This window comes from Lactuca virosa, chromosome 8 (genome assembly GCF_052849685.1).
Source record: "Lactuca virosa cultivar CGN04683 chromosome 8, Lactuca_virosa_CGN04683_v6, whole genome shotgun sequence".
NCBI lineage: Eukaryota > Viridiplantae > Streptophyta > Magnoliopsida > Asterales > Asteraceae > Lactuca > Lactuca virosa.
In genome coordinates, this window is record NC_136433.1 from 213,910,509 (window position 1) to 213,982,597 (window position 72,089).

The 72,089-nt window shown below is 37.7% G+C and overlaps 4 protein-coding genes across 7 annotated transcripts in view; all 4 read right to left on the reverse strand.

Moving 5' to 3' along the window:
* Positions 1-14,641: 14,641 nt before the first annotated feature.
* LOC145131242 (riboflavin biosynthesis protein PYRR, chloroplastic-like) lies at positions 14,642-19,275 on the reverse strand. The gene is made up of 8 exons (XM_079065960.1): positions 18,970-19,275; positions 18,607-18,741; positions 18,413-18,512; positions 18,221-18,333; positions 15,493-15,537; positions 15,182-15,304; positions 14,948-15,061; positions 14,642-14,776 (listed from the first exon to the last, which is right to left on the reverse strand). Exons 1-8 carry the CDS (start codon positions 19,273-19,275, stop codon positions 14,642-14,644), a joined length of 1,071 nt encoding a protein of 356 aa, XP_078922086.1.
* A 2,148-nt stretch (positions 19,276-21,423) lies between these two features.
* LOC145128938 (riboflavin biosynthesis protein PYRR, chloroplastic-like) lies at positions 21,424-23,491 on the reverse strand. 2 transcript variants are annotated; one of them, XM_079063707.1, is made up of 7 exons: positions 22,987-23,491; positions 22,761-22,898; positions 22,567-22,666; positions 22,361-22,486; positions 21,899-22,212; positions 21,698-21,817; positions 21,424-21,618 (listed from the first exon to the last, which is right to left on the reverse strand). In XM_079063707.1, exons 1-7 carry the CDS (start codon positions 23,350-23,352, stop codon positions 21,571-21,573), a joined length of 1,212 nt encoding a protein of 403 aa, XP_078919833.1. In that variant the 5' UTR covers positions 23,353-23,491; the 3' UTR covers positions 21,424-21,570. The 2 variants fall into 2 exon arrangements, with proteins under 2 accessions (XP_078919833.1, XP_078919832.1); XM_079063706.1 differs by having other exon boundaries at positions 21,424-21,622; positions 22,987-23,490.
* Positions 23,492-64,443: 40,952 nt separating this feature from the next.
* On the reverse strand, positions 64,444-66,726 carry LOC145133461 (cinnamoyl-CoA reductase-like SNL6). Its single transcript, XM_079068399.1, has 5 exons — positions 66,389-66,726; positions 66,124-66,281; positions 65,834-66,031; positions 65,008-65,345; positions 64,444-64,785 (listed from the first exon to the last, which is right to left on the reverse strand). Exons 1-5 carry the CDS (start codon positions 66,534-66,536, stop codon positions 64,689-64,691), a joined length of 939 nt encoding a protein of 312 aa, XP_078924525.1. The 5' UTR covers positions 66,537-66,726; the 3' UTR covers positions 64,444-64,688.
* Positions 66,727-71,151: 4,425 nt separating this feature from the next.
* Positions 71,152-72,089, reverse strand: part of LOC145128527 (uncharacterized) — a 3,609-nt gene continuing 2,671 nt past the window's right edge. For 2 of the 3 annotated variants that reach the window (XM_079063319.1, XM_079063321.1), the window contains 4 exons: positions 71,894-72,050; positions 71,753-71,816; positions 71,579-71,644; positions 71,152-71,511 (listed from right to left, as the gene is read on the reverse strand). In XM_079063319.1, the coding sequence (XP_078919445.1) occupies positions 71,435-71,511; positions 71,579-71,644; positions 71,753-71,816; positions 71,894-72,050 (364 nt within the window). In that variant the 3' untranslated portion in view covers positions 71,152-71,434. The remainder of the gene's footprint in view (positions 71,512-71,578; positions 71,645-71,752; positions 71,817-71,893; positions 72,051-72,089) is intronic. The other variant, XM_079063320.1, reaches the window with a different exon arrangement.

Below are 72,089 nucleotides of genomic sequence, written 5' to 3' on the forward strand. Positions count from 1 at the left end.
ATAACTTTATAAGAAAATATCAATATTTTCTCTAGAAAGATTAAAATTTACCTCAAAATTTGTTTGTGTAACAGATTAGGCTTTGGTTGATCAGCAATCAACTTAGCAGCAAGCACTTCTACTACAAAAATATTAATTAGCACACCTAAAATGAATAAAAATTAGACATCCAAACATCTCTTGTCAGATAATGCTGAAAGCTGATTTTGACTGTTTGAATTCATATTTCCTGAAAAATAACAACCAGTGTCATATCAGACTCAACAAATCTGACTAAACAGATTAACAGATCAGGTAAACCTATATGTTCATTTGAAAAGAAATCAACTAATATATGCATTTGAATATAAGAAATCAGATTTATCAGTACAAATAAGTTCAAATCAGATTCGAAAAACTTAGATTCAGCATAATCAAAATTCAATTCATAAATCAGATTCGAAATCAACATATAAACAGAATCAGAACAGGTGTGTCGAACAGGTATGCTTTGGCATTATATCTTACATAAACTAATCTAAAAACTTCGACATAATTAATCATAATTTTAGTCTAAAAACAAATCTAAAAACTTAGAAAGAACTTGAACTAATCAGAATCAACATTAAATCTTACATGGATTAGGATTTAGGAACTTATTCTTACCTGGATTTAGATTGTGTCGAACATATGTGATTCGAGCCTTCCACTTCGATTCTGCGAACTGCGATTGCCGATTCTCCAAACGGTGGTGAGGAAAAATAATGAGGCAACGATCGACTAGAGAGGTTGCGACTTGCGAGGGGTGATAGACGAGTGAAACGAGGCAACTAGAATACTGAATTCGAGTCTTCTTTGATGAAACGAAACGAGCTTCAGGAATAGGCCTTCGATTCTTGTGATGTCGGCTGGAAGAAATTGACGATAGTGGTAAGTGGTAACATGATTTTAGGGTTAGAGTATCTGAGGGGCTTAAATGTAATTATATATATATATATATATATATATATATATATATATATATATATATATATATATATATATATATATTCGGGGCGGGTCGGGTCGGGGCACGCATAACCCACTCCCTGCCCCGAACCCGAAAAAACTACCCGATACCCGACCCGTAACCCGATAAGCTCGACCCGACCCGCCCCGAAATCTTCGGGAATCGGGTTTTCCCATCGGGTTCGGGTTTTTTTGCCATCCTAACGGGCGTTACACATTGGTGAGCCCAAATGGCATCACCACGAACGTGTAATGCCGATATCGAGTCCGAAATGCGGTCTTCTCCACGTCCTCCTCTCTCATCCAGACCTGATGATAATCGGACCTCAGATCTATCTTGGAGAACCAAGACACACCCTGAAACTGATCAAAGAGGTTGTCAATCCGCGGAAGGGGATAACGGTTCTTCACCATTAACTTGTTCAACTCCCGGTAATCAATGCACATCCGGTGTGAACCATCCTTCTTTTTGACGAATAGAATCGGTGCTCCCCACGGAGAACTGCTCGGACGGATGAAATGCTTGCCTAGCAGCTCCTGCAGCTGAGAAGACAGTTCCTGCATCTCAGGCGGTGCCAACCGATACGACGCCCTGGAAATCGGTGCCGCACCTGCCACGATATCAATCCTGAACTCGACCTGCCTCACATGAGGCATACCGGGTAACTCCTCCGGGAATACATCGACAAACTCCCTGACCACCAGAACCTCTGAAACTGAAACCTGATCCCCAGCCTGCGTATCCACCACATAAGCCAAATAACCTGCACACCCGTGCTGAATATACTGACGAGCCCTGGTTGCAGAACAAAACCCTGAACCCATCCTGGTACCCTCTCCATAAATAACCAGTTCTCCCCCACTTGGGGTTCGAACTACCACGCGTTGGCTCTCGCAATCAACCATAACACCGATCCGGGTCAGCCAATCCATACCCACAATCACACAGACATCTCCCATGGGAATAAGGATCAAATCGATCGGAAAGGATACCTCGAAGATCTCCAGAACGCAACCCGGATATACTGAAGTAGTAGAAACCCCGTGATCGTTGGCGATAGAAACTCGCAACGGACACTCCAACTCCTCCAATGGCATAACCAACTCCCTACTAAATGACCGAGAAACAAAGGACTGACTCGCACTCGAGTCGAACAACACTAAAGCAGACAAGGAGTTCACTAGGAACGAACCTACCAAAGGTACAAACATATAAGCATAATAAAAACATAAATAACAATATAACATATAGAAACATACCAATTACAACGTCAGGAGCTGCTCTGGTCTCCTCGTCAGTGATCTAAAAAGCGCGACCTCGAGCCCTCGGGGGCTCCGCCTTCCCCTGGCACCCATCGGTGATCCTCAATGTAGCTAGCGCGGGGGCCTGCGCCTGCTTGGCGGCACGCAACGGACAATTGACCTTCATATGGCCAACCTGATCACAATGATAGCAAATCCTCATACTTTGAACTGGGCTGACTGGTGGCAGTCCCTCGTATAATGCCCTTCCTTGCCACATTTTTGGCACAAACTACCAAATCGGCATGCTCCGCCATGAACCCTTCCACACTTCCCACAAGTGCGGCCTCGCTGACCCCCAGATCGAGACTCAGCGGCCTTGAACCGCTTTGGCGCCAGCTGCGACTGTGTCGGGATCATCCTCTGCTCTCTCAACTGAATATCTATCTCAAGCTCACGCCGCCTGGTGGCCTCCTGTAACTCCAACAAAGAATCATACCGTTGGGTAGTTAATCACCTTGAAAACATCATTTTTAGCCAAGAACACGGTGTTTACGGTCTAAGAGTATCTCCTTAGACCGTAAACTCTAATGAAAGGTGCATTAGAGACCTTAAACCCTTCCTAAGGCTAAGCATGGTCCCTAGAATCCGATGCCTTTGAATGAAGCCCTTGAAAACCATCATTTGTGCAAGATTTGATGAGTTTATGGTAGAATCTCCTTAGACCGTGAACTCCATGACCGTAAGGTCATTAGACCGTAAACCTTATTACCGTAAGGTCATAGGACCGTAAACACATGGGACCGTGAACCCATTGGACCGTAAGGTCATTAGACCACAAACTCAATGAACCGTAAACCCATTGAACCGTAAACTCTTATGGTCATGCCACTTGGACCGTAAACTCCTTAGGGTGGCCATACACCCTTGGTATGCAATCACATCTGATTGTAGCACTTAAATCTAAGTGTAACCTATGTCCTAGGATGTTTCCTTTCATGATTAGTTGTATAAACACTAATTATATGCTTATATGTATCATTATATGATAAATAGGATCCGTGTGTGTGCTCAAGTCTTCACTTGGCACTTAGCATCGTATACCACTCGTTCAACCAAACCACTCACTACAGGTGAGTTCATACCCCTTAATCTATCTTTTAAATGATTTTAAATGCTTTTATGGGGGGGGGGGGGGGAATACAAGTAAAAAACATGTTACTTATATAATCAATCACATGTGATTTATAACTATGTTTCAAACAAAGGGTTTCATATACTTCAAACTGTGTTTCAAACAAAGGAATTCTTATACTTTCAAACTGTACTATCAATCAAACTGCTTTTAAATCGTTTTATAAATTGACATCAAGTCATCAATATTTATTATTAAACTCTTCAAATGTTTTACAAAACTTCTTTTTAAACTTATATATTGTCAAATGCATGTCTATATATGTATAGTTATATAAGTAATGTTTAAAGGACTTAGGACTGATAACTCGCTTAATTTCCTTTTCCTTGTTTGGATGTGGCCTGAAAGTATCGTTTATTTGTCCGAAGGTTGTTTAAATATCAATTATATATTATGTATACATATGTAGATATAAAAGTACTATCAATCAGTTCAGTACCTTTGGGTAGCAAAGGCATACCTTCCTTCATTCAAACTACAGAAATTACTAGTAAACTATAATAAGTATAGTTTAAGAGAATACTATCATATACAAATACTATAACAGAAAATACTATAACAGAGAACACTATAACAGAGAATACTATGACAGAGAATACTATACATAGAATACTATTACTATAACAAGTATACTATAACAAGATTCAGAGATAACATAATGTGAGATACTACTTCATGACACATCGACCATTTCGTTATGTCACGTTTTGTAACCAGAATCTCCTGGAGGGAGAGCGTGAGTTTGCGTATAGATCTATATTGGATTGAATATCCTACACCTTGCTGTTCGCTATAGTGGGACTTGCAAGTCTACGGGTGCCAAATGTCATTTCTTCCGACGTCTTTCATCGTCGTGTTATAGTCGGTTGAGTATGGTAACAATCTTATCACATTTTGCCTTAATTAAACCATTGGTTTTAAGGTAGTTATTACTTCAGTAGTTAATACAAATAATACTGCAGTACACATATACTTTTCCCATTATATTCAAATTGTGATCTTCTCAAATAAAGGGTAATATAAAACTATATTCTGGTAACGATAGTCATATTTGGGAAAAGCTTCCACTATTACAGAGAAACAAACATACAAAACAGTCGGGTCTTGGTAGAAGACTACTTTTTAATACTAGTAGAAAATATAGGATTTTCTAGGAGTTTTTCAAACATATACAAACATTTACATTGAACATTTACAAACATTTTCATCAAACTCATACAAACATTGACACTAAATACTTATGAACTCACCAGCTTAAATGCTGATCTACGCTTTCAAAATAACTTGTATTCTCAGGTCACCATTACATAAGTACCGATGACAGGTTTTGAGAAGACGGAGCATGTTCAACACTCGTCTTTTATTTTGATTATTCATTTTTGGTGTCTTATTACTATTAAAGAACACACTTGTATGAAATTATACTATTAATGCAATGGATGATGTTGTTGCTTATTTACTACTTTGCATTGTTATGATACTGTACATGACGTCCTCCATCCCCGAACGTTTCCGCCGTTCCGGTTTTAGGGTGTGACAGATTGGTATCAGAGCATTGTTTATAGTGAATCGAGTATATGAACCCATAAAAGATATACAAACTATAAACACATAGGGATTAAAATACTCTGACCAAGAGTTTATACTTTTAAGTACTAAAATACTTAACTAGAAGTATACATAATTACATACCTACATACTTACTATAGAACAGTGCCATACTAGAACATAACAAAAGTATTACGATTGTTGAACATCACAAGTAAGCTCAGGGATGTATGGTCAGTTCTGGGAGTGACATAGGCTGATCAACTATGTTGGTCCGAAAAGTGATTAGCATATGCCGAGAATGGTTGTAATGTAGCAACAAGTCTAAAAACTTACCAACACTACTATAATGAGAACATTAGAACAGAACATAAACTTAAAATACTATAGGAGTATTTTGTGTTACTATAATTACTTATTTGAGAACTAAACAGGTCTTTATTAGTATGTCAATAGTTGCTGAGTGGATACACTACGGTTATATGTAACTAGCGTGTCATAGACTTAGAATATGTGATCTTTGCTTTACTTCCTGTTCCTTGTTTGGTTATGGACTTAGAGTTAGGATCACTTATTCGAAGGTCTATCTTGTTTTGGTTACATATGACTGGTATGCACTACACAAATATTGGAGTAACTGATAAGGATCATCTTATAATTATCTTAGTTAGTACGTCTATTAACTATTTCTTTTACCCCTACTTCTCGCATAGATAACATGGTTGGATTCCATATCCCCGGAGACCCGTACTTCCCAAATCAGGGCAATGCTGGATGGCTTGATGAAGAGCCAGAAGATGATCATCCAATCCCTTTGGATGATCACCTCGCATAAGGCTTTTCGGATCGTTCTGACTCCGAACCAGAAGTCAACAACCTACCTCAAGAAGTTCAAAACCCAAATCTCAACCCCCGACCTGCATTTCAAGGTCACACGCCCTTGTGGGCGACAAACTTGAATCGTTGGAGTGATGAATAGGGTCAACCATTACCCTTCAATGGAGACCGAAGCTTTTACAATCTCAGCGAAGGAGGCTCAGCTGACCGAGTCCTGCCCATTATGGTCCGCAGGATTGCTCGGAATAATGAGCAAGGTAGAGCAGCCATCGACCGAGTCATGGAAGATGACGCTAACTCTGGCGTTAACAGGGTCCGCATTCGCCAACTCGAAGAAGCCATGGGAAAGGACTAGGAGAACCAATGAGGCTCTGCAGCAACAACTAGCTGCATCCCGAGCTGAAGTCATAGAACTTCGAGTGCGTCAGAGAGCTCATGAGCGACATCTTCAAGACGTAGTACGTCAACTGGTAGATCTGAGGGTTCGCCCGAGGAATACCCGTCGCCAGTAGAAGATGTCTGACTCATCTTTTCTTTTGGTTTAAGGAATAGCCTTTCGTATCGGTGCTCTATGAAGCACTTTTCTGTAAAATATTCCTGTCATTCAAGTACTTTAACTAGACTTCCAAGCTGTCAAAATTTTACTACTTCTGATATGATGTAAGACCTACTCTTAGGTCAATTTTTCCCCAAACTAATTACATCCTTAATATCAATGATATTGGCAGTCATCTAATCTTTTGTAGAAATCTTTGTTCAAATACTTTCATTCTTGTAATTCTAGAACTCTATGGAACTCATACTCTTATCTAGTTGTTGAACTATGGCGATTTAGTTCATGGGACTCATTCATTAACTTCACTATTGAATTATTATCATTGTACTCATCTTTTAAACTTATAGTTGAAAGATGCCTCCTCGCAAGTCAACAAGGCGTAATCCTCCGATTATTCCAACTCAAACACCACCTCCTCCACTATTCGATACGGCAGCTCTTAATGCTGCGGTAGCTGCGGTTGTTGCTACAGCCATGGCACAATACCACAACAACCAGGGTACTAGTGGAGGTGGGACAGTCGTTCATTCCACACCAGGTGATGTCATTGTGTGCTCGCGAGAGTGCTCTTAAAAAGATTTCACCAACTGTAAACCCCGAGTCTTCAATGGAATCGGTGGAATCATTGCTCTGTCGCAATGGTTCGAGAAGACGAAATCGATCTTTAAGATCTGTTCCTGTACTGAAGGAAGCAAAGTCAAATTTGTTGCATGCACCTTCAGTGATAGAGCCCTGACGTGGTGGAATAGCCATGTCAAGTCACTAACTTTAATAATGGCAAATGCAATGGGATGGGAAGCTCTTAAAAGGCTTATGATAGAAGAATACTGCCCGAGGGGCGAGGTTCAAAAACTAGAACAAGAACTCTGGAGCCTGACCATGAAGGGCTTCAACATAGTGGCATACACTGCCAGATTTAGCGATCTGGTGGCACTATGTCCCAATATGGTTCCCAACGAAGAGAAGAAGATTGAGAGGTACATTTGGGGGCTGGTGCCTTCATTTCAGGGGAATGTCTTAGCTTCAAACCCCACTACTTTCGATAGTGCCAAGCGATTGGCACAACGACTCATTGATCACGGAGTCCCTACCCCGAAAACGACAACAACCCTGGCTATCGCAGAACCCTCCAAAGCCGCGGACAACAAACGAAAGTTCTGGGATAACAAAAAGGGCAAGTCGGCGCAGAACTCTGCCAAGAAGCAGCAAGTTGTGGCTGTTCATGCCGCGATTGCACCTGCTGCTACTGCGCCAAGGAAGCAGTATACTGGAAATCTGCCCAAGTGCAACAAATGCACCTTCCATCATAATGGTGCCTGTCGGGAAATGCAGTGCACTAACTGCAACAGGAAAGGGCACACTGCCCGATTCTGCAAGGCTCCGACGAGGCCAATTAACCAAGTCCCCGGCATTATTGTGGGCCAGGCTTGCTACGGTTGTGGCGAGGTTGGTCATTTCAAGAGAGACTGCCCGAAGGCTGGAAATGCTGGCGGAGTGGGAAGAATTCTGGCGATAGGCCACGAGGAAGCCGTACTTGATCCTACGGTGGTTACTGGTACGTTTCTCCTCGATAATTCATATGCATGCATACTATTCGATAGTGGAGCGGAGAGGAGTTTCGTGAACCAAAAATTTGCTCATTTACTCAAACAAAAACCACGTGTACTAGAGGAATCATTCACTGTAGAAATGACAAACGGGAAAACGGAAAGTACTAACTGCATATACATAGGTTGTACTTTAACTCTAGATGGTCATTCTTTCCAAATTGACCTCATGTCGGTCTCAATTAAAAGTTTCGACGTCATAATCGTCATGGATTGGTTAAGTCATCTTCGCGCCGACATCATGTGCTTTGATAAAGCAGTTCGTCTTAACCTCCCTAACAACGAAACTCTAGTTATCTACGGCGATAAATCAAGTACGAACCTTCGCATCATTTCGTGTATTCAAGCTCGGAAGTGCTTACGAAAGGAATATCAAGCATTCCTTGCACACATCTTCGATACAAACCAAGAAGTGAAAGACATTCAGAATATCCCCGAAGTACGCGACTTTCCCGACATCTTTCCAGAAGAACTACCGGGATTACCACCACAACGTCAAGTCGAATTCCGAATCGACTTACTTCCAGGGGCTACCCCAGTAGCCAAATCGCCTTATCGTCTGGCACCAGCAGAGTTGCAGGAACTTTCCAGTCAGCATAACGAACTTCTCAGAAAGGGATTCATTAGGCCAAGCTTCTCACCATGGGGAGCACCGGTCTTGTTCGTAAAGAAGAAAGACGGATCGTTTCGTACGTGCATCGACTACAGAGAGCTGAACAAACTTACCATCAAGAATTGTTATCCTCTACCGCGCATTGACGACTTATTTGATCAACTTCAAGGAGCAAACTACTTCTCAAAGATAGATCTAAGATCCGGGTATCACCAATTACGAGTGTTAGAGGAGGATGTCCCCAAGACAGCCTTCCGAACTCATTATGGACACTACGAGTTTGTAGTAATTCCGTTCGGATTAACCAACGCACCAGCTGTATTCATGGATCTAATGAATAGGGTGTGCCATCCTTACTTGGATCAGTTTGTTATCGTCTTCATCGATGACATACTTATCTACTCCCGAAGTAAGGAGGAACATAGTCAACATCTACGGAAAGTTTTAGAAACATTACGATCAACGAAGCTCTATGCGAAGTTCTCTACGTGCGAGTTTTGGATTCGAAGAGTCGAATTCTTGGGCCACGTTGTTAGCGAGAAGGGAATACACGTGGACCCTTCCAAAATCAAATCCATTGAGAACTGGTCAGCACCGAAGACACCTACAAAAACTCGTCAATTTCTAGGTCTCGTTGGCTACTATCGCAGGTTAATACAGAACTTCTCAAGCATCGCGAAACCGCTTACTTCATTGACCCAGAAAGGCATGGCCTTTGACTGGGAAGAGAAAGAAGAGAAGGCATTCCAAGCACTGAAACAAGCCTTGTGCACCGCACCGATATTATCCCTCCCAGAAGGGATAGAAGATTTCGTGGTGTATTGCGATGCATCCAACCAAGGGCTTGGTTGTGTTCTTATGCAAAGAGGAAAGGTTATTGCCTATGCCTCCCGTCAGCTTAAGACACACGAAGTCAACTATACAAAACGCGATCTTGAGTTAGGAGCAGTGGTATTTGCTCTGAAGATCTGGAGACACTATCTGTATGGTACGAAAAGCACTATCTTTACAGACCACAAAAGCCTACAACATATATTCGACCAGAAGGAGCTCAACATGAGACAACGACGGTGGGTCGAGCTACTTAGTGATTACGAATGCAAAATTCGTTATCATCCCGGCAAGGCCAACGTAGTAGCTGACGCCCTAAGTCGGAAAGAATACTCTGGTCGTAGAGTCAAATCATTGACTATGACTATCCATTCACACTTGTCCACACAAATTAAAGAGGCTCAACTTGAAGCCTTGAAACCCGAAAACATGGCGGGTGAATCCCTGAGAGGGATGGATAAGAACTTGGAAGTCAAGGGTGGCGGAGCCTTATATCTCATGGATCGGATCTGGACACCGAAACACGGTGGTTTCAGAGACTTGGTCATGACCGAATCGCACAACACTCGATATTCCGTCCACCCAGGTTCAGATAAGATGTTTCTGGATCTTAAAAAGTTATACTGGTGGCCTAACATGAAAGCAGAGATTGCTACCTTCGTAAGTAAATGTCTTACTTGCGCAAAGGCCAAGGTCAAATACCAGAAACCATAAGGTCTACTTCAACAACCGGAGACACCGGAATGGAAGTGGGAGCGGATCACAATGGACTTCATAACCAAGTTGCCCAAGACAACGGGTGAACTTGATACCATTTGGGTCATCGTCGATAGATTGACCAAGTCCCCACACTTCCTGCCCATCAAAGAAACAGACAAGATGGAGAAGCTCACAAGAACATACATTAGGGAGATCGTACGACTGCATGGTGTTCTTATATCTATTATCTCCGATAGAGATAGTAGATTCACTTCGAGGTTTTGGCAGTCGCTACAAAGTTCCTTAGGAACGAGGCTGGACATGAGTACAGCCTACCATCCACAGACCGACGGACAAAGTGAGAGAACTATCCAAACCTTGGAAGATATGTTGCGAGCCTGTGTGATCGACTTTGGGAAGGCATGGGATACTCATTTACCCCTTGTCGAATTTTCCAACAACAATAGTTATCACATGAGCATAAAGGCTGCTCCATTCGAGACCCTCTATGGCCGTAAGTACAGATCCCCTCTGTGCTGGGCTGACGTGGGCGACACGTAGTTACCTAAAGGACGCGTTCCTGACAGCACTCTCACAGGTCCGGAAATCATACGGGAAACGACAGAGAAGATCATTCAGATTCGTGAACGATTGAAAGCCTCTAGAGACCGACAGAAAAGCTACGCAGACAAACGAAGGAAACCTTTGGAATTCCAGGTGGGAGACCGAGTCCTTTTGAAAGTCTCACCCTGGAAGGGCTTGATACACTTCGGAAAGCTTGGAAAGCTAAATCCAAGATACGTAGGGCCTTTCGAGATTCTCACTCGAATCGGCCCTGTAGCTTACAAACTCAATCTACCTCACGAACTCAGTAACGTACATTCTACTTTCCACGTCTCGAACTTGAAAAAGTGTCTGTCCGATGAGACTCTTGTAATCCTACTCGACGAAATCGAGATCAACAAGAGCCTCAACTTCGTGGAGGAACCTGTAGAGATCATGGACCGAGAGGTCAAGCAAACGAAGCAAAGCCATATCCCGATATTGAAGGTTCGCTGGAGCGCCAAGCGAGGACCTGAATTCACTTGGGAGCGCGAGGATCAAATGAAACTGAAATATCCTCATCTTTTCGCTTAGTTAATTGTAACTTAATTGCTTAAATTCTAATTTCGGGACGAAATTCTCTCTAACGGGGGGATGATGTGACAACCCGAAATTTCTATCTTGTACAACCATTCACTTCAATCAAAGTCAGACTGGTTTCTGCTAACTTTTAGCACTGTTTAGAGTCTGTTTGAGCATTCTGAGCCTAGTGCATCAAAGGAATCAGTGTTTGGATTTATCAGTTAGGGTTCCAAACCAGCTAGCAAACTGTAAACCTCCTCAAAAGGAGTTTATGGTCAAGAAGCTTAGAGCTTACGGTCATGGTGACCGTAAACTCCCTATATATACATAAATTATGATCATTTTGATCATTTCTTTCATTTCCAAGCCAAAAATCTCGAAAACTCTCTAAAGTATCATAAGATCTTCATCTTGATCTTCCAAAAATGTAAGAATTATTTCCTTTGATTTGTTGTTACATCTCTTTATCTAGTGATTATGCATGATTTCATCCATGAAATCTCTTCATTTTGTTAGATCTTCAAGTGTTCTTCATTTCACCAAGAACACCAAGAACACACACTAGTGTTTTTGGATCCTAATCACCCTTACAAGCTTCTAATAAGTAAGTACACTACCCTTAGCTTGTTATATACTAAAATCGCTAGTTAATCACCTTGAAAACATCATTTTTAGCCAAGAACAAGGTGTTTACGGTCTAAGAGCATCTCCTTAGACCGTAAACTCTAATGAAAGGTGCATTAGAGACCTTAAACCCTTCCTAAGGCTAAGCATGGTCCCTAGAATCCGATTCCTTTGAATGAAGCCCTTGAAAACCATCATTTGTGCAAGATTTGATGAGTTTACAGTTGAATCTCCTTAGACCGTGAACTCCATGACCGTAAGGTCGTTAGACCGTAAACCTTATGACCGTAAGGTCATAGGACCGTAAACACATGGGACCGTGAACCCATTGGACCGTAAGGTCATTAGACCGCAAACTCAATGAACCGTAACCCATTGAACCGTAAACTCTTATGGTCATGCCACTTGGACCGTAAACTTCTTAGGGTGGCCATACACCCTTGGTATGCAATCACATCTGATTGTAGCACTTAAATCTAAGTGTAACCTATGTCCTAGGATGTTTCCTTTCATGATTAGTTGTATAAACACTAATTATATGCTTATATGTATCATTATATGATAAATAGGATCCGTGTGTGTGCTCAAGTCTTCACTTGGCACTTAGCATCCTATACCACTCGTTCAACCAAACCACTCACTACAGGTGAGTTCATACCCCTTAATCTATCTTTTAAATGATTTTAAATGCTTTTATGGGGGGGGGGGGGAATACAAGTAGAAAACATGTTAGTTATATAATCAATCACATGTGATTTATAACTATGTTTCAAACAAAGGGTTTCATATACTTCAAACTATGTTTCAAACAAAGGATTTCTTATACTTTCAAACTGTATTATCAATAAAACTGCTTTTAAATCGTTTTATAAATTGACATCAAGTCATCAATATTTATTATTAAACTCTTCAAATGTTTTACAAAACTTCTTTTTAAACTTATATATTGTCAAATGCATGTCTATATATGTATAGTTATATAAGTAATGTTTAAAGGACTTAGGACTGATAACTCGCTTAATTTCCTTTTCCTTGTTTGGATGTGGCCTGAAAGTATCGGTTATTTGTCCGAAGGTCGTTTAAATATCAATTATATATTATGTATACATATGTAGATATAAAAGTACTATCAATCAGTTCAGTACCTTTGGGTAGCAAAGGCATACCTTCCTTCATTCAAACTACAGGAATTACTAGTAAACTATAATAAGTATAGTTTAGGAGAATACTATCATATACAAATACTATAACAGAAAATACTATAACAGAGAACACTATAAGATAACAGAGAATACTATACATAGAATACTATTACTATAACAAGTATACTATAACAAGATTCAGAGATAACATAATGTGAGATACTACTTCATGACACATCGACCATTTCGTTATGTCACGTTTTGTAAGCAGAATCTCCTGGAGTGAGAGCGTGAGTTTGCGTATAGATCTATATTGGATTGACTATCCTACACCTTGATGTTCGCTACAGTGGGACTTGCAAGTCTACGGGTGCCAAATGTCATTTCTTCCGACGTCTTTCATCGTCGTGTTATAGTCGGTTTAGTATGGTAACAATCTTATCACATTTTGCCTTAATTAAACCATTGGTTTTAAGGTAGTTATTACTTCAGTAGTTAATACAAATAATACTGCAGTACACATATATTTTTCCCATTATATTCAAATTGTGATCTTCTCACATAAAGGGTAATATAAAACTATATTCTGGTAACGATAGTCATATTTGGGAAAAGCTTCCACTTTTACAGAGAAACAAACATACAAAACAGTCGGGTCTTGGTAGAAGACTACTTTTTAATACTAGTAGAAAATATAGGATTTTCTAGGAGTTTTTCAAACATATACAAACATTTACATTGAACATTTACAAACATTTTCATCAAACTCATACAAACATTGACACTAAATACTTATGAACTCACCAGCTTAAATGCTGATCTACGCTTTCAAAATAACTTGTATTCTCAGGTCACCATTAGACAAGTACCGATGACAGGTTTTGAGAAGACGGAGCATGTTCAAGACTCGTCTTTTATTTTGATTATTCATTTTTGGTGTCTTATTACTATTAAAGAACACACTTGTATGAAATTATACTATTAATGCAATGGATGATGTTGTTGCTTATTTACTACTTTGCATTGTTATGATACTATACATGACGTCCTCCACCCTCGAACGTTTCCGCCGTTCCGGTTTTGGGGTGTGACATTTTGTTTAATTAAGATTTTAATTTAAGTGAAAATAAAGAATTTTTTAAAAAAATGACCTTAAGTAGAGATCTGGAGAGGAAGTGTCTTTGTTGGAGCTTCTCCACTTTGTTTCAGCAGATGTTGAATTGAATTTTGCTGATGAAAGCCTTTCATATAAAACCTGAAAAAAAAAATTAAAATTAAAATTAAAAAAAGAAAAAAGAAAATATTGAATATTGAATATTCTTACTTGATGAAGCCTAAAGAGGACATAAAAGCTATCATTCCCATAAAAGACATGTAAATCTTTTATTTCACCATTATCACATAAAGGAGTTGAAACACGTTTTGCCAATGGCTTGGCAGTTGGCAAAAACTGCTCAGACAGGGGCAAAATCGTCAAATCACCACCGCCATGAAAATATTAAATATTGGATTTTTCCAACTATGAAGGTAGTTTTGATATGAAGTGTGAAGCACAAGGGTTAGAAAGGTAATTTTACACCCACAAAAATGAAAAATGTGATTCTTGGATAAACATACCTATGCAAAACCCATTTCTTATGGCAAAAATGATTGGACTTGAGGAGGAGGAAGGTATCCAGCAGGGATGCCAGCTGGCACACCCATAAACCTCGGTTGGGTGTTGATGGTGTTCACTTGTTGTTCAAGCTTCTCTTTTTCAGCCTTTAGTCTCTGCTTTTCATCACATGGTTCATTTTTTTCATCACGTAGTTCATTCTTGTTGTTCAAGCTTCCTTAACCAAACGCATCTGTTTGAGCTTTGTAATGGAAAGAATAGCACACAGATGTTTCCATAATGTTATAAATTATTTTATAACACTATGAAAAGAAAGAAAAAAATACTTGTTCTTGTACAATGGTGTGAAGGGTTTTGTGTACATCTTTAGCCATGCCTTTAGCATCACCACATACGTACAAATACGCTCCCTCAGAAAGCAAATTCCATAAATCTGAAGCCTATTACACATAATAATAATAATAATAATAATAATAATAATTCAATTTAATATAATAATAAAAAACCCATAACATATTGGTTAAATAAGTTGTAAGAGCAAGAAAAGAAACATTGTTTACCTTTTGGGTCATTTTATGTTGGACATATTCCTTAGTTGGGCCTTCACGTGAAAAAGCAAGAACAAGCTCCGATAGGGCACCACTCTCCACAAAGTTGTTTAGTTCATTCTCATAGATGAAATCCTGAATATTATTCATAAAACCGTTTTATAAATATTTAAACATTTTATATGTTTTAAGTAAAAGCCAAATTATACAAAAGTCACTACCTTTTCAACCATTAACATATGATTTTTGTTGCATTAAAAGCTATGAGTTTTAGTTTTTTTAAAGGCATATGATTTTTTTTTTTGCATTAAGGCTATTCTTGCCATGCTCCTCACATCCACAGGATAGTAACCCCACCTGTTCAAAGCCTACACAATTTTTAAAAAAAAATGATTTGTTAAAAAAATAAAACATTGTTTCAATAAATTTGTAATAAGTTGAAACCTTCATGTCTACACGTGTATCTGACTAAGAACCCCGGTCAGACATGCCTACTGCCATCTGAAATTTACAATAAATGTCCAAACTGATCCTCATCCTCATACAATGACATCACACAAAGCTTTCTGTCCAAAACTCCTAGTAATACAAAAACATTGTTTCCAAATTTGTTGAAGCTTTGCTATCCCAGTGGCAGCACAAATGCTAGTAGAGTTCTTCATTCATGAAATCAAAAGTGCATCAAGGTTTCAGACATTATGGTTTGGTTGGATATATACACAGACGAAGGAATACACACACACACATACACACACACACATATATATATATATATATATATATATATATATATATTATGAATTCGTAAAGAAAAAATTCCCCTCCATCTACTTTTGATAGCTAATTGTAATGACTCTCAATTAAGTTAGACTCAAAACTATTAACATACTACATATACAAAAAAATATTGCAATGCATCTGAGTTCAACTCATAAGAGGACAGAGGAGTTCATTAAGTATTAGAAACAATATAAAACAACCGGATCAAACCTGCAACATGATTCATGAAAGAATAACCATAAAACCAAAAAGGTAAATAATTCCTATTAAAATTAGCAAAATTCAAGAGAACACACAATAATATTATAAAATAAGCAAAAAAGTAAAATGATTCAAAACACACCCAAATAAGTAAAAACAACTTACATTTTGTCCAGCCTCCTGAAAAGCAGTCAGCAGGTCTTCATTTATCTCTGGGTTGGGAACACAAGAGCTTTTGTAAGGGGCATATAAACGGAAATCCAAGTGAAATACTACAATTTTTGTCATCATGTTATCTTTATTGCCTTTTACTATGGAACTTGTAAATATGCATAAGAACCAAAGTTCCATAAGTAAGATGTGCATATTCATACAGAACCAAGAATTTTAAGAGTTGAAGATGTCAATAATACATTTACTTAAGAATATAGATATGTGCATATTTCAATAACTTTATATATAAGGCCATGTTTATGTAGTTAATATGTTCGGTTTTAGAAATGTTTTGATGCTTGACCTTGTCACTTGTCAGTTAAAGTAATGGGTTGATGTTGTTTATATAAGCTCCCATGAAAAGAATATATCAGATATGAATGATTTGAGCATGACACATTACAACATGAACCACATTACACACACAAAAAAATAAATTATATTATAAAGAACATATTATATTACCTCACATATAAAACGTGTATTGGTTTCTTTTACAAAATTATCATACATTATAAATAAAGATCTGGTACTCATACGTAATAATAAGTAAAAGAAAGTTAGAAACAATAAGAATATATCCCCAAAGGAGAAACAAGAAAAGCAGTTAAACTAGAGAAATTTTAACCAATCAAAAGAGGAGTCTACCCCCACCTGAGCAACCAGTCGAGAAAGCAATGTCATGCATGTCTGCATAAACTCCGCCCCTCTTAACTGCTAATAGAGTCTATAATCCTTTTGATTGCCATCAGACTCTGGTAGACCAGGTGGAGCAGGTCGTGGTTGTCTAAACATAACAGAGGCATCAAAATCAGACTCTGGTAGACCAAATTTTATCAGACTTGTAGCATCTTCCATAATATGGTCTGATGGGGTTCCAACAACACGCCTTGGGTCATGGAGACGAGGATATTGTAAACATCATGTTGAACTTTTAACTCAATAATAAAAAAAATTAATAATGAAGAAAACATATGATATGATATGACTAAACTTAATCTCACCCTTCGTGAATCACGTTTAGGATCTGCTTGCAGAAGAGTAATGGAAGTAGGTGTAGGAAAAAAACGGAGGCATAAAGGAGAAATCGAAAAACCAGCTGAAATCGCAGATGCAGGAAAAAAATCATAAGCCTTTTTTCTTGATTGAGAAGATGAAGTCGAGAGATGAATGAGAAATTGTGTTTCCTCTTATTTGTTGAACGGCTGAAGAAATAAGGCAGGGTAGAAGCGTCCTTCTCATACCTTAGTAGGTGCAGTCTGTTCATCTGTTGTAGCAAAGGGTGAGGATAATCGACCATCCTAGCACGTACTACGTCGATAGAAAAATGAGAGAATCGGGATTTTAGAAGAAAATAAAAGACCTCCCGCTACCTACTAAGAAGGAAGATGCACGTTAGGGTTCTTCGTCTGTGTGTTGTTTTGATTTATCTATGGGAAATCAGAAACAAACGAGAATCAAGCTTTGCATTCCATACTTCATAGCGATAACTCATGGAATTCAAAGAGCTTCATTAAGCCAAACCATGGAAAAGAGAAAAGTAGAAACGAAGGAAGATGAGAACAAGACTGGGTTTTCTAATTTTGGGGATTTCATTTCCCGCTTAGCTATTAAAGTTTGGAAAACGTGTGTTCCATTAAAATTTATAAAGCGACATCCTTAGACGACACGCATTTTATTATAGGTGCCCTCCGTGTTTTTTTAGACACTAATTTAAGGGCACACAATAATGCGTGACCTAAATCCTTAAATTTTTTGAAGAGATGACACTTTTTTAATGTCACACGCTTTTGCGTAACATAAATCAATGAGTGTCGTGGCTTGCGCATCATAAAATGGTCTTTTTCTTGTAGTGACCGTATTTCCTCCTACAATAACTGCAACGCTTCTACCATGTAACTCAAAGACTCGTGATCTGGACTTTTTGCTGCTTATCCATAATGAATTTCCACTAGTAGTAGCAATTTTTCCTGTAAAAAATGTGGATAAAATGGAGCTAATGCAACGTTTTGATTTTACAAAACAACATATACCATCAATGACACTCACCATCAAGGGTCATTGCGTACTTTAAAACAGAGAATGTGACTCCAAATGTTGATCTATATAGCAAAGGGGCATTGACAACAAGACATGATTTCAGAGCATCCTAGAAGAATTAATGTAATATAAGATTGATTGACAAGAAATTAGAAAGAAAGAAAATAAACATGTGAGAATGCTAAAGATTATACAATACGTACCTCCATGGAGACACCTTTTATATCTTCCCCAAGAACATCAACCTGCAGTCCTTCACTTCGCAATGCCTCAATAGCATTTCCACGAAGATGTTGCAATGGATGCCTTATCCCAATTACAACTCTGGTAATTCCAGCCTAAGGATTATGATTATTAAGCATGTAGAGTTGAACAAAATTTTATAGAGTGTATATGATGATATATAACTGAAACAAAGGGAAGATATATAGTGAAAGCAATAAATATTCAAACAAACTTGTATCCAAGTTGGATTTTTAATGATGAAATTGAGCAATGGAAAAACCCTTAATATAAGCAGATAGAGAGGTGTTATCTTCGTCGCAGTCTCCAGGTTCCATATTGACATAAGCAGTGCCGCCTCTGCAATACTCTCCAGCGGCCTCCACCACCTGGACCTCCGCCGATTTCGTCCCTTGAGCATAAATGTATCCTTCTCCAAAAACTTTATTCCCCACGCTGTTGTTTTTTGCTATCACGCAACAAAAGTTGGTATGCGGCGCGGTGAAACCGGCAGACAGGTCTGGTAACTCGAGGGCGCGTTTTACATACGACGCATCAAGGTGGTGGTGTTCTTTGTAATTCATAATAGCACCGACCTTGAACTTCATTGGGGCAGCAAGCCCCATTTCCATCGACATCGCCATCGCCATCGCCATCACCTTGGCAGATTAGAAATTACGAGCTTCTGCGGCGGATAGATTAGTCGATCGGCGGCGCGTTTTATGTTCAGTAAATTCAACATTTATCATGTCATACTGCATAAACATGGCACTGATCATGCATCCTACTACAATCGAACCTTACATTACATTTTATATATTATAATGCTATTTTAGGAAACTTATGAATTGAATAGAACATATTATTAAACATCTAAGATTAGTTGTTTTTTCTTCATTTCTTCATGAATGGGAGTACGGAGTGGAATGAAAGATCGTAATACAACCCTTTTTTTTTTTTTTATAAAACCTATTTCCACAAATATCTTTAGGAACTTCATGAACTTTATAATTAATTTTATTTTCTAAAAACAAATAAAAAACTTTTTTATTATCTTCTTTGAGATTTGATAAACTTTTATTAAACGTTTAACTTTTTGATTTTGTATACAATAAATTATATAATTATAAATATATAATATATTGACTTGTGTAAACTATTAATTGTATTTAAATATAATATAAAAAAATCTACATAAAAATGCATTTTATTACAAATCAACCACGTAATCATGGAATATAATAATCCATTTTATTATCTTTTTCTCATTTCATCACTCATTTATTTGTCTTTCATATCATCCAACCAAACACACTTTTAGCTTTTCTTAGTTTCATAATTTCAGACAAAAAGTGAGCAACACATTTTATTTTTTATAACAACATCAATTAATGTGATTTTTATCTAATCTTCATTAAATTCGTTTAAGGAGAAAATTAGAAGAATAGTTTATCTATGGCATATTGCCCGGGCTTTTGGCCCATATTAGGCTGGGCTATCTCAGCCAAGTTTGGAACAGTATGTAATGTAACAATTTATTCTCGACTATATTGTAATTTTTATTAAGAATTCATAATACTAACACTTGATATTTCGTTGTTAACAAATAGGCAAAAAAAAACACTAATAGTAATTCAAAACTATATTTATACTTTATAGTAATTAATTTTTTTAGAATTTATTTAGCATTCTCATGTACACTTGCGAGAGTTTCTTTGTTCATTGAGAGTGTTACTTATGTTGTGGGGTTTTGGAAGACTATGATAAGGGTAGTGCCTACCTTTGCTATAGTGTTCATATGTCTGACAATTGATGGTAAATTATAATTTTACGTAATAGGCCATTAACCATCTTAATGGCTTTAGGATAATCTATATCAAGCTATAGAAAGAAGAGGTTGATGCGAAATGGTGAAATCTAAAAATGTTATTGTGATGTGGTTTGAAGCTCATTTATTTATGTCCTAAAATCCCTTGAACCCTGATAGAAGGTTTGTGGGATGTCCTAATTGTGCTAAATATACCTAAGTAGGAAATGTAATTGGTCATTTTTTCACTTTCAAGATGGATGAAGGAGAAACTAACTCGGCAAAGCTACAAAGATTTACTTCTTGAAATGCACGAGATATATTGTGTTGGAGTTGAAGAAGAAAAACGAAACCGATAATTTAAAGTTGTTAGTTGTAAAGCAGTAGTTTACGAGTGTTATCTTTTTTACGGTTGCTTTAGTCATTGCACTTCTGATTTTCACATTGGGCAATGTTTGCGAAAAATATATGTAATGACTTTGCTGTATATGATCCATTTATTATTAAATAAAGTTTAGTTTAATATCTTCATTTCAATAGCTTGATCAACCTTATCATAGAGAAAATTCATATTACGTTGTCCATCTGCATTGCTTCTTCAATAACCATGGAGTTGCAACAAGACTCTCGATGATATGATAAAAAAATATCATGAGGAAAGAATATCATCGCAGATGTTTATCACGAAGCGACTCTCTTGTAAGTTGTAACACATACATGGCCACCTTTTATGGTCATTTTAACGCAAATTTATATCATATTATTACAACTACCGAAACTTGACGGTGTCACAAAGCTCCTAAATTTTTTGTTTTTTATAATGTAGCCATTAGAAGAATTGGTGAAAACTAAAGGTTTAAGGACGTAAAAAAAACATATACATATAGGGCGAGATAAATGAATCCAAATACATCCGTCATTCAATCCAAAAACATGAGATAAATCATAAATTAAATTCCTTTAATTCTACAGTACAACAAATGCAGTGGTATAGAGATGACATTCCAACGTTTATATTATAAATTATTATAACAAGGTGGGATACCCACTGTTGACAAAAACATCGATTTCAAGTGCGGGTATTAATTCCTTCCACCAATTATCTTAGGAGATAAACTTGGATCAATTGTTGATTGTGTCAAATCAGGAATGGGTTGCACATATCCACTAATAAGCACATCAGATTCTATCTACAATTAATTTATCAAGTTTTTTAAAATGAATTCTACATATCAATGAAAATACATTTGCAATATAAAACCAACCTGCTCATAAGAAACATCACTTAACTCCAAAGCCTGTGTCATTTCAACCATCCCAAGTTCCCCAACTGGAGAAGGCGCGTTCCTTCCACCAATTATCTTAGGAGCAACAAAAGCATGCACCTGTATCATAATCTTACCTAATTATAGCGCATTCTACTTTCAAACAAATTAAACTCAAAGATCATATATAGTTTCATACACCTTGTGTATGACACCGGATAAAATAGCTGATGCCGATAACGTCCCTCCACATTCCCACAAGACTGAAAAATACCCACGATCGTAAAGATATTCCGCAACTTTTTTAGGGTTAAAAATGTCAAATTCCACTACTTCAACGCCTTTTGAGGCAAGAAACTTCTGGAAACTTCTTCTTGCACCTCTCTGAGTGACAACGATTGTGGGCACATCTCTAACATCCCAAAGATTTGCAACCTCAGGAAGATCAAGTGTTTGTGACATAACAATTCGTGTAGGTAAATGAACACCACCATTTCTTGGAGTTAAACGCGGATCTATATATATATATATATATATATATATATATATATATATATATATATATATATATATATATATATATTTCAAAAAACTTTTATTAAATACTTTAGAAGTATTTATTTATATATAATTAACTAGGTGACAATAATTGAAGTTTCATACTATCTTTGCGTACTGTATTTCCTCCTACAATAACTGCATCGCTTCTACCACGTAACTCAAAGACTCGTGATCTTGACTTTTTGTTGCTTATCCATAATGAATGTCCACTACTAGTAGCAATTTTTCCTATAAAAAAATTTGGATAAAATGGAGTAAATGCAACGTTTTGATTTTACAAAACAACATATATCATCATTGACACTCACCATCAAGGGTCATTGCGTACTTTAAAACAGAAAATGGGACTTGAAACGCTGATCTATATAACAAAGGGGCATTGACAACAAGACATGATTTCAAAGCATCCTACAAGAATTAATGTAATATAAGATTGATTAACAACAAATTAGAAAGAAAGAAAATAAACATGTGAGAATACTAAAGATTATACAATACGTACCTGCTCCATGGAGACACCTCTTATATCTTCCCCAAGAACATCAACCTGTAGTCCTTCACTTCTCAATGTTTGAATAGCATTTCCACGAAGATGTTGCAATGGATGCCTGATCCCAATTACAACTCTAGTAATTCCAGCCTAAGGATTATGACTATTAAGCATGTAGATTTGAACAAATTATTGTACACTATTGTAGTATAATGTGAAATTAAGCAATGGCAAAAACCTTAATAAAAGCAGATAAAGAGGTGTTATCGTTGTTGTAGTCTCCAGGTTCCATATTGACATAAGCAGTGGCGCCTCTGCAGTACTCTCCGGCAGCCTCCACCGCCTGGACCTCCGCCGGTTTTGTCCCTTGAGCGTAAAGGTATCCTTCTCCGAAAACTTTATTCCCCACGCTGCTGTTTTTTGCTATCACGCAACCAAAGTTAGGATGTGGCGAGGTGAAACCGGCAGACAGGTCTGATAACTCGGCGGCGCGTTTTACATACGACGCATCAAGCGCGTGGTGGTGGTGTTCGTGGTAATTCATAGCAGCGTTGGCCTTGAACTTCATTGGGGCAGAAAACCCCATTGTCATCGACATCGACATCGCCACGGCAGATCAGAGATTACGAGTTTCTTTGGCGGTGATCAGATTACTCGATGGGCGGCGCGTTTCACATTTTATGTTCAATAAATAATAAATACAGCACTTATCATGTCATACCACATAAACAGAGCACTAATCATGCATCTGCAACAATGCGAACCTTACATTATATATAATATTAAGAGTAAATTACATTAATGGTCCCTGTGGCTTGGAATAACTTGTAAGTTTAATCCCTCCCTAACTTTTATTTTTAACTTGGAGCATCTTATGGTTTGTTTTTGCTTATGGTTGTCGTCATGAGTTCCTCCCCAAACGATAAACTTATCCCCACTCTCTTCGTCAACAAGTTCATAAGCTCCTGGGGTTTCCAGTGGCCGCTTGGTATAGCCAGCTTCGACCGCTACAACCCCTCTTCTTCCAGATTTCGTGCAGCCGACCCCAATTTCGCCGGAAACGCTGCAATTGATAAAAGAAGGAAACGTCGAGTTTGAAATGGTGTTGAAGCTGAATTTGAAGTTAACAACAGGTAACGCCGGCGGTGATGCTTTGAGAAGCATTGAATTAAGAGGGGTGATTTACGTTGGAGTCTTTCGCTAATTCTCATCAATCGGAAAACATTATTATTATTTAAAATTTAAATATCTTAAAAACGAGAGGTTATAGTTGTTAAAGTGTTAAATCATACAAAATAAAATAGTTATAGATTTTTTTATGTTGTTTGTTTTTCAATATTTAATTCAAATAATATTTATTTTCATAATATGTTTTCTCATAAGTCGTCATAAAATAGTAAGGTTTGTGTAAACCGATATTTTCGTTTTAGACAAAATTACATAAATGGTCCTTAAGGTTGGAAAAGATACCATTACAAGTCTTTGAATTGAATTTTTTTTAATATGATTTATTCTTTTCAAGTTTAAAATGGATACGATAGGTTTTTTTTTTTGCCGACCATAATGACTCATGGTGTGTTTTTTAAACCTAAAAATGACCAATCATGTTAACAGTTCATAAAAAAAGACCATCAATGGTTTTTTTTTTTTTTTTTTTTTTTTTAGTAAATTACATGAATGGTCATGTGGTTTGAGATAACTTGCGTGTTTAATTCCTAACTTTTGTTTTTAACTTAGACCATCCTTATGGTTTGTTTTTGTTTCGCATTTAGTCTCCGACCGGCTTGAAAAGACAATACTGACCTTATTGAATAGTTTTTGTATTTTCTTTAATTTTTTTTATTTAGGCATTCCTTTTATTATTATAAAATTAGTAAAATGATATACAAGGACTCCAAAGCGTACTCCCCTCGATAAAACTTATTCATTCCACTAATCAAATGAAAGCAATCCTAAACATCATTGTTCATCTCTTTTCTGGACGACGCTGGTGAGCAACATCGACCATACATTATGCACCATAGGAGACCCCAAACGAAGTGAAAACGAAATCCGACCCCATATTGGATATCATCTTCAACATGTTCACAAGGGATATCATCTTCAGGGTTTTGTAATTTAAGACGGATACTTTGTAAAACCAAAATCCGCCATCAAATAAAGTAAATCAGATATCATACATGATTATGAGGGATATTATTTGAAACCCAATGGACAAGCAATTGTAATTCAAGAATTTAATTATATATATAAACCTTCGTTATAGGGATCTGTTTTCTCAGATGTAAGAATTCGGTGGCATAGTTCTTTGAATTTTGGGGATGGAGAAATTTTGGACGGAACCATCGGAAAAAAGGTTTATTCCCTAATTTGAACCATCGTCGATTGCACTTAAGCCTACATCCACAATCTGTAATCCATTATCCGAAAACGGGTTTATATCTAACTTGAATGACCATCTGTAAACGGTTTTCTTCCCCATTCTAAAGGTGGAAAGAAGTTGTAAGCTTCTGGAGTTACAATGGTTCGTTGGAAACAACCAAGGCACCACCACGATCTAGGGTTTGCTCGTCGGAAAAGGGTTTCTACAACTCGATCGTTTCAAAGGGGTTTGGTTTCAGATTTGTTTGGGGGTTCTAAAACTCGATATTGGTAGCTGCCATGGTCGCCGAACTTGAACTAGTGATGGTCGCCGGAATTGAACGGGGGTGGTTGATTGTTTTAAGGATGAGAGATACCACATTTGTGTTTTATTTAATTTATAAATAATAGCAAAAACAAGAAATTCATTAATATATATATATATATATATATATATATATATATATATATATATATATATATATATATATAAGGGTAACATAGTAATTTTAGGTCTGTTAGGGATCAAATGCGAAACAAAAACAAATCATAAGGATGACCCGAGTTAAAAAAAAAAGATAGGGACCAAACGCACAAGTTATCCCAAATCACAGGGACCATTCGTATAATTTACTTTTTTTTTCAACCACAATAGCCATTTGTAACTTTGTCTTTATTTTATTATATATTCTTGCTAAAGATTTATTTTGTGCTTCTATATGTAGCAATTATGATACATAAATGACCAAATGGCATAAAACGCCTCGAGTTTGTCTAAAATGTTTGGTTTAACCCCTGGCCACAATTTAGGTCCACAGAAACCGGTTAGTTGTCCAATTTGTGTCGTAATTGCCCTATTACCTGATAAACATGTTTGTAACCGGTGACTCTTACTTAATTAGGGGGCCACATGCCGGTAACCACAGTGAGTGGGGAGACAGATCAACCGCTTCCCCCCATTTACCCCGTATCACCCTCTATTACTCTCCATGCTAAATTAATTGTGAACCATAATTTACTCACACCCAAAATTACTTAAAATTACTCTCAAATTGAAACGGAGACGACGTCACTGAACACCAAAATCAGTTGGATTTCTCAACGAAGACGATGGATTTCTCAGACGATGTCTTCAAAGATGTCTTTGGTGGTTTGTACGAGCCATTCGCAGGCCTGAATGAGATGGATTTCGAGCTGCACGGTATCTACATGGATCATGAACCTCAGAACGAATTTTTTTCTCCTCTGAACAAATGTAAGGATTCTTTTCTGAATGTACTTCTTAGTGATGATAGTCTACGCAATTCTAGCATAGTTGATGAGGTTAGAGCACAAGTTTATCATGATGGTGACTGGAAAAGTGATGAAGAGGTTGTCCAAGAAAGAGATAAAGTGAAGAAGAAGCACATAATTCATGATCCAAATACAAGATGGGATCTTATGGAACCCAAGTTAGGTGACATGTTTGAGTCTATGGCACAACTAAAGTTTTGTATGCAAAACTATGCAGTGGCAAACATATATGGACTATATTATGAGAAATGTGACAACACAAGGTTAGTAGTGAGTGTGGAAAGAGGGTTCAGGATAAGGATAAGGAGAATCAGTTTCCTTTTAGACTGTATACAAGATGTATGTACAATGATAAAACAGTTCAAGTAAAAAGTTTGGTACAGACTCATGTATGTGGTAGAAAGTTCAAATTTGGAGCCATGGTTACCCCTGAATGGATAGACAGGCATTACATTACTGAGACTGCCAACAAACCCAAGTTCAAACTTAGGGAGATAATAGTTGATATCAAGCAGACGTACAAGTGCGTAGTGTCCATTGGTCAAGTTCGTAGGGCTAGAGCATAGGCCAAATAATTACGTGAAGGCAAACTGACATAGCATTACGCTAGGACCTGAGAAGATCCAATCCAGGTTCATCATGCTTTGTTGGTGTTTCTAGTCCTTATAATAATCCAGATGATAAGTGTAACATCCAAATTTTCAAGGCCAAAAATTTCATTTTTAATTAAGTAACATGTAAAACCATTTGTCAAAACATTGCTAGTATTATATTAATTCATAAAACCATTATGTCATGTCTCGAAAACATATCTTCGGATAATAATAAAATCAGAGTACAATCCCATAGATCTCAAAATATGGACTCCCGATGTGCGTGTGATGTGTCGCTACCGTTCCGGCTCCTTCCCTTTTGCTGAAGAGGTACCAGAAACAAAACTGAAAACTGTAAGCACGAAGCTTAGTGAGTTCCCCCATCATACCACATACCATACTATAACATATTGTCAGGCATATTTGGGTGCCCGACCTACCCTGCTGAGCATACCGGGGTGCTCAACCTACCCCTGTCAGACATACTGGGGTGTCCGACCTACCACTTGCTGCCTGAAATCAACCCCTCTCAGATCCTACACAAAACAATATTCCTTAATCACCACTTCCTGGTCAACTAGGTCAAAGTCAAATTCAAGGTCAACACCTTGGTCAAATTCAACATCCAGTTGACTCGACTCGCCGAGTTGGTCCACCAACTCGTCGAGTCCTTATTCTTTTAAATGATGCAACCCCCCGACTCTACTCGTCGAGTCTAGCAAGAACTCGACGAGTTCGCCTTCATCCATAGCATCGGGACCATCTTCAACCGACTTGCCGAGTTCCTTTTGAACTCGTCGAGTTCATCTCCCTCATACGAACGTGTTCAGTCTATGACTCGCCAAGTTGTATGAACAACTCGTCGAGTCCATCTTCATGAGTTGGGAGATTGCCTTGGACTCGCCGAGTCTGCTCATACACTCGCTGAGTCCTATGATTTCCAGGTCCAAGACAAACCCCTAGCAGGCTGAGTGTTCCTTCCACCCAATCTAAACCATTTCCAGAAGACGTTTTGGGGGTAAAAGCGTCCCGAATCGCCGAGTCACCCAAGTGACTCGTCGAGTCCCTCTTTGTCTAACACTATACAGTCGATTATAATGGGTCTTAACGCGTCAAAACCATAGATCTGGCCTCCTAGGGTCCATTTTATACGTAAAGCTTCAAACTTGATGCACATGCATGGGGCCTTTGGCTCAAAAAGCCATAAAAGGAGGTCTACAAGATGCATGGGGTGTTTATGGCAACAAAGTTGGCACCTTTATGCCAAAAAGACCCCAATAGCCCTAGATTCGAAGTGCAACTCTAAGCACATCCACCAAATTTGATTTTTGCTTCTCTATACTCATTAAAAGGGTAGAATAACCCCAAAACAAAATCTAAGAGATAAATGGTCAAGGTTCCAGCTTTTTACCTTAAATGAGCTGAGAATGAAGTTAAACTTTTGGATCTCATTGCTTCTACTTGAACTCCCAAGCTTCCTTCTCTTCTCCAACTTCAAACACACACAAAATGCATAAAAATGGCTTGAGAGCACTCAAACAAGGCTAGGGTTTCGAGTTAGGGTATTCTGGAAGTGAGAGGGATGATGGAGGCTGGTTTGGGATGAGTTAAGTTGTTTAAATAGGGTGCAAACCCTAAATATTAGGGTTTTGTCCAGACAGCTCCTACTCGTCGATTCGGTCTTCCGACTCGTCGAGTAGGTCACTTAAACCCCCGATCAACAGTCGAGTCTACTCGACGAGTTGGGCCCCCAACTCGCCAAGTCCCAGAGTAAATTGCAATATTTCTTGAATTTAAATACGTACCAGGAATCGGGTGCTACAAATCTCCCCCACTTATTTTAGACTTCGTCTTCGAAGTCTGCCGCTGAATCTGGAAAAAGCTCGAGGTAGTGCTCCCTCATCTCTTCCTCCGGCTCCCAAGTCCATTCCGACCCCTTGTGGTGCTGTCCTTGCACCTTCACCAGCTCCACCCTCTTGTTCCTCAGATCCTTCGACTTCCTATCGAGGATCGCCACTGGCCGCTCGATGTAGTTCAGGTTGTCATCAACCTGAATATCCTCCAAGGGCACCATTGCCGAGTCGTCCACCAGGCACTTTCGTAACTGGGAGACGTGATATGTGCTATGGATCTGACTGAGTTCGACTGGGAGGTCCAGCCTATACGCCACCTTGCCCACCCGGGCGACAACCCTGAAAGGTCCAATATACCTGGGGCCCAACTTGCCCCGCTTCCTGAATTGAATGACGCCTTTCCAAGGCGACACCTTCAGGAGGACCATATCCCCGACCTAGAACTCCAAGTCCGAACGGCGCTTGTCGGCATGACTTTCCTGCCGACTCTGAGCAGTCTGGAGCCTGCTCCCAACCTGCTGAATCCTCTCTGTCATCTTGAGCACCACTGCGGTGCTCCCCATGACCCTCTGTCTGACTTCACCCCAACATATCGGGGTCCTACACTTCCTCCCATACAACATCTCAAAGGGAGGACGGTCGATACTCGCACGATAGCTGTTATTATAGGAAAACTCAGCCAAAGGAAGGTAAGTATCCCAGCTACCACCGAAGTCTAGAACACATGTACGCAGCATATCCTCAAAAGTTTGGATAGTCCTCTCACTCTGACCATCCGTCTGCGGGTGAAAAGCGGTGCTAAAGTGCAGACGAGTACCCAACTCGTCATGTAACTTCTTCTAAAATCTGGAAGTGAACCGTACATCTCTGTCTGAAATCACGGAAACTGGCACTCCGTGTCGAGCTACTACCTCTCAGATGTAGATATCGGCCAGCTTCTCGGCCGAGATGCTCTCCTGTATCGGTATGAAATGGGCACTCTTGGTCAACCGATCCACGATGACCCAAATCGAATCCACTCACCGTGCGGTCCTGGGAAGCTTTGTGATGAAATCCATGGTAATATCTTCCCATTTCCATATAGGGATATCCAACGGCTGCATCTTGTCGTGAGGCCTCTAGTGCTCAGCCTTGACCTTCCTATAGGTCAGGCATCTCTCAACATGCCAGGCTACATCCCGCTTCATGCAGGGACACCAATAATCGGGACTAAGATCTCTGTACATCTTCGTCGCCCCGGGATGAATGGAAAATCGGGATTTGTGCGCCTCCTCCATCAGAACCTGGCGCACACCCCCATGGTATGGAACCCACACCCTGCGGTGTAGCGTCAATAACCCACGACTATCATAGTCGAAGGAGGAAACCTGTCCCACAATACGCTCGCTCTTCCGATGTTCCTCCTTCATAGCCTCCTGCTGGGCCTCTCGGATCTGCTCCAAAAGAGGAGTCACCACCATCATCCTCATGCATATGTCTCTGATCGGCGTTGCCTTGCGTCTAAGCGCATCGGCCACGACATTGGCCTTCCCCGGGTGGTAGAGGATCTCACAATTGTAATCCTTCACCACATCTAACCACCGACGCTGCCTCATGTTCAGATTCGGCTGATCCATGAGGTACCTCAAACTCTTGTGGTCCGTGTAGATGGTACAACGGACCCCATAGAGGTAGTGTCGCCAAATCTTGAGGGCGAAGACGACCGCCCCCAACTCCAAATCATGCGTCGGGTAGTTCGCTTCGTGAGGCTTCAGCTACCTCGAAGCGTAAGCGATAACGTGCCCCCTCTGCATCAATACCATGCCCAACCCTGAGATGGACGTATCGCAATATACCATAAAATACTCCATGCCCTCCGGCAGGGCAAGGATCGGCGCCACGCACAATCTCTGTCTCAACGTCTCAAACGCTGCCTGTTGCTCAGGCCCCCAGCGAAAAACAACGGCTTTCTTCGTCAGCCGGGTCAAGGGTACGACTATCTTGGAGAAGTCCTGAATGAATCTCCGATAATAGCCTGCCAGTCCGAGGAAACTCCGAATCTCAGATGGAGACTTCGGAACCTCCCATCTCATCACGGCCTCCACTTTGGCCGGCTCAACCAATATCCCGTTCTGGTTGACAAGGTGCCCAAGAAACTGCACCTCGTGCAACCAGAACTCGCACTTGGAGAACTTGGCATACAAGCTCTCCCTCCACAGGGTATCTAACACCTCTCGCAAGTGCTCCTCATGCTGCTCCTGCGTCTTGGAATAAAACCAAAATGTCGTCAATAAAAACTATCACGGACCGATCCAACATCGGCCTGCACACGCGGTTCATGAGATCCATGAACGCGGCAGGAGCGTTGGTGAGCCCGAAGGGCATCACCACGAACTCGTAATGGCCATACCGAGTCCGAAAAGCAGTCTTCTGTACATCCTCCTCTCTGACCCTCATCTGGTGATATCCCGACCGCAAGTTTATCTTGGAAAACCAAGACGCTCCCTGAAGCTGGTCGAACAAATCATCTATCCTCGGGAGTGGGTAACGGTTCTTTACCGTTACCTTGTTCAGCTCCCGGTAATCTATGCACATGCGATGCGACCCGTCCTTCTTCTTGACAAACACGATCAGGGCTCCCCAAGGCGAACTACTCGGCCTGATAAATCCCTTGTCTAACAGCTCATGTAGCTGCGTAGACAACTCCTGCATCTCGGAAGGAGCCAACCGATATGGTGCCTTGGATATCGGAGCCGCACCAGGGACTAGGTCGATCCTGAACTCCACCGGTCGCTCCGGAGGTATCCCAGGCAGCTCATCTGGGAATACATCCGCGTAATCTCGCACCACCGGAACATCTGTCACCGTCGTCTTACCCGCCTCCCGGGTATCCATAACATAGGCGACATACCCAGCACAGCCCTGCCGAAGATAGCGCCTAGCCCTTGCCGCTGAACATAGTGCTGGTCCGCGCTGTGGCCTCTCGCCCTGAATCACCAGCTCTCCCCCACTTGGGGTTCTGATCCGAACCAACTGCTGCGCGCAGTCGATCACTGCCCCGTTGGGGCTCAACCAATCCATGCCTATAATCACCTTGTTCCCACGCAACGGAATGGGAACCAAGTCTACCAAATAACGCTCCTCGAACAACCTCAAAACACAGTCCCTGAAAACCTCTGACGCTCGCACTGATCGATCATCCGCAATCTTGACCTCTAGAGGGAAATCCAACATGCCCGAAGACTCAGGGAACCTCTTGCTAAGCGTAAGAGAGATAAATGATCGGGTAGCACCTGAATCGAACAACACCTGAACTAGGATACCGTTCACATGGAACGATCCTAAACAACATACAACATGACATATCAATATTGTAAACAACATATAATAAAAGCCAGGGAGAAGAAATCATACCCGTCACCACATCGGGTGCGGCGCATGCCTCCTCGGTAGTCAGCTGGAAGGCCCGACTCCTCACCACTGGAGCCTCTGACTTGCCCTGCCGGCCATCAGTAATCTGCAGGGTCGCTGGAGCTGGCGCCGCCACTGGCGCTGTTGCTGTCAATCTCGGGCAATCAGCCTTTTTATGGCCCTTCTGATTGCAATGAAAGCAAATCAGGTCTGATGTACGGAATGTGGGAGTGGCGGCAGTACAATCCTTGTCAAAGTGCCCAACCTTACTGCACTTATAGCAGCCTGATGACCCTAGTCTACACACCCTCTCGTGCGGCTTGCCGCACTTCCCGCAGCGGCTCTGGCCCTGATGGCCCTTTGACCTAACGTCGGATCCCTTGGGTTTCTTCCCCGAAATCCCAGTCACCTGACCCTCCTCCGCCTTGCTCTTCCGGATGTGCTCCAAATCAATCTCCCTCTCCCTCGCCCTGGCGATCATAGAATCCAGGGTCGGGCAAGCTGATTAACTGACATGCTCCCAGATATCAGCTCGTAACATATCATGATAGCGGGTTTTCCGCATCTCCTCGTCCCCTGCATACTGGGGTACCAACAATGCCATCTCTTAGAACTTGGCGGTAATCTCTGCCACTGACTCAGTCGTCTGCCTCATATCGAGGAACTCCCTGGCCAGCTGCTGAAGCTCCACAGCTGGCGCGAACTCAGCTCTGAACCGGGCTACGAAATCCAGCCAAGGCATAGCCTCAATAGCCGAGGCTCCCAGAGAGTCACCAACCGACTCCCACCAATCCCTAGCCCTGTCCCTCAAACATCCCGCAACATAACGAACCTTCGACCCCTCAGGGCAGAAGCTCGTCAGCTGTGCGGACTCCATGTCTGCAATCCATCGTCTGGCAGCAATGGGGTCCTTACCCCATGGAAATCCGGCACACCACTGCCCCTGAAGTCCTTGAAGGACAGTGTGCGTGATCCTGACTGACTGAACGCCATATCGCTCCTGAATGCCATGAGGCGATCCTCCATCAGCTCTATGATCTATTCCTTGATCGACCCGAAAATCACCGGGGTCGACTCAAGGATACCTCTCGTGATCTCAGACACGATGAACTCGCGTAGTCCCTCGTCCACTGGCTAAGAACCTGCCCCCGAGCCCGATCCTGAACCGGATCCTCCATGACGTGTGATCATCACCATTCTGAAACATAACACATAATCGTCAGAATCATACATAAACCTCGGGAGGTTTCATACAATCTACAAGTTTCCTGGTTCCATCTCGGCCCTCCTTGACTCGAGTACGGATCCTCTGTTTTCAGTAGTACAGGCCCATACTACCTTCCACATCTATCCGTACTTTCCCCAAGGATTGCTTCGACTTCACCAAGTCCCTTCTACTACTATTGCTCTCTTTACTAATCCCATCCTAGGCTTACCCTAGGGTAACTCTCCGGCCTACCCTCCGCCATCAGCTGCATAAGGAATTCCTGCTACCTTTACCTAACTAGCTCGTGAATACCATTACATATCACTAAGACCAGATAATTCTTCGAATGAGAGGTCCTACCCTACAACGGTTAGACTCAAACAAGAGCTGCGCAATAGGGCTAGACCTAACCTTCTGAAATTATTTAGTCCTCACAATATGTAACTTAACGTATTCGTTGACTAGTTAGCTAAAAATAACTAGAACTCCTAAAAGTACGAAGCTAGCAGCATTCGAGAATTGGGTAACCATACAAAACATAACCTATTCAGGCCATCACACTATTGACCAATCAGCTCTAACACATAATCCAATAAGCACATATAACAGGCACATAAGGCATCTTCCTAGATCCTTTAGCCCTAATCTAGCATGCAGTTCATATACAGTAGGCATATAAGGCATCCTTCCTAGATCCTTAGCCCTAATCTAGCATGCAGTTCTCATAATCATACCATATCATAACATGTATGGGTATCTTGGGGAAAACTTACTTGAGTTCTGCCGGTCGCGCACATCACACATCTTGTTCTTTTTTTTTTCTTAAAACCTTTTTATTTTAAATTTTGGAAAAACTATTTTCTTGTAAAAAATCTTTCAAGCCCTCGATTTGAATCCAGACACCCCCGAAGGTGTGTCCGAATCCCTCAAACCAAGGCTCTGATACCAACTTGTAACATCAAAATTTTCAAGGCCAAAAATTTCATTTTTAATTAAGTAACATGTAAAACCATTTGTCAAAACATTTCTAGTATTATATTAATTCATAAAACCATTATGTCGTGTCTCGAAAACATATCGTCGGATAATAATAAAATCAGAGTACAATCCCATAGATCTCAAAACGCGGAATCCCGATGTGTGTGTGATGTGTCGCTACCGTGCCGGCTCCTTCCCCTTTGCTGAAGAGGTACCTTAAAAAAACTGAAACTGTAAGCACGAAGCTTAGTGAGTTCCCCCATCATAACACATACCATACTATAACATAATGTCAGGCATATCTGGGTGCCCGACCTACCGTGCTGAGCATACCGGGGTGCTCAACCTACCCCTTGTCAGACATACCGGGGTGTCCGACCTACCACTTGCTGCCTGAAATCAACCCCTCTCGGATCCTACACAAAACAATCTTCCTTAATCACCACTTCCTGGTCAACTAGGTCAAAGTCAAATTTAAGGTCAACACCTTGGTCAAAGTCAACATCCAGTTGACTCGACTCGCCGAGTTGGTCCACCAACTCGTCGAGTCCCTATTCTTTCAAATGATGCAACCCCCGAACTCTACTCGTCGAGTCTAGCAAGAACTCGACGAGTTCGCCTTCATCCATAACATCGGTACCATCTTCAACCGACTCGCCGAGTTCCTTTTGAACTCGTCGAGTTCATCTCCCTCATACGAACGTGTTCAGTCTATGACTCGCCGAGTTGTATGAACAACTCGTCAAGTCCATCTTCATGAGTTGGGAGATTTCCTTGGATTCGTCGAGTCTGCTCATACACTCGTCGACTCCTATGATTTCCAGGTCCAAGACAAACCCCTAGCAGGCTGGGTGTTCCTTCCACCCAATCTAAACCATTTCCAGAAGACGTTTTGGGGGGAAAAGCTTCCCGACTCGTCGAGTCCCTCTTTGTCTAACACTATACAGTCGATTATAATGGGTCTTACGCGTCAAAACCATAGATCTGACCTCCTAGGGTCCATTTTATACGTAAAGCTTCAAACTTGATGCACATGCATGGGGCCTTTGGCTCAAAAAGCCATAAAAGGAGCTCTACAAGATGCATGGGGTGTTTATGGCAACAAAGTTGGCACCTTTATGCCATAAAGACCCCCAATAGCCCTAGATTCGAAGTGCAACTCTAAGCACATCCACCAAATTCGATTTTTGCTTCTCTATACTCATTAAAAGGGTAGAATAACCCCAAAACAAAATCTAAGAGATAAATGGTCAAGGTTCCAACTTTTTACCTTAAATGGGCTGAGAATGAAGTAAAACTTCTGGATCTCCTTGCTTCTACTTGAACTCCCAAGCTTCCTTCTCTTCTCCAACTTCAAACACACACAAAATGCACAAAAATGGCTTGAGAGCACTCAAACAAGGCTAGGGTTTCGAGTTAGGGTATTCTGGAAGTGAGAGGGACGATGGAGGCTGGTTTGGGATGAGATAAGTTGTTTAAATAGGGTAGAAACCCTAAATATTAGGGTTTTGTCCAGACAGCTCCTACTCGTCGAGTCGGTCTTCCGACTCGTCGAGTAGGTCACTTAAACCCTCGATCAACAGTCGAGTCTACTCGACGAGTTGGGCCCCCAACTCGCCGAGTCCCAGAGTAAACTGCAATATTTCTTGAATTTAAATACGTACCAGGAATTGGGTGCTACAATAAGAACTACTTCCATAGATTCTATATAAGGTTCAAGGCACTGACTGAAGGATAGAAAAAGGGTGTAGAAAAATCATTGGGTTGGATGGATGTTTTCTCAAAGGTCACATAAAGGGCGAATTGTTGACAACAATTGGAAGAGATGCCAATAACCATGTGTACCCAATAACTTGGGTTGTTGTGGATGTTGAAAATAAAAATAATTGGACATGGTTTATTGAGATTCTTAGGGATGATCTAGACAGTGGCAGGTGCAATGGCTTGGTGATCATATCAAATCAACACAAAGTAAGAACCCTATTCTATTGTTTATTTCCTATAATATTATGCTTATTCTTATGATTTTGTAACTTGTTATTATAGGGTTTAGTCGAAGCTGTTAGGGATGTAGTGCCTAATGTTGAGCACCGGCAGTACGCTAGGCATATTTATGCAAACTTTGGGAAAGCTTTTACTGGATTAGATTTCAAGAAGATGTTTTGGGGTGCATCAATGAGCTGTGTTAAATCTGATTTTTATTAGGTACAGGGAAAGGATAAAGGGGTTGAGTCCATCTGCATACGAGTACCTGATCTCAAAACAACCCAAAACTTGGTGTAGGGCTTATTTTGGTACAGGTTATGCATGTGAACATGTTGAAATTGGATTGTATGAGTGTTTCAACTCCATTATATTGGATGCTAGAAAAAAAACCTTAATCAGCATGCTTGAAGAAATCAGGATCTGTCACAACTCCAAATTTTAGACCTAGCATGGTCTAAACCCTAACCGAGTGCAAGTGTAAACCACATTGCAATCTTGATTACATGGTGTCCATCTATAGCCTTAGGGCTCGCATTTAGAGCTACCAAAGAAGTAGGGATTTAAACCTAAGTTAAGTTAGGAAGGTATAATCCAACACTTGGCAAAAAATGAGGGTTTAAACCATAAATAACACACCATGTGTGTGTTTACGACCCAAAAGTATTTACGCCCTGAATCAATTCATTTCACTCATTTCCATCCGTAAACACTCCCACTTTTCTCTCAATCTTCATCCGTGAACAGCTCCTTTTTCTATCAACCTTCAAGTGTTTACGCCCCAGAATCTTCAAATCTTCATAATTCCTACCAAGAACATTCATATCCACATTCATATCTTCAAACAATCTTCAAATCTTCATAAAATATCAAGATCCAACGGTGAAATCATTTCCCTCCCAACCGTAAACCCATTTTCAACCGTAAACTCCAATTCCAACATTTCCAATAAATTCCCAAATTAATTGTAAGTCTTCCCTATAATTAAATTATTATTTAACCTTTATTTAAATTAATATTCTTATTAATTTAAATGCGACATCAAATATAATTATTTTAGGGTAACGTTATTAGCGCGTACGCTTACCCAGAGATCGTCTCTAACACTCGCTACTTCCAAGTTAACGCACATTTAAGGTGAGTTCATACCCCTACTTTTTCACTATTTTTCCAATGTTTTAGGGGGAATACAAGTAAAACACAAAGAAATTTTGTGTTAACTTTCAAAAGATTTCAAATAGTTTTAAAGCACAACAAGTTGTTTCAACTGATTCAAACTATTTTAAAATGTGTTTCAAACTACTGCAAACATTTTGTACTTCTATTTTCCCAAAGTAAATCTTTATATATATATGCCTTCTGCATATATGGATATAATCTTATCTAAATAAAGTATTAACACTTTTGTAACATGTCGAGCAAAAGGGTACCTATCTTATCGTTTTATTCGTGTTATTCAAATTGTTAAATTACTAAGACTTTCATTGCATACCAAACATACATTTAAACTATAATAAGTATAGTTTGTGAATCAGTACACTATTTTACTAAGTTAAAGAAATGATACAATAACATACATACAAATTACTAAGAGTATAATTTGGGGGAAAACGCAACATTATTTTACAAAGTTCAAGGACACTACGCAGAAACAACTATATAAACTATAATAGGTATAGTTTATGGAACACTACTCTATTTCACTACTACAAGGATGCACTACTAAAATAATTATTTAAGTATAATTATTTTGCACTACAAGGTAATACATACAGTTTCAATTACAAGAGAAAACTATAACACTACATGTAAACTAGTTAATACAGGGTTGTGAGGCACAACTTCGGGTACCCATCAGGGTACAGGTTCAAGTTCTATAAATTATAACCAGAGTCTTCAGGATGGAGAGCGTGAGATTTGTGTATAGATCTATACGGGACTGACAATCCCACATCCAAATTGCTAGCTATAGTTAGGCAGGCATGCCTGGGGGTGTAACAAATGTCATAAATACCGACGCCTGAAGAACGGCGTAGAGACCACTAGGTCATATTAGTATGGTTATATGAAACTCACAATAGTATAAACAAGGTTTATGGGATTAACAAAGACTTTTATGTTAATATTAAATCTCTCTACACTACTAGTACAATACAATTACGTAGTAGGAAAAGGATTTCATACAAACGTTTTGATAATTTATCAAACTACAGTACACTATTTTACACTACTTCTGGTGGATTCCAGGCACTATTACAGACACTACAGACACTACGGACACTACTACAGTATAATCACTATACTACGTTTTTAGTAACAAGAACATACATTCAGAATGGAACCATAATGCAATTCTATGATCCTTTAGTTTATACACCAGGGTGATATATATATAGGATCCGATAAGCAGTAGAATGAGTGACTTCCGCTTCATTTCTTGTTCCTTGTTTGGTTGTGGACTTAGAGCAGATTCACACAATCTACTACTTATTCGATCATGGTTCTGTATAACCTGTATACACTAAGTAACCATAGGGGGAAACACGTATGGGTCAGGTCACTAAATACAAGTACAACAAATGTCACTAAATACAAGAACAACATACTATTTTCTAGTTCAGAACATACTTTTCCGTAAGTACGTTTACTAAGGCATACATACAAAAAGGTTTGCATACAAACATAACTTTAATACTATGCTTTTACGTGTGTGAGTCGACAAAAATTTCATTTCTTTACATCAGAAGATATATGATTTTATGTAATAACAAACTAAGGTTTTCAAGGAACAAAGAACATACTTTCCAAATACAAATGCTTATGAACTCACCAACTTTAATGTTAACACTCTTTCAAAAACCACTTGTATTCTCAGGACACTAGTAAACAGGTACTCGCACAGTTTCTAGAAGACGGAGCATGGTAGCTTCAAGTCTTTATTTTACTATTTACTTATGGAGTCAATCATATGTGATTCAAATACAATGTAAACACTATATTATCAATACAATGGTTGTGGTTGCTTTGATTACTATTATTCAATTGTTGTGATACTTTACTTGACGTCCTCCGCCCCCGAACGTTTCCGTCGTTCCGGTTTGGGGGTGTGACAGATTGGTATCAGAGCATTGTTTATAGTGAATTCAGTATATCAACCTATAAAAGATATACAACTATAAATACAATGGGGCCGAAGTTCTCTGACTAAAAGTATACTTTTAAAATATAAGTATTCTTATATAAGTATACATATATGCATATATACATACTAAGAACAAGTATCACAAGAAGAACAAAACAAAAGTATTTAGATGTTGGACACTATAGTCAAACCTAGGCAGCTATGTAATCATATCTGGGATAAATATAGCATGATCAACTATATTTATTTGAGATACGACCAACATGTGTTTGGGAGTGATGGTGGTGTTGCAACAAGCCTAAAACTTACTTAACTCTATATGCAAAGGATCTCTAGAACAAAACAAAAAGTTAAAATAGTATAGGAGTATTTTATGGTACTATAAGATAACAACAAGTTCAAAACTTATAAAGTACATATACCAAGAAGCTCTAGAATCAGACGTACAATTAAAATACTATAGGAGTATTTTAGGCACTATAAATAACATACGTGAAAATTTAAAAGAACCTTATTGGTAGGTCTAAGATTGCGGAGTGTATACTCCTAGAGTTGTGTATAATTGAGATTTTATAGACTTAGAATTGATGACCTATGTCCTACTTCTTGTTCCTTGTTTGGTTGTGGCTTTAGAGTAGGGTCACTTATTCGAAGGTCTATTTAATCTTAAGTTATATACAACTTGTATACACTGTGTGAATATAGGAGGACCCGATAAGGGTCGCCCATAAGATAAAACTGTTTTATTTAATCTCATAGATTCTTTAGACACTCCCATTCTCACAAAAACAACATAGATAGATATAGCCGCTCCACTACAACAACTGACAGAGGAGTCAAGGAAGAACAAGAAGAGGTTCATGAAGAGGATTCTGAGAAGGGATCAGCCGCAGAGAAAGGCACCGAAGTAATCACTACTGAACCTTGCTATAGCGAGATCAGACATAAGAAACTCGCTTGGACATTCGGGGTCCGACCCTCCATTATGAAATCAATGGAGATCAGTAACAAAGCCTGAAGCATGATATAGCAAAGATTCAACACACCCGTGGAGAACACGAACACCATAGGAATGCTCTGAGGCAACCAATCCCTACCAACCGAAACTAGTACAATCATAGTAAGGACATAGAACAAGGGAAACCACTCACGAGATACGCGAAGGGACCAAGCACTATATACGTCACACTAACACTTAATTAACTAATATAACCTAGTGAGTTAGTGATTACACTTCTCACACTATGTGTTAGGTTTATCTCTGTCACAACTCCAAATTTTAGACCTAGCATGGTCTAAACCCTAACCAAGTACTAGTGTAAACTATATTGCAAACCTTGTTGCATGGTGTATTCTATAACCCTAAGGTTTGTTTAAAGAATTAACAAATAGGTATGGATTGAAAACTTAAACTAAATTGGAGTGTTATAAATGAGCATAAGTTAAAATTCTAGGGGTTTAAAACATAAATAACCCTTATTAAATGAGTTTTCACCCAAATTAAAGGGAATTAATGTCAAATGGAGTTCACGGTTGAAATCAATTCACTACAAGAGTTCACGGTTGGAAAATGAATCAATAAATGTAGTTCACGGTCTTAAAGTTTGAATTAATGGAGTTCACGGTTTGAATTTGATGATCAAAAGTGTTCACATCCAAGATATGTTCGTGAACACAACCCAAAGCCTTTTAAGGCCATAAACACTAATTCTAGAAGCTTTAAATCCGAAAACACCCTCCTAAATATCTTCAATTCTTATCTAATTTAGCTTCCTAATGTGATAATCAACTCAACCGCCTTACCTTTTCCTTCATACTTAAGTCATTCTATGGAATCATCCTTCATTTTACACATACAGTAACCACAAAACTTCCTTATTATCTCAAGTATCAAAACAATTCTTCGTATCTGCAAACAATTACCCAGTTAACCTTCAAACATCCAAAATCAATACTCAAAAGTTTCTGCACAATTAGTAAGTGATTTATACAAATTAATATTAATTATCATGTTAATATTATTAGATATCTAATTTATGCATATAATTATGTGTAAAATATAATTAGGATACGGTTAATTACACATATTCTATCCCGAAATCATCGCAACCACATCGAATCTAACCAGAAACCTGTACACGAGGTGAGTTCATACCCCCATATATTTCCAAGCTTTTTTTTCAATGTTTTTAGGGGGGGAGAATACAAGAAAAACACAAGAAATTTTGTGTTTTAAAATATAATTTACTTATTATGTTTTTCTTACCATCAATATGTATTTAAACGTGAAACTTGTTAAAACATGGAAATAAACTTATAAACTATAATAGGTATAGTTTATGGATTACATGAACTATTTTACAAAGTCCAGGTTAAAACATGGAAAAAAAAACTTATAAACTATAATAGGTATAGTTTATGGAACAAAGGGATCTTTTTACAAAATTACTTGTTATTTATAAAAAGGTTTTCGCATTATTACTTGTAAATTCGTTGAAGCTATTTGTGAGACACGTCTTCGCGTACTTACATAAGTACCAGTGGAAGTATAGCCTTATTAACCAAAGTCTCCTGGAGGGAGAGCGTGAGTTTGTGTATAGATCTATACAGGACTAACAATCCCGCGCCCTGACTATTAGCTACAATCGTTCTGGGTGACAAACGTCATTTTTGATATTGACGACCGATTCACGTCGTATCAGGATATACATCATATTAGTATGGTTATAAGAACTCACAAGGAGAAAACAACAATATATTTACATAGTAATATACTTTTTCTAAACAATTTCAAGGGATATTAACTATGTGATTACTCAGTATATATAATAGGGTTATATAAAATTGAAGTCTGATAGACAGTGGAATGTGTGACTTCTGCCTCATTTCCTGTTCCTTGTTTGGTTGTGGGCTTAGGGCAGATTCACCCATTCAACTGTCTGTTCGATCTCGGTTATATACAACCCGTATGTATTAAGTGATCATAGGAGGGTAGTATCGTCGCATCAAGTTTTCATGGCAAACAAATCTTCAACTAGTTAACTTATAAACAAAACTAGATGTCATTAAAGTAAGTATAGTAATTATACTTGTGCTTTCCGGTCTTAGAACGATTAAAACTACAAATCGATTTTATAGAAAATATAGTATTTTCTATGATAAATATCGTTATTTTGAAGGTAAACAGTTTTTTATTTAACTTTCTGAAAACAATAACAATTATTACTGAAAACAATGTTTTACAATAGAGTAAGTGAAACTAGGAACATATTTACAAAAGGTTCAACACTTATTTATAAACTAGTATAACATAAAGGACCTTAAATGGTTAATTCTATAACTCCTTAGTTTATACATCAGAGTTATATATAAATAATATCCGATAGGCAGTGGCATGTGTGACTTCCGCCTCATTTCCTGTTCCTTGTTTGGTTGTGGGCTTAGGGCAGATTCACACATTCAACTGTCCGTTCGATATTAGGTTATATATAGTTAGTATAAAGTATAAACTAAGTGATTATAGAATGCACTATTTTGGTTACCATTCTAATAAAGAAAATATAAGATTTTCTGAAGGAAACACTCTCATCATATCTAAAAGATTCATTAATGTTAATTCTGTGATTACTTAGTGAATACGATAGAGTTATATATAATGAAGATCCGATGGGCAGTGGAATGTGTGACTTCCGCCTCATTTCCTGTTCCTTGTTTGGTTATGGACTTAGGGCAGATCCACACATTCAACTGTCTATTTGATATGTATTAAATATAATTTGTATTCACTAAATGATCACAGAATGAACGAGTACGGTCATATTACCCATTAAGAAAATATAGGATTTTCTATAGGAATAGACGAACTTTTCCAAAGAACAAAGAGTATACTTTTTATAACAAAACTAGTTATGAACTCACCAACTTTAATGTTGACACTTTTTCAAACTACTTGTATTCTCAGGAACGTTAGTAGACAGGTACCCTCTCAGGTGTTGCGAAGACGGAGCATTACGTCTTATCTTTTGTTATAATGTAAATCATGAAATGTTTTGAATATAATGTAAACTTTATATTATTAATACGATGGTTGTTGTTACTTTGATTACTATGATGAATGTGTTGTGATACTTAACATGACATCCTCCGCCCCCGAATGTTTCCGCCGTTCCCATTTGGGGATGTGACAATCTTGTCCTTCGTAACAACTAGTAACAGTTATACAATCCACTGGAAATTCATTCGATGGTGGCCACTACCAATTCATAAGTCTATTTTATATAGACCTCTGTTATGAATTGTTTTCAGAACACTATAAAAGTCGGAACATGATACACTCGGAACTAAGATAGCTTAGTTTAAATAACACTCGACTAGTAGCCCTTACTAAAGACTTATTACCATTTCATCTTGTAAACCTTATGGTTGAAAGATTCCTCTTCATAGACCTATAGGGTGCGATCATATCAGCACTAATGCACCGGATCCCATCAAAACTCCGCAGTTAAGCGTGCTTGGGAAACTTAAAAACTCGTACGAAACCTACTTCTACCCACTCCCATAACTCCATCTCAGGAATGTTTAGCAGAAACATTGAGAATAGTTTAGCAAAGCGCGAAATTTATATATGTGTATATAAATTGTAAGAATACAACTAGCAATGATCATTGCTACTCACGAGATCGTTTCTCGCCATGCAACAGAATCATGTCTTCACAAGGAGGAAATCAGCCAACTGGTGAGGCACTAATCCTGCAGATAGACTATGCTACTTTTCAAGCTGCAGTCACAGCAGCCGTGACAACCGTCATGGCACAACTCAATGCTAACAACGCCAGCGGTGCCGGAAATACTAATCGCAGTAAAAATCAAGGACACCAGCAAGTGTCTACCGACCAGGAAACCTCATACCGCAAACCTAAGAACAAGAAACGTAAATTATGGAACAAGAAAGGGAAATACTCGACTCAAGATCCTACCAAGAGACAACAGCCAGTGGCTGTCCCTGCAGTCACCACAGCAGTCACAACGTCTGCCTCAACATCCGCCACTACTTCTGTCACTCCATCCCCTATTAGTCGATATGCTGGAACACTCCCGAAGTGTGACAAGTGTAATTTCCATCACAAGGGAGTATGTCGGGTGATGCATCGCAAGAACTGCAACAGGAAAGGGCACACTGCTCATTTCTATAGAACTCCGGCACGACACATCACTTCGACCACCAATGCCAGTACGAGCCCAGTATGTCATCTATGCGGTGAAACGGGGCACTTCAAGAGTGATTGTCCAATCGAGAGAAATGACAGAGGGGCAGGAGGAGTTTGATAACCGAACCAGTAGAAGCAATGAGGAACCTTACTAGGACTTTTGGGAGTGTTTCGAAAACAATAATATTTAAGTATCGTACGTTTGTATAGTATGTTGTATGTTTGCTAAAACTAATGTCTTTTAAAAAGTAGTTAAAATACTCTCTCGTTCGATTTAATCACAACGCTTATATATAAACTTAGGATCCTTGCAGGTGAGCTGTGATGACTTAGTGTATACATCAGGGTTACTTATAATTAAGATTTTGCAGACTTAGAGTGAGTGATTCTGCCTTAATTCTTGTTCCTTGTCTAGTTGTGGATTTAGGTCAGAGTCACTCAGTTGACGGTTTTATCAATCTTAATTACACATGACTTGTATACACCAAGTGATCATAGAGGGACCTGATAGGGATAATAATATGAAGTATCATCACTAGCTATCAGAACACCCTTACTACTAGTACTCGCTTGCTGCAGTACGAATCATTTGCAGTCGTAATAACAAGGATAAAACAGAATGCACTATCGAGTACACACAGAATGCACTATCGCGTACACGTAAGATGCATTATCGTCCTAACAAACGTCTCTCTCGAAACAGCTTAACACATGTTTCACTAAGAAGATCTGATGTCGTCATCCGACATGGATTGGCTTGGTCCTCATCATACCACTCACGTGTTCTATCGAAACGACCCTTCGCTTTAACCAACCGACTAACGAAACCCCCGTCACTTATAACGACAACCTAGATACGAACCACAAAAATCGTCTCTCGCATCAAATATCCGAAGTAATCATGCGAGGAGTATTATATTCTTCCGTAACCTTCCCGAAGTATTCCCAACAGACCTTTCGGGAATATCACATATGCAGCAAGTCAAGCTCAAGCACAGAGGCTAGGGATAAATACGGTTAACCTATCATAGTTAAGTGTATACGCGATGGTGGTATATAATTAAGATTGTATGGACTTAGGATGTGTGTTTCCGCCCTATCTCCTGTTTCTTGTTTGATTTTGGATTTGGGGCAGAGTCGCCCATCCTACCACCTTATCAATCTTAATTATATATGACTTGTATACACGAGACGGTGATGGATGGACCAGGTATGAGTCCTACCATGAACTTCAGGACAAAAGCTGTCCAAAACTACGAGTGGACATCCTACCAGTTGGATAAACATAGACAAGTAAGACAAACCCACACACCCTCCACCGATCAAAACAACAGACATAACAGTGAAGATCTGTTGGAACGTCCAGGGAGGATCTGAATTCACAAGAGAACTCGAGGATCATATGGAATCAAAGTACCCACCTTCCTCCCTATTTAACGAGTAACCACTTAGACCTAGCATGGTCTGAATTAAATGGACGGAATTCCCTCTAACGGGGGGATGATGTCACAACTACAAATTTTAGACCTAGCATGGTCTAAACCCTAACTGAGTGCAAGTGTAAACCACATTGCAATCTTGATTGCATGGTGTCCATCTATAGCCTTAGGGCTTGCATTTAGAGCTAACAAAGAAGTAGGGATTTAAACCTAAGTTAAGTTAGGAAGGTTTAATGCAACACTTGGCAAAAGATGAGGGTTTAAACCATAAATAACACACCATGTGTGTGTTTACGGCCCAAAAGTATTTGAAACAAAATGTTCACGTCCAAGAATGGTTCTTGAAAGATGTTCACGGTCTAGAGTAGTTAAGGGAAAGGAGTTCACGACCATTAATGCACTCCAAAGCTTGTTCACGGTCCAAAAAGAAAAACAAGGAAGGAGTTCACGGCCATGGAAGCTTCCAAACATGAGTTTACGGATCAAAGTCAAAAGGAAACATGTGTCCACGGCCAAGCTCAACCGTGAACACCCCCTTTAATGGGCTAAAACTCAATACTAGTCCATTAATGGACCGTAAACCCAAGCCATGGCCCCAATTCAATCCGTAAACACCCCTATATATGTATGTTTACACCCTGAATCAATTCATTTCACTCATTTCCATCCGTAAACACTCCTACTTTTCTCTCAATCTTCATCCGTGAACAGCTCCTTTTTCTCCCAACCTTCAAGTGTTTACGCCCCAGAATAATCAAATCTTCATAATTCCTACCAAGAACATTCATATCCACATTCATATCTTCAAACAATCTTCAAATCTTCATAAAATATCAAGATCCAACCGTAAACTCATTTCCCTCCCAACCGTAAACCCATTTTCAACCGTAAACTCCAATCCCAACATTTCCAATTAATTCCCAAATTAATTGTAAGTCTTCCCTACAATTAAATTATTATTTAACCTTTATTTAAATTAATATTCTTATTAATTTAAATGCGACGTCAAATATAATTATTTTAGGGTAACGTTATTAGCCTGTACGCTTACCCGAGGATCGTCTCTACCACTCGCTACTTCCAAGTTAATGCACATTTAAGGTGAGCTCATACCCCTACGTTTTCACTATTTTTACAATGTTTAAGGGGGGGGGGGATACAAGTAAAACATAGAGAAATTTTGTGTTAACTTTCAAAAGATTTCAAATAGTTTTAAAGCACAACAAGTTCTTTCAACTAATTCAGACTATTTTAAAATGTGTTTCAAACTACTGCAAACATTTTATACTTCTATTTTCCCAAAGTACATCATTATATATATGCCTTCTGCATATATGAATAAAATCTTATCTAAATAAATTTTTAACCCTTTTGTAACATGTCGAGCAAAAGGGTACCTATCTTATCGTTTTATTCGTGTTATTCAAACTGTTAAATTACTAAGACTTTCATTGCATACCAAACATACATTTAAAGTATAATAGGTATAGTTTGTGAATCAATAAGTTCAAGAAACGATACAATAACATACATACAAATTACTAAGAGTATATTTTGGGGGAAAACGCAACATTATTTTACAAAGTTTACGGACACTACGCAGAAACAACTATATAAACTATAATAGGTATAGTTTATGGAACACTACTCTATTTCACTACTACAAGGATACACTACTAAAATAATTATTTAAGTATAATTATTTTGCACTACAAGGTAATACATACAGTTTCAATTACAAGAGAACACTATAACACTACATGTAAACTAGTTAATACAGGGTTGTGAGGCACTACTTCGGGTACCCATCAGGGTACAGGTTCAAGTCCTATAAATTATAACCAGAGTCTCTCGAATGGAGAGCGTGAGATTTATGTATAGATCTATACGGGACTGACAATCCCACATCCAAACTGCTAGCTATAGTTAGGCAGGCATGACTGGGGTGTGACAAATGTCATAAATACCGACACCTGAAGAACTTCGTAGAGGCCACTAGTTCATATTAGTATGGTTATATGAAACTCACAATAGTATAAACAAGGTTTACGGGATTAACAAAGATTTTTATGTTAATATTAAATCTCTCTACACTACTAGTACAATACAATTATGTATTGGGAAAAGGATTTCATACAAACGTATTGATAATTTATCAAACTACAGTACACTATTTTACACTACTTCTGGTGGATTTCAGGCACTATTACAGACACTACAGACGCTACGGACACTACTACAGTATAATCACTATACTACGTTTTTAGTAACAAGAACATACATTCAGGATGGAACCATAATGCAAATTCTATGATCCCTTAGTTTATACACCAAGATGATATATATAGGATCCGATAAGCAGTAGAATGAGTGACTTCCGCTTCATTTCATGTTCCTTGTTTGGTTGTGGACTTAGAGCAGATTCACACAATCTACTACTTATTCGATCATGGTTATGTATAACCTGTATACACTAAGTAACCATAGGGGGAAACAGGTATGGGTCAGGTCACTAAATACAAGTACAACAAATGTCACTAAATACAAGAACAACATACTATTTTCTAGTTCAGAACATACTTTTCCGTAAGTACGTTTACTAGGGCATACATACAAAAAGGTTTGCATACAAACATAACTTTAATACAATGCTTTTACATGTGTGAGTCGACAAAACTTTCATTTCTTTACATTAGAAGATATAGGATTTTCTGGAAGAACAAACTAAGGTTTTCAAGGAACAACGAACATATTTTCAAAATACAAATGCTTATGAACTCACCAACTTTAATGTTGACACTCTTTCAAAAACCACTTGTATTCTCAAGACACTAGTAAACAGGTAATCGCACAGTTTCTAGAAGACAGAGCATGGTAGCTTCAAGTCTTTATTTTACTATTTACTTATGGAGTCAATCATATGTGATTCAAATACAATGTAAACACTATATTATCAATACAATGGTTGTGGTTGCTTTGATTACTGTTATTCAATTATTGTGATACTATACTTGACGTCCTCCGCCTCCGAACGTTTCCGACGTTCCGGTTTGGGGGTGTGACAGAATCTATGCAATGAACAAGTGTGCTACATTAATGAGGAAAGTGCTAAATGGACAAGTGCAATTTGTCCAGCTATCATGTGACATCCCCAAATTCACGGTCATTTTAAAAATTTTATTTATGCTTATTTAAAAATCAGAGTATCCATTTTAAAGAAATATGTTGCGGAATTTGTTCCCAGAAAATATGATAATTATATTATCAAAGCATTTCCGAAGAAATATATTTTGTTTATATTAAAGCTTTGGTATGTCATTGTCAATACAGAAACATAAGCATAAACAAACCTTACATTTATTTACACTAATGATTTACATCTCCTTTAATCTCTCAGTGTAATGTATCTTCAAATCGACACATATGATATAAATAAACTGAATGGGTCAGGTTGGGAAACTTGGTGAGTACATAGGGTTTTCAACCCACAATAATAAAGTTATTATGTTTCACCATCAAACAGTTAACCCAATTACTCATCCCCATTATCTTCTTTATTCTTAAGGATCTACCCTAAGAACCATTTATTCTTCATTCATTCCTAAGGAATCAGGAATGAAGTCCATCGCTGCCAGTGTTTATCTAACAGGCACTAAGTCTATAGGTGTCGATGTTATCTGTTAGGCACTAAGTCCATAGTTGCCAATATCCATCTATAGGGCACTAAATCCATAGCTGCCAACGTTCATTTGTAAGGAACTAAGTCCATAACTGCCAGGGTTTTTAGAGTACATCTGGTGAACACATCGTTCACAACACCTAGAGGTTGTGAGCCTGCTAGCGTTCCACTGGACTGTCTAGAATAGTCTGTGGTCGTCATCTATACTCTGCTAGATGACTGGGTCATCGCTTGGGTTAAGGCTTCTCATCATCTTTCACCTTTCATCATTTATATCATCTTTCATCTCTCATCATTTATCTAATCTTTCATCTACCCATCTTTACCCAATATATTTATAGGTATAAAAATACATACACAATTTAAATCAAGTAAAACGTTCATATTTTGTTCATCCAGCATACATATCAAGAACACAGATAATATGCACACATAACACGTAATTTATATTAAATACTTCATATCTATGTGTAAGATGAAAGTAACTATGCACTCACTTGTTAAAGTGATGACTCGAAAGTCGGACAGCACTTCGCTTCTAACAATCGTCTTTTCCTTCGACGAAACCTAGCATTATTATTTCTAAGTTTTAGTCTAATATTTATTGCGACTAATTAACACAAGGTCTATGAGCGATATTCTTTTATAAGTGTTAAAAAATACTTTTCAACTACTATGTATATACAGGGGCCAAACATGAAACACCGGAGGGCAGGACCATTTTGGCATTTAAGTTGTTCTAAAATCCAACAACCCTATGCGCTTGGGAAGAACTTCGGAGCCGAAATCTCTTCTTCTCGGAGCCTTCTGACGCTCCGGGACTCGCATCTAGCACTTGGGAAGTACTAGGGATGGGGAGGGATAGTTTGGGAGTATTGAGAGATATAGAAGGGTTTAGGTGTGAAGAAAGGAGGGTGCTCTCGCATCTATTTGTAGTTAAAATCCTCGGACTACGTGTTGGATTAGTGTCTAAGCCCATAACTATATTTGGTAAGTATTTGACCCGGTTGTGCATGGTCCTTTTGGGTTGCCTTCACCAAAGCAACATGATAGGATGATTTGTGAATTAAGAGGTTATCATGATTTATTAATATGTTATATGAATAATATATTAATGGATAAATCATATAATTAAATTAATATTAGACAAGAATTAATTAAGAAATTAATTATGTGGCTAAAAGATATTAATGTAATATCAGGGACTTAAACTGTCAAATGTGTGATAGTTGAGTATTGGGCTGAGGAGTCTCTTGGACTAGCCATGGACGAAATTAGGAGATGTTCATCTCTAATTTCGGCCCTAAGGCCCTATTCCAGAAGCTTCCTTGGATAGTTTAAGGCCTAAGCAGTCCATTAGGGTTTTCGACTGAAACCCTAGCAGCTCCAGTATAAATAGGACCCCTAGGCTACAGAAATCGGCTACCCTAACCCTAAGAGTGATAGAGCCGATTTCAAGAAGCCTCCAACCTCTCTCCAAGATCATTCTTTTGCTATTGGTGTTTGTAAGCCATTAGAGGAGTGACACTTGTGACTCTAAGCTTCAAAGACAAGAAGATTCAAGCAAATAACAAGAGGTAATGATCTAGATCTGATTTGTTTCTTATAATTTCGAATTACTCTCATTAGATCTAGGGTTTGAAAGTCTTGGATGAATGCATGTACAATTAGAGAAACCTAGATCCAAACATTAGGGTTTGCACGAGCACATAGGATGTTCTTTTGGCTCAAACCAATCAGTGGTATCAGAGCCTTGATTGGTTTCTATTGTATTGATGCTTTGTGTCTTCATTAAATCTTTAAAATCGAATTTTTTGCCCCCTGACTGACAGACTCGGCGAGTCCCATAGTGGGCTCGACGAGTAGGATGAACTCGACGAGTCCATAAGGGGACTCGGCGAGTCGGAGCGTCTGTCAGAGGGATTTTCGGGAGTTCTTGTTGTTTTGCTTGAGGATAATTACCTAAATCGTTTTTAACTAATAAAATCCGAATTTTATTATTCTTTTATGATTATCCTTACCAAATCAAAAGATAATTACCAATTGTTTAAATAATAAATTCCTTATTTGATAATATTTGATTATTTGAATTAATTGTTGAATTATCTTGCAAGTAAAATTGACTAGGTCAAATTTAGATAATCATTAAATTAGTTGTTTAATTTAAATTATTTGCTATTTGATCCTTTATGTTTTGAAAAGTTCAAAACTTGTCCTCAAGTTTTGAAATTTAAAATTTGTGATTAAAAGTTTAATTTGAACTATTTAAAATTCAAACCTTAGAATTTTACAAGTTTTAAAATTCAACCTTATACTTTATAATATTATAAGATTAATATATATGTGTAACTTAAATGCTAGTCTTACCGTTATTAGGCCTCATTCACGAAGCCGATCTATAAGGGGGGTATAAGGTTATGGCCTATAAAATGGCCGTTTAATGGGTGTCCACTCTCACCCACCGCTTCCTTGATTAGTGGAGGGTCGTTAGCCGAACGAGTAGGATAGGGAAACCACCTTCTCATTAATAAGTATAATGAATTATAAAAGTAACTGAATGTTTTTACAAAATTCTCAATCTTAGTTACTTTAGGCAAAAAGTGAATTTGATGCAATTCCATGAAATTACACTTTGTACCCTTGCTAAGACGTTAATGGAGCGTGTGGGGTTAACCGACACATTAATTGGGTTATAAGAAAAGGTGGCAAAGGGTGACTCATTGTTTGTCATACTTCGATGGAGCGTGTGTGGTTAACCGGCACATCGAATAGGTGACTGTAACAATGAGGGCATCATGTATATTTGCATGGTTATTCACACCCGCTTTGTGATCCTCGGCATCCCAGTCACAAACTAGAGGGGAATATCGAGATTTAAACATGCCATTGAAAGGTTCAATGAATCTCAAAGGATCTAGGAGTTTTTCAATACATTTAAAACTTAATCTCTTTTTCGTTTTTCATGGTGGAGAATTAGTGAATCGTCATTCACTTACCTTCAAATTATTTGTCTGTTAGATTACGGCATCCCTTTTCTAATTTGTGAATAATGTTGTTGGTTCCTAGCCCTAATTTCTCATTTGGGTGTTTAATTGGGGAATTCGTTTCTAATCAAACTTTGTTCTTTTTACTTTTCAGATGTCGAACGTCAACAACAACGCTTCTGGTTCAAACTCCTCTGGCTCGTTCTCACTCATGAACTTGTGTGGGAGAGTGATCTTTGACGGGTCCAATTTCAATGATTGGATCCGAAACATTCGAATGGTCACTCGCTACGAGGACAAACAGTATGTCCTCGATGAGAAGATGAAGGAGATTGACATCAACACTGCCTCTGCTGAAGAGATCGCGGCCTTTGAGGCCCACGAGCGTGATGCCACGAAAGTCCATTGCATCATGTTAGCGACTATGACTGCAAAACTCCAAAAGTCCTATGAGGACATGTACCCCTATGAGATGCATCAAGACATGTTGGACTGGTACCACCAAAGCGCTAGGCAAGAAAGGTACGGGATCATCACTTCGATGATCACTACCAAAATGGGTAATGGAGAGTCCCTTACTGCTCATCTGCAAAAGATGCAGAGATATGTCGATCGCCTGCTAAAGTTGAATGTGAACTTTGATGAAGAGCTGGCAATTGATATCATCCTTCACTCCTTGCCTCCCTGCTATAGCCAGTTCCGCATGACCTACCACATGAACAAGGAGGAGGTCTCTTTAAGCAAGCTTCAGGGCTTGTTGAGGACTGCTGAGAGCAATCTCAAGGATAAATCCGTTGCATCAACTCCAACTCTAGCTGCTGCTCCTGTCTTGGCAATAGGACAAGGGAAGGGTAAGAAGAGGAAGGCTCCCTCAAAAAGCCACCACAAGGGAAAGTCCCAAGATGGTACCTCTTCTAGTGGAACCAAAGTTTGTTCTGCTAAACCCAACTCTAACCCTAAGGAGGCAGAGTGCCACCACTGCCACAAGATAGGGCATTGGAAGAGAAGCTGCCCAGAATATATGCAGGCCATCAAGGATGGGAAGATTAGGCCATCTTTCGCAAGTATTTACATAATTAAAACTAATGATTCATCGCATGCTAATTCTTGGGTTCTTGACACAGGATGTGGTTTTCACATATGTTCTGATTTGCAGGGACTAAGAAGAAATAGGGATGTGGAGCATGTAAGAATAAATCTAATCAGGGAAACAGAAGATCGTCGCCTGTCACCAAGATTGGAGTTTATTCCTTAGTGCTTAGTAATGGATTAGGTTTAGATTTAAATAATTGTTGCTATTCGCCAGATATGGCAAGAAACATCATTTCATTTCATGGTTTATATAGACAAGGATTTAGATATTCATTTGATAATGAAAAGGGTTCTATTTATGCTTATCTTAATAGTGTTTTATATTTTGAAGCAATGCCTTGTAATGGAATATATGAAACTGTGATGGTTGTAGACAAACTAGGAAATGATGTGTTGTGTGTTGATTCTTCCAATGATTTGGATAAAGCATGCTTGTGGCATTGTCGTCTTGGACATGTCAACAAGAAGCGCATAGCCCAACTCCAAAAGGATGGAGTGTTGGAGTCATTCGACCTTAGGGACGATGACGTGTGCGAATCTTGTTTGCTTGGAAAGATGACCAAGTCACCCTTCACTGGCACTTGTGCGAGGGGTGAGGTTTTATTGGACCTCATACATACAGATGTATGTGGACCCTTTAGATCCACCACAAGGGATGCAAACCGCTTCTATGTGACTTTCACCGACGATTATAGCAGATATGGGTATATCTACTTAATCAAGCACAAGTCAGAAACCGTTGAAAAGTTCAAAGAGTTTAAATAGGAAATGGAGAATCAGTTGGGCAGGAAAATCAAGATGCTTCGATCCGATCGAGGTGGAGAGTACCTGAGTCTTGAATTCCACGACTACCTCAAGGAATGCGGAATAGTTTTGCAATTGACGCCACCTAGGACATCGCAGTTGAATGGTGTAGCTGAGAGGCGTAATCGAACCTTGCTAGATATGGTTCATTCCATGATGAGTCGTGCTTCGCTACCTATCTCATTCTGGGGGTATGCCTTAGAGACTGCCGCCCATATCCTTAACTTAGTCCCCACGAAGAAGGTTTCCAAAACACCTCACGAGATGTGGACAGGGAAGGCTCCCTCGTTAGCACATATCAAGGTTTGGGGTTGCGAGGCTTTCGTAAGACGGGAGACTCGCGACAAGCTCGAACCTCGTAGTGAGCGATGTATTTTCATCGGCTACCCACAGAAGTCCTCTGGATATCTCTTCTATAGACCGAGTGACAATGTTGTCTTCGTTGCGAGAAGATGGGTTTTCCGAGAACGAGAACTCACAAGCCAAGGAGACAGTGGGAGGTAAATCGATCTTGAAGAGCTTTAAGAGTCGTGCGATGAAGGAACCTCTAACACTGGCGCTCAACCCGAGGAGGAAACTCCGGTTGAACCGATTGACGAGTCCTTACCTCTTAGGCGTTCCGAAATGGTTAGCGTTTCACCCTAGTTTTATGGTTTTCATATTACTAGAGAAGGGGATACGTTCATTAGTGATAGTACACTAGTGAATATGGACGAACCTAACAGTTATAAGGAATCCATGGTAGGCCCGGAGTCTGCGAAGTGGAAAGAGGCGATGGACAGCGAGATTCAGTCCATGTATGACAACCAATTTTGGAATTTGGTTGACCATGTACCCGGACGTAAGACGGTCGGGTGCAAGTGGATCTTCAAGAAAAAGACCGACATGGATGGGAATGTGCACACATATAAGGCGAGATTGGTCGCGAAGGGTTTCACTCAAACTCCCGGAGTTGACTATGATGAAACCTTCTCACCAGTTGAGAAGATAAAGTCTATCAGGGTGATGCTAGCCATTGCCGCATTTCATGATTATGAGATATGGCAGATGGATGTCAAAACCGCTTTCCTTAATGGGAAGTTGGCTGAGGATGTTTACATGGCTCAGCCAGAAGGTTTTGTCAATACGAAGCATCCCAATAGAGTGCGCAAGATTGAAAATTCCATTTATGGACTTAAACAAGCGTCTCGCAGATGGAATCTTTGTTTCGATGAGAAAGTTAAAGAGTTTGGTTATCTGCGAAGCGAGGATGAATCATGTGTATATGTCAAAGCCAGTGGGAGTATAGTAAGCTTCCTCATATTGTATGTCGACGACATACTACTCATAGGAAACGACATCCCGACACTGCAGGAAGTTAAGTCCTGGCTCGGGAAGTGCTTCGCTATGAAGGACCTCAGAGAGGTTGCTTATATTTTGGGAATAAGGATAGTGAGAGACAGAAGTAAGAGACTAATAGGACTTAGTCAGAATACTTACTTGGACAAGGTACTAAAACGTTTTAGTATGGAGAATTCAAAGAAGGGGGAGTTACCGATCCAAAGTAATGCCAAGTTGAGTAAGATTCAAAGTCCGAGTACCGAAGTCGAGATAGCATAAATGAGCCGAGTACCATATGCTTCCGCAGTTGGCTCGATTATGTATGTTATGACTTGTACTCGCCCTGATGTAGCCTTCGCTTTGAGCATGGTCAGCATATATCAAGGGAACCCTAGCAAAGCACATTGGACCGCAGTCAAGAACATTCTTAAGTACCTTCGGAGGACCAAGGAATGGTTTCTAGTCCTCGGTGGGAGTGATGACTTAAAGGTGCGAGGGTACGGTGACGCCAGCTTTCAGACCGACAGGGACAACTACCGTTCGCAGTCGGGTTGGATCTTTACCCTAAATGGAGGAGCAGTAACTTGGAAAAGTTCCAAGCAAGAGACCGTAGCTGATTCAACGTGCGAATCAGAGTACATTGCAGCGAGCGAAGCGTCAAAGGAGGCAATATGGTTGAAGAACTTCATCGGAGACCTTGGAGTTGTGCCAGCCATAAAGGAGCCCATGGAAATTTTCTGTGATAATGAAGGAGCGGTTGCCTTGACCAAGGAACCCAGGGATCATGGCAGATCTCGACATATCGATAGAAAATATCACTTTATTCGACATCGGGTGGAAGAAGGACTCCTCGTAGTGAAGAGGGTATCGTCAGAGGATAACCCAGCAGATCCGCTTACGAAGGGACTGAGCAGGGTTAAGCACTTGCAGCACGCTAGGAGCATCGGGCTAAAGGACGATATTAGTTTAGATTAGATATTTTAGAAACGTGTAATAGATAAATTGTAATTAACATTCGATGATTAAATAAAAGAGTATTATTTATTGGTAATGTTATTGTCTTATATTAATTATTTACCTATTGTTTCATTTTGCATGTTTTGACTTCCTGAATAACAAGATTATTGGAACGGTCCACATTCATTCAGATGTTGGAAGTAGAATGAAGACTGTCATGAATTGGTGTGTAGATTGTCTAAAGAGTATTAGACATAGCAAAAGTTTGCTACAACGTTCATGAGTGCTTATGAACTTGATTTGAGCATTGGAATAAACCCACGCTTGCTGGAATCACTTCATGGAATTTATCACGTGTGATCACAAGACGATAATATCATATGGTCTTAAAACCTAGATATATGGTTTATTGTTTGCTAATTGGTTGTGCATTGATAATGCGTAAACGCATCAGTAACTTGATGTTATAAAACGCATTGTTGTGTATGATTTGATTAGTGGATAGTAAATGCATATAATTCGAAGTTTATCTGTTCCTTTTATCCTAAGAGGGTAAAAGCGATATCAGGGCCCATCGATGATTTGATTTGACTTATGTGTCGGGCCCGGTCAGGACTGAATTGATGTGTTCAATTAAGTTCTATGTCAAATAAATCAGAGATTGAGAAACTAACTGCTGGACAATAAGTATGACTATGTTCCATGTAATTGTCCGCACGATATCTAGAACAGAGGATTATACGACCCCTTATCTAAAGGACAGGTTACTGATAAGATCAGAGTTTGACAGCGTCTTTGAGAGCTACGATTGCTAATCGGATTGTGCTTGCATTTGTAGTTACTAGACTTATCCAAGTGGGAGACTGTTGGATTAGTGTCTAAGCCTGTAACTATATTTGGTAAGTACTTGACCCGGTTGTGCATGGTCCTTTTGGGTTGCCTTCACTAAAGCAACATGATAGGATGATTTGTGAATAAAGAGGTTATCATGATATATTAATATGTTATATGAATAATATATTAATGGACAAATCATATAATTAAATTAATATTAGACAAGAATTAATTAAGAATTTAATTATGTGGCCAAAAGATATTAATTTAATATCAGGGACTTAAACTGTTAAATGTGTGATAGTTGAGTATTTGGCTGAGGAGCCTCTTGGACTAGGCATGGACGAAATTAGGAGATGTCCATCTCTAATTTCGGCCCTAAGGCCCTATACCAGAAGCTTCCTTGGATAACTTAAGGCCTAAGCAGTCCATTAGGGTTTTTGACTGGAACCCTAGCAGCTCCAATATAAATAGGTACCCTAGGCTATAGAAATTGGCTACCCTAACCCTAAGAGTGATAGAGCCGATTTCAAGAAGCCTCCAACCTCTCTCCAAGATCATTCTTTTGCTATTGGTGTTTGTAAGCCATTAGAGGAGTGACACTTGTGACTCTAAGCTTCAAAGACAAGAAGATTCAAGAAAATAACAAGAGGTAATGATCTAGATCTGATTTGTTTCTTATAATTTCGAATTACTCTCATTAGATCTAGGGTTTGAAAGTCTTGGATGAATGCATGTACAATTAGAGAAACCTAGATCCAAGCATTAGGGTTTGCACGAGCACATAGGATGTTCTTTTGGCTCAAACCCATCATTACGTTGGGCGTAGGTTCAGAGTACGCAGCACGTACTCAGTACGCTGTGCGTACGAAGGGCTATGACGCATGTACAAGGGCCAGATGTCAGCTCCGCATGCGAGGCCGTGGGGAGAAAGCAATGGTGCAGATTCAGCCACATGTCACTTCTCGCATCAGCCTATACACAACTTCTAAATTCCGTAACTTTTGCTATCAGCTCTGTTTTTTCCGTTCTATATATCCATGTGTAGGTGGCAATGTAATCTACAACTTTTGTTTAGACTTCGTTGGGTAATTTTGACTTTATTTTTAAAGATATATTTTAACAGGCTTAGATAGATAAAGTCCGTTAGAAATTCATAACTTTGTCATCCGACGTCCGTTTTCGTCTGTCTTTATATTGTTGGGTTCCTATTAACGAGATCTTCGATTCTCGTTTAGATTGTGTCGGCTAAAAAACGATCGATCTAAATTCGAATTTTGTGATGTGCATGTTACGCTAAATCTTAGAAAAATCATAACTTTCTCATACGAAGTCAGATTTGGACGTTCTCTATATGTATGATTTCGGTTTAACGTATACTATGAATTTCGTCTAGATCCCTAAGGCTAAAAAGTAACTTATCAAAAATTCACTTTTTACATTACGCGGTGTCGTGTCAGTTTAGCCGTAAAACTTCGACGGGTCATAACTTCTTCGTTACAACTCGTATTTTAGTGTTCTTTATATGTATGGAACCCTTGTGAAATATACTATAACTTGGTTAAGATTATTTATTCTAACTAATCTTCTATCAAAAATTCGTTTTTGACACTCATTGTCTCTAAATTGACTAGCCCGAATCTGCGGGCGTTACATATCATAAGGAAAATGAAGTTGTTTGGGAAGAACATGAGGTATGGTCTTAATTTTTCCCATTTTAACTAGTTTGTTTCATCAACTCTTATATTACTTTAACTTTTACTTGTAGGTATTGGTATGTCTCTCACAGTCAAGATGAAGTCTTTGAAACTAGGTTGGGTACAGATAGTTACAAGGTTGCTTTGGAGGCAAGGAGTTGTACTTGCAGGCTATGGGGTTTGAATGGAATCCCATGTGTCCATGCAAATGCATCTATTAACTACATCTATCATGTCCCTGAAGAGTACATCAATGACTATTTCACCAAAGAAAAATTAATCCAGGCTTACTCAACCAACATACAACCAGTCAATAGGAGCAGTCTCTGGGAAAAAACACCTTACATTCAGTCTCTGCCTCCCATGACTAGGACAGTACTTGGTAGGCCTACAACCAAAATAAGGAGGAGTGAAATTGATAAAGATAGCAAATTCTCATCCAAGAAAGTGAGTGTTGCAAGGACTGTTAGATGTGGGAGATGTTTGCAGTATGGACACAACAAAAAAGGTTGCCAAAATGATCCAGTGCCAGTAGTTCCCAACCAACCTAAAAAGAAAGGAAGACCAAGAAAAGGCCAACGCCATACTCAGTACCAACATCCTAATCAGGCACCAGGTCCATTTGCTACATCTGTTCATAATCATGAAGCAGGGCCATCTGCTCCAATTGTCCCTAATCATGCAGTTGTTCCTAATCAAGATCCTACTGATCAGGTTGAAGAATAATCTATGCCTCCTTTGAGGAGAAAAACAAAGAGGGACAAATATCCATTTGTTCCCAATCAAGCATCAGGGTCTACTGGTAGGAGGAAAATAAGCATTAGAAGAGGTGGTATAAGTGACTTAAGAAGAAGGAGTGTCATTGAAGGTAATTATGTGAATTTGGATAAAGGTAATGAAGAAGGTGTGAATGTGAATGTGGAGGAAGGTAATGAAAAGAAGTGAATGTGAATATTGATGAAGAAGGTGTGAGTAGAGGAGGTGTGAGTGTAGGTGTTGATCTTCATGCGATACTTGATGATGTTAAGATGGGGATAAATGGTATACTAGGTGATCAGGTTTAAGAAGAAGTTGTGGAGTATAATTTTGTGTTCAATGAGGTCAATGAGGATGATGATGTGGTAAAGAAGACTTACCTGACTGCTAATGACATAGCTCCGTATCTAAAAGCAGGGTACATAATGGAGGAGCTAAGAAATCTCCCAGAGTTAAAATTGGAAGACATCACTGCACCAGTTGAGCATCAGCTAGAAACCATGTTACTTTGGAATATGTAGTTAGGTTGGTGGGGATGTGGTAGGGAAGGTATAGATGGGCATACAAAGCTCTTTTTGCTATAAATATTTTTGGTATATTTTGTAAATCTACCCACATACATTAGCATATATGTTAGTGCTTTTTTTTGGTCATATGTTTGTAATTTCACCCCTTTCTAATTTAAATCAAGTTTGTTTACATTTTGGTGCATACAAATTTTTTTATTTGTTGCTGAATTGGTACCATATACATAGGCTATGCTATACAGGTGCATATAATTTGTTGCTGAATTGGCACCATATACACAAGCAATACATGTACATAAAACAGCACAAACTGTCTCATTTTAATCATACTTTGCTGTTAAATTTCTCATATTAACAACATATTTTGTTTAATTTACCATCAAATACAGGTGCATATAAGACACTAAACCCAACTTCATTATCACAAAATGGGGTTTCAACACATATATACCATCTGAAGACTATTATAGACCTAGTACCAACCTATCAACTACATCTTGATGATAACTACAATAAGACACACAAATATTGCCATTAGAAGTCCTGTAATCAAACACGCTAGAACTGTCAATGTGTCTTTGTTCTCATGCGGGTGCAGTTGGGACCTTGAGGTCGTGATTTGGGACCTTAAAGGCATGCAATCCTCTTCATCGAGCCACCTAAAGAACCCACCCCCCCCCCGTCATCATCCTTGTAATTTGGGCACCCTCGGTACTTTCTACCATAGTTCTTAGGTGTGTGCGTGACCTGAATTGGGAAAAATTCGTCACACTGGCATATATGCTCGCTAACCCTACCTAGTGTAGATCGCGCGTTGCTCGAATTCGATCGGGATGTTGTCATGAATTTCTTCCGTGAAAATTATGCGTCTTGAACCTTTAATTAAATTGGGAGCACACTTGAAGACGACGAGCCCTAATATTGACTTTATGGTTAGGGTGACTGGTAGCGGGCGATTAGATGAGTGAGTTTGCAGGTTAAATGGATACTACAACACAAATTAGACAACTACCCGATTTCTCTGGATCTAAATTGTGGCCAGGTCTTAAACCAAACATTTTAGACAAACTCGAGGCTTTTTATGCCATTTGGCCATATACTAATCATTAAATTCTAGTGTTTACTAAAAATACTATAAGAACTTACTTTAATATATATATATATATATATATATATATATATATATATATATATATATATATATATATATATATATATATCCTCTTATAATTTCTTTCTACTTATCTTCCTATCCATTTTAAATGGTGACAAGTGGATTAAAATATTATTAAGAAAAATTAAATACGACATATGTCATCATTTGACATGGGTAGGAAAATGGTAAAAAAAAATTTATAGTAGGATATTTAATTTTTCAAAAAAAAATCAATAGTAAGGTAAACATAACACTCCCATAAAATTAGACACTAACTACTAACTATTAGACTAATTCATTAAAGTAAATAATTCATACATAATATTTTTTTCTCCGTACATAATAATTTATGTTTTATAAGGTTGTAGAGTACAATATGTTAAAATATAAATTATTATGTATGAAGAAAAATTGTTATGAATGAATTACTCTCATTCACCAATAAAAAAAACAAATAAAACTTTGAATTAACTAGGATTACAATCCAACATAGATTCATCATCCAAGTTCTCATCAATAGTTCACTACACTAACCGTGTATTCTATCAAAACTAGTTGCATGAGAAATATTTTGATATAATAATGTGTAGAAAATACATATAATTTATGTAGAAAATACATATAATTTATGTAGAACTTGAAATATTAATGGGTTATGTATCATATGGAAAACCTCTTGAAATGTGGATTTTGTGTGCATATTATATTTGTACTTTGAAGAATATATATATATATATATATATATATATATATATATATATATATATATATATATATATAAGAGAGTGAACTAGGTTCAAATGTTTCTCACATCTATTGTGTGCTACAATGTGCCAATAAGAAATTAGTAAAAATTAAATTATTATTTAACCAAATAAAGATAGATATTAAATGATTTCCATAATTATATGTATATTAAATGATATCCATAATTATAATTGTTTTTTATGTAAACTAATTAAATTCGTCATTAATATCAACAATGATATTTTTTCACAATGAATTCACATCTAGGTTTTCATGTATGAGTTTGTATTTTGTTTCATGACTCATTCATTCAAAATACAACAAATTTGTCTGAAACAAGGAGAACGAGAGTGTATTCTATCAGAATGAAAGTTTATTCTAAAAGAATGAAAGTATATTTTAATAGAATGAGAGTGTATTCTAGCATAATACACTCTCGTTCTTCATTTTCCATGCAACTTTGTTGTATTTTAAGTGAGTGAGTCCATAAACAAAACACGAACCCATACTTAAAAACCTATATGAGAATTAATTATAAAATAATGTTATTGTTGACATTAATGACGAATTTAATTAGTTTCCATAAAAAGAGAACTATAATTATGGATATCATTTAATATACATATAATTATGGAAATCATTTAATATCTATCTTTATTTAATTAAATTATTATTTAAGTTACTGAATTCCTATGGACGCATTGAAGCACGCAATAAATGTAAGAAACACATGAACATATATATATATATATATATATATATATATATATATATATATATATATATATACCCTTAAGGGTATATAAGCTTAGGACCCCAAACTCACCATAATATGTCGTTTTGTTTGATATATTCATTATAATATTCTTAAACTTCAACCTTTAACTTGATTTACTTTTAAGATTTTCGAAATTTCACTATTATCTTCCTCTTAAATCACATATTTTTGTCGAACACCTACCAGACTATATATATTATAGTTGAAAATGAAAATTATGTAAGAGGATGATAAATATGAAGTTTATAAAAATCTTGAAAGTAAATCAAGTTAGAAGTTGAATTATAAAAACATTGGATAATTACAATGTATATATGATACAAAACGACGTAGTATGATGAATTTCGTTACTTAAGCTTATATACCCTTAAGGGTATAATCATTTTTCCCGTATATATAATATGTGTTGAAAAAAATGTTTTTAGCTAAATTTGTATTTAGGACTTTGTTAATTATATTTTATGTTTCGTTAACTAGTGATGATTAAACCTTAACGTGTTTCATAACAATATATAAGCATACATGAATCGTGTGATAGAATATGTTGATCTTTTTTAGTGTTCTTGTGTTATAAATTGTCTATGTGTCATGTGTGTTGTACTTTTGAATATTGTTTTTAAACTTTTTCATAACGTGAGTTCATGATATTTTAAAAGTATATGTACATAAAAATAATGTCTTATGCAAAAAAAAAAATTAAAAGAGGTTTATTCATATTGTTGTGTAAAAAAGGATAATTCATTGAAGTTGAAATTGTTATATGTGAGATAGCATGCTTATTCATTTAGTTGTTTACATTACATAGATGTGAATTTGGATGTATGTGATACCATGCTATTTGATATATTTAATTGTTTACGTTTTCAATTATGATGATTACTAAATAAGCAAAAAAAAAATACAACTTTTGCACTACAATTTCGACACAAACTCCATTGCATATATATTTTGAGATCATTTCCCACAAAAATATTGCATAATCTTTCTTGATCTTGATTATCAAGTGAAGATAATGCATTATAAAAGAATATTAAACTGAACTATATATAAGCTTAAATGGGGTTTGGATATTATAACCCATATCATGTGCACTTTTAATTTGTTTTATCCTTTGATTAAATCATCTATTCCGATCTAATCTATAATATGTCCAATCTTCTATGTCAAATATGACATTCACTCTCAAAGTCAACCATGAGTTTGTTGATCTTCTTGTTACTTATTCTTTGTGACACCATCATGCTCTCCCCCACCATCATACTACAAAACAAAAAAAAATTATTCTTTTAGCAACCCATTACAATTTCATATAATATGTAAATTAGGATAAGATACAGATACATAGTGATCCACTAGGTGGCTGACAACCATGTATCCATAAAAGTCAAAAGAGCGCAATTCACAGTGGAATTGAAACTCTCGTATTATAGCTGTTGAGACTCAAACCCTGTTTCTGCAAACCAATGCTTAATCACAACTCACCTTGGTGGAAGTGAGGAGACATCGGAAGGTAATAGGATTTGTGCTAGCTTCATAGCATCCTCATTCGAGTTGATGACATGGTTGAAGCACAAATATCGACCATAAGCCGAACTTTCTTCGAAAACACAAATGTGAGAATCTACCAAAAATTTAAGATCAACCGTAACAAAAATTCCATCTTTGTACATCTCGGCTGCGCCTTTTAAGTATGGGTGTGTGATCGTGAGATCAGGGCTCAACAGTAATCCAGCATTTATGGACACCATGCTCACCCCTCGGTCCATGGCTAGGGCCCATGCGGTCTTTTCAGCTAATGTTTTTGATAATCCATGCCATAACTGTTTCATTTATTTATCCGCAAATTAGATAAATGAAAAAAAAGGAAAGAGAGTAATGATAAGTCATTATATGTAGTTAACTATTATATTTTATTTTTTTCAAAATAAAACATCAAATAAACTAAACTTTGACTTTTTTTTTAATTACGCTATTGACGATGGTAATTGATTAAATTTAACTATTCAAGAAAACGAACAAAAAAATTCTTTGAAAAAAATATTATTTTAATATTTTTTAATTTAAAAAATATAATTTTAAAATTGACTATTAGAATAACAATTGGTCATTTCATGCCTTTTACAGAAATAAATTATTATATAAAAAATAATTGTTTGCTTTTAACGTAACCCGATAATTATCTTTGGAATGATTCATTATTCCGTTTGTCATAACATTTTTTTTCAATTCAATGAACCCTTCCATTATTTACTCTATCAAACACGACATGAATCTTTAATAGACACTTTAAAGTTTAAAGCATGTATACCTTGAATTTCTTGCAGAAATTGACATTGCTCCAATTCCGTTCATCAAAATCAGGCGAAGAAGGTGATGAATCAGTTGGGTCTCTCCAAATTGAGGCAGTCGCAGATGAAGTAAACACCACTTTGTCAATGGTGTCGGTTTGAGCACACGCTTCCAACACGTTATGAGCTGCTCTTACCTCCATTTCCGTCATCAATTCCTGTTTTCATTTCAAACAATACATGTAAATCAAGCATTCATGATTCATCCATTGAAGATTCAACTGAAATTGAAACTTATAACACTACATACATCATAAGAAGGCTGATCAGATGGAGGTTCAAATGAGTAAAACAATCCACAACATCCTTCCAAAGCTTCCACTATACTGTGATAATCCAACGGGTCTGTGTAAAACACTCTCAATTTCTTCTTGTCTACAATCGTTCTCTCCATAGATTGCATCTCCACTGAAGAATTAACAAATTCAAAGTTATTTCAATTCAATTCGCACCCAAATTGAAATCCCTAAATTACAATATCCAAACGAAAATAAAAAAGGAAATAAACGAAGTACCATGACTGTTAATTGCAGCATGAACGAAGTAACCCCTTTGAAGAAGACGATGAACAAGTGCAGATCCTAAACTTCCACCAGCATCCATTACACAAACCGTCTTCGATGAAGACGAAGATCCATCAAAATCAACTGCTGCGGGCGCCATTTTGATCCAGAAGAGAAAAGGTGTATAGAGTAGCTGGCAGGCTGCTGTATTTGTGAGCTGTGAATGGTTGCTTTAATGTGAGAGAGAGAAAGAGAAAGAGGGAATATGGTGTGTATGGATATAGAGGTATGATCCGTATGTGTGAATAATATATAGGGGGGAGGGAAAGAGAGTTGGGAAGGAGGGTAGTTAAGGAGGGAAGATGGAAAAAGGTGAGCATTTATGAGTAGTTAGGTTAAAGGGGTGGATGGGATTTCGAAATATAGTTTGGATGGTTGTTGTTGTATATGATAACACCAATTCCAGAAATTTCTTACGTTTGCTCTTACGTTTACTTGTTTGTTTATGGATTTGAGGCGGTAGCCCCTGATAACGAAAACCGGAAGCCGGAAACCAGAGGCGGACGTAGGATTTCATCCTATGACACGGAAAATTTAAGTAGTGACATAATAGTAGAAAAAAAATTGAAAATGTTTGTACTGCGTACAGACAGACGTTGTCGGAGCAACCATCGGACCCTATACAAAACCGTCCTACCAAAAACTGTAACTTTTATTTATGTCCAATTTGTTCGGCAAAAGCACCTGTAAGTTTTTAAAAGATGTAGGTTATGTTTGATAAAACTAGCTGGTGGTAACTGATAGCAAAAAGCTGGAAGTTGTAAGCCAAAATGTGTAACTTTTATTTGTTTATAAGTTGAATGATATATGTATCACGATGGTGTGTTTGTGGTCGGGTGGCAAGGACATCACGGTTGTGCATACCAACCCCTCTGCCACGAGTGTGATGCTTGTGCCAATTACCACGAGATGCAATGGACCAATCATTTAAATGAGTATTATTCCAAAAAGCTAACAACTATATTTTTAAGAATTTACCTACTTTTGAACTATAAATATAACCATTTTACTACAAACTATTTCACCTTATTTTTTCTTTCTCTACTAAACAAATCGCAATATATTCACTTATAATTTCTTACTCCCTACAATAGAACAATTTCCATAACCATCAAACTTCAAAACCCAACAACCTTCAGAGGAAAAATAAAATAAAAATAAAAATTGTGTTAGCTCGTGTTTGGATTTCGGTGTCTGAAGACCCTTTGAAAAGAAGATAAAACTTCTAGCAATCTATTCGAAACCACTTCCACAACGAAATAAGAAAATGTGTTTATCGGGATTTTGATGAAATTTTATCAAAATGGCATGATAATAGGTTAAAAATAACAGAGCTCACTGACATTTATAAGGAACTAAAAAACACACATCCAAAGGAGTAACAACTACGAGGTCATCGATGTGGCGTCGAAACAACACCAATAATCTCAACTTAGCCGTAAACATTTTCCATATATCAATGTTTGGTATGAGTTGAGTAATTCTCCGATATCGTTTTATTTAAATTAATGTAACTTTTTTTTTTGGGTTTTTTTATTGTAATCTATGTAATGTTTTAATTTTAATGAAATTTTAGTATTTTTTTCCTTTAGTTATTTAAAAAATATAACTTACTTAATTAAAAAAATAAAACATATATTGTTTTGATGATGTGGTATACCAACTTCAATATAATGATGTAGTTGTGGTCGGCGCCGGTCCAAATATATAGTGGGTCCATGCCGAAAAAAAAATGGGTCCTTAAAGTTGAAAATAGACAAACCGTTATAAAATTCACTTTTAATATTAAAAATCAAAAATATGGCCACAACATTACAAAAACAACTAATTTAAGGAAAAATACTTTTCCTACCATTTTTAGATAAGTTGATTTTTTTTCTATATATATACCATATATTCTAGGAATTTTCGGTTCCTTAGAGAAATGGGTCATGGGCGGCCGTCCGAGTTGTCCACCGTCTGGGTCGGGCCTGGTTGTGGTGATGTGTTGACGTTTATGAGGCAACAGTTTTTAGTGGTCATGTGGAGAGTATACTAATGATATAAGTGGAATGAAAAAATATATGAAAGTTTTGAAATATTTAAAATAACATAATATATAAAAGTAAAAAATATAAAAACTCCAAAATACTATTTAAAATAGCTATTGACTTATAAATATTTAGTTTAAAATAAAAGTTTTAAATCTGTATTTAAATATTTAGTTTAAAATAAATATTTAGTTTTAATCCCCGTTTTTTTTCTTAAAAGATAAAAAGTTGATTACTCAAAAACCTTTCAAAGCCTTTCTAGAACTACCGACCCAAAATTGAAGTTGTACAATTCAAAATTAGGAAAACTCCATTTAAACATTGACGGATTATTGTATTGGTTTCTATGGTTTTCTTGTTTAGATCAAATTGTAGGAAAAACATTAAAAATAAGTTTTGAAATTATAGTGTTTAGTGGACAGGTAGCTGAGCTTTTTTAATATAGGGTCGTCCTTGTCATGATATGAATGGTTGTTTGGAATTTTGGAAATATGAAATGCCCAAATCCAGCCTTTATCGATGACAATACATCATATAAGGAGTTAGAAGGTAATCTGTCTCATATCATACTTGCTTTCTTCACCCATATGTGTCTCATCTCGATTGTCATCTTATATGTGTCATTAGTTCTACTTTATTTGATTAATTTTCTAATGTATATTCTTACGTATAAAATACAAAAATGATACAAAATAATAGTAACGAAAACTAAAAAGTGTTCAATTGTTAATGTAAGTAGATAAGACCCGTGGGTGTCATAGGTTAAAATGGAGTTAATTTTCATGACGATGATATAGTTAAACAATAAATTGTACATAAATGAGAATAAACATGTTTTTGTAGTGCTAAAGAAAAATCCAAAGTTTGTTGTGCACTTAAAACGTTAAGTTCAATTTTTTATTTTGCATAAGAAAACAAATTGTCGAGTTTACACATCCATTTTTCAAATATTTAAACTATTGTAAATTGACTAATAATATTTTTATATGTATTTAATTTAATGATATTTGTCATTTGAATTAGAACTTAGTTATATTTTTCACTTTGTCTACGAATTTAGTTGGATTGAGATGCTTATACATAAATATCCAATAAGACACTTGGAAGATTCATTTTATATTTAAAAACTTACCAAGCATAGGGATTGCATCCCGTGCACAGGAATTTGAAAATGATTAAATAGAAAATATAACAATGTGCTTTAAATAGTTAGAAACCCCGTTTAACTATACAAAGCTTCTCATGATTGGGTATATTTATTTTTAAAGTATAATACCTTTATAAGAAAGAAATGGAAATATAAGGTTTAAACAGAAAAAAATGAAAGAAACATGCTAGAAAAAACAAATAAATTAAAGTGCATTGCTATTGCCTGCATTCTGCCCATTATTCTACACAGACTGAACAAAGGAACAAACGATCATTGTTTAACTTGAATATCGTCTTTTAATGTTGGTATTTTGAAAACCAAGCTTCCAATTTTTCCAAAACGTGTGAGGTTACAAATAATGTTATTAACTTTTAAGCAAAAATAAACAAAATGATAAATTTAAGTGTGTCTTTCACAGTCAAGTCTATTATATTCGCAACATATAAAGTACAAAAAAATAGTCATCGCAATATATTTTACTTTTTATTATTCAACAACGTTATTGTTTGATGCATTATCAAAAGAATAAAAAATAAAAACTTTAGTTTGTAATTTAGAAGTGGTTATAACGTAATCTAAAAAGCTATATAAATGTTCTCCAAATATTCAAACAATTCACATGCAAACTATGTTTCATCATTTTTCAATTTTGTGGATTTAGCCAATTAGTCGTAAAGTCAAGGTATTCGTGTCGTGAACTGTGTGGAGCATCCAAACGTTGCATGTGAAAATAATTGAATAACTTTCTTGAATCATGAACTTTGTCTCATTTCTCGAACCAATTTGTCCATGTATGTCCAAACAATGATTTGCATGATGTATATGATCCTAGGCCATGTCGTATTTTATTGCTTTGCCATAAAAGAATAACCAATTTTGCGAGACTAGAGACCATTTTTAGTGGTGTGGTGGAAACCAACACAACCAATACTTATATTTATAGTAAGCCAAAGGGGTAAAAAGGTCATTTTGGCCTAAAACGATGTTAGAAATATTAAAGAAAAAACTTACTTTCAAGTGGCTAATATAATACCATAAACCGGTTTTCCAATAGTTTTTTTTTTTTTTTTTCTTAAATCGGTTTCAAACAATTCCAAGAGTTAAAATAATAAACCATAACATAATCGGCGGATCTGCTTTTTTGAAACCGTTTATTCTCTAAACTGATTCGGGTCGGTTTTCATATCTTTTTCCTAAAACCGTTTTACGCCCACATCTCATTAATTATGTCACACACCTTAGTGTTCAAAAGTCGTTGAACAAATTACCTTTTATGCCAATATCAAAATTGTCTAGAGAGACCTTTTTTATAAGAGTAGGTTTCACTTCCATTAAAAAAAACACAAACAAAATGTTCACATCCTTAAGATTTACAAACCGATTCTATAAAAAAATTATAAGTTTGAAAATCGATTTGACTAACATATGAAAAAAAAAAATAATTTAAAATGCCAATCAACTTTAAAATTGAACGGCGTATACAGCATGTGTTTGGTGGTTGTATTAATATTAGTTAGTTTGCATGGATAAGAATGTGCCAACCAAAGTCAATCCCAATGCTTATCTGTTTTAATGCAAGCTGTACGCATACCGAGTTATGCATAATACAGTTGGGTGTGGGCCCCATTCCTTCTAAAACAAGTCAAAATCGTTGACCCAAATTAAAAAAATACAGCCAATCTAATCAGTCAGCATTAATTTCAATGCCAAAAAGTCAAGCTCCATGACTCTTCCATATTCCACTACTCGTTTGGTGTACATGATGGAATAAAAGAAAAAAGAATAATAAAAATATAAAGGATTATGGAATATATAATCTTAAAAAGAAAAATGTTGAGGTAATTTTCCAAACTTGTTGGATAAAAAATTGTTATATCTACGTCGAAGGTCTCCACCTACAAACAAACGCATAATTTAGTAAAAAGAAAAAAAGTGGAATCCAAAAGGTTTTTCAAGAGTTACCTTTACATTCAAATTTTGGAATATTCTTGTGTTGAGTTGATTCTACCAAATTCACAAAATCCATGCCTACAAATTCACAAAAATGTTTTGGAAGGAATCAGAATCTGTCAAATGAGCTGGAATTTCAAGGATCGGAATGGAATTGAATTCCGATTCCAGCCAAATTTCCCTTACCAGATATTTGTTTCTCTCCTTGATTTACATTAATCAGGAATGAAGGAATTCGGTTATCTACCAACTGCAGCAAAGACAAAGTGAGAAACAAAAACTTTTAAAATGTTTTTCTCAAATCTAATAAAAATATATTAAAATTACCTTTGAGAAAAGAGATTTTGCAATCTGTAATGGATCACAAAAATATGAAGTCATCCCATATGCAGGATTAAATGTCCCATTTTTATATCCTGCTAGAAAATGATAAGCTGCTTGACCATGAGAGAGTTTTGAGATAGTAGGAATAACACCTGAACTGCTTCACATTTAAAAAAAAAAACATTTAATAAAATATTAA

What these genes read in the sequence shown, in the direction of transcription:
- LOC145131242 (XM_079065960.1), bottom strand. Translation starts at nt 19,275, where the DNA reads ATGGCGATGGCGATGTCGATGGAAATGGGGCTTGCTGCCCCAATGAAG. An exon ending in TAAAAGGTGTCTCCATGGAG is followed by an intron (nt 18,513 to 18,606) that starts GTACGTATTGTA and finishes TAATTCTTCTAG; the next exon opens with GATGCTCTGAAATCATGTCT. An exon ending in CTGTGGATGTGAGGAGCATG is followed by an intron (nt 15,305 to 15,492) that starts GCAAGAATAGCC and finishes AATAATATTCAG; the next exon opens with GATTTCATCTATGAGAATGA.
- LOC145128938 (XM_079063706.1), bottom strand. Translation starts at nt 23,352, where the DNA reads ATGTCGATGTCGATGACAATGGGGTTTTCTGCCCCAATGAAGTTCAAG. An exon ending in GAGGTGTCTCCATGGAGCAG is followed by an intron (nt 22,667 to 22,760) that starts GTACGTATTGTA and finishes TAATTCTTGTAG; the next exon opens with GATGCTTTGAAATCATGTCT. An exon ending in GTGATGTTTCTTATGAGCAG is followed by an intron (nt 21,623 to 21,697) that starts GTTGGTTTTATA and finishes AATTAATTGTAG; the next exon opens with ATAGAATCTGATGTGCTTAT.
- LOC145133461 (XM_079068399.1), bottom strand. Translation starts at nt 66,536, where the DNA reads ATGGCGCCCGCAGCAGTTGATTTTGATGGATCTTCGTCTTCATCGAAG. An exon ending in TGCTGCAATTAACAGTCATG is followed by an intron (nt 66,282 to 66,388) that starts GTACTTCGTTTA and finishes TTAATTCTTCAG; the next exon opens with TGGAGATGCAATCTATGGAG. An exon ending in CTGATCAGCCTTCTTATGAT is followed by an intron (nt 66,032 to 66,123) that starts GTATGTAGTGTT and finishes AAATGAAAACAG; the next exon opens with GAATTGATGACGGAAATGGA.